Source organism: Phodopus roborovskii, unplaced genomic scaffold, assembly GCF_943737965.1.
Source record: "Phodopus roborovskii unplaced genomic scaffold, PHOROB, whole genome shotgun sequence".
In the NCBI taxonomy this organism is placed as follows: Eukaryota; Metazoa; Chordata; class Mammalia; order Rodentia; family Cricetidae; genus Phodopus; species Phodopus roborovskii.
The window spans coordinates 628,805-700,342 of record NW_026125052.1 but is presented as its reverse complement, the minus strand read 5'-3'; the positions used below and the strand labels follow the sequence as shown (position 1 = coordinate 700,342).

The following is a 71,538-nucleotide window of genomic DNA, read 5'->3' as shown; positions in this document are numbered from 1 at the left end:
CCATCCAAAGCTGTGTTGAAATAGCACGATGAATAGGCTGCAGAATGGATGGGAAGGAATATGAAAAGATTTGTATAACAAAGCACCATAAATCATCTCTGGTACAGTGAGCCCCCCCCCCCCGCAATCACTCAGCCTGTGGGCTTGTCAGAGGAGCTGCAGGGAGGAAGAGAGAGATGAGGGAGAAAGAAAGGGGTCTTCAAGCTTTGGGGTTAAAGCATCCCCTAAGCCAGGGAGGTCACTAATCAACTCCTTCTCAAGGTACCCTTCATTTGTTTGGTTTTTAGAAACACCTATCAAGAGTCTTGATCATGGATGACTCTCTGGAGCTATTGGAAAAGGGTAGATAATGGAAAATCAGATACGGTTCCTGCCTTACCGTGCTTAGGCATGGTTATGGCAAGGACCCAGCTTATTTCTCTAGCATCAACACAGATACACAGTAGGGTGTCCTAAAGTTAAAGGAGCAGATGCATTGCTAAGTCCTTCCAGCATTAAGGTGAATTTCCATCAAGTGAATAGATCTCTATTTTTCATAAAGCTGTCCTTGCTACCTTTGACAAGAATTTAGCTCCTTTGCCCCTCTGTTACTGTTACCCCATGTGTATGTGCTATAATTTCCACAGGCATTTTTTTATGGAGTAGAAATGGGAAGAAACAAAGGACTTCGAGGATTTAGCTATGTGTGGCCTGTGTTGGTATCTTTTAAAGTTTTTATTGCATATTTTATTGTCTTGTGTTTTATTGCTATGTACACCTGTCTCTGTGTGGGGTCGTGCATGTGAGTGCAGTGCTCATGGAGGCCAGAAGAGGGCAGAGATTGCTGAGAACAGCCAGAAGTGAGTTGTGCGAACAACTCAAGAACAGTCTGAGCACTTCAGGTTGAGCCCTCTCTCCACACACCTGGGTTAGTTTCTTAACCTCTCTAAGTCTTAGTTTCCTTCTCTGTCAACTGGGGACCATAGTGCCCATGTATGGGGAAGTTTGAGGGTAACTGTCATAAGGTTTGTCAATTGCTTTGTTAGTCATTGTTATTTGCTGCCCTGCTGGGGCATTGTTGCATTATTTTAAAGGGAAGCAAACAGTATTTATCAGGGTTAAATATCTTAAGTACTTCGTAAATTGGAGGAAGTATCACACTAGGCTTCAGAATTCTGGAGCCATGCCTGCCACATCCATGTTCCTTTCCTACTTTTTTTTTTTTTTTTTTTTTTTTTTTTTTGTTGTTGTTGTTGTTGTTGTTGTTGGTTTTTCAAGACGGGATTTCTCTGTGTAGCTTTGGAGCCTGTTCTGAAGTTACTCTGTAGACCAGGATGGCCTGGAACTTACAGTGATACACTCTGCCTCCAGAGTGCTGGAATTAAAGGCATGTGTCACCAATGCCTACCCTTAACTGCTTACACAGTCCTGAGCCAGGTAGCTGGAGAGATGGCTCAGTGGTTAGGAGCACTTCCTGCTCTTCCACAGAACACAAGTTCACTCCCAGCTACACATAAGGCAGCTCACAACCACCTGGAATTCCAGCGTCAGGGTAGCTGGCCCCCTCCTCTGGCAGCATAGGCTCACCTGTGTATATACACGCATACATATAAATAAAGAATACGTCTTAAAATACAGTTCAGAAGCAGTAACTTCCTTTTTCTCGACCTTTGTTGTGGGAGGGAATGATCACTAATCATGACATCACCTCACTGTTTATAATGAGGGTCCTAGAGAAGACGGCATGTGGGAAGTGCTCTGCACAGAATCCACTCTGAATATAGGCAGTCACTCAATTAGCCAGGACCAGGATTTGGATCTAAAGTGTCAAGAACTTGCTGTTTTCAGCTAGGATGACACTATCAGCATCTTTTCATACCAAGCTAAATGTCTGAGGGTTAGTAGATGCTGTGAACATTTGAAAGGTTTTAGCAAGTGTAGTAAAGTGAGTTGACTTTCTTGTTTTGATGATTGCTTTACACTTATTCACAAGCTACCTGCATATGTGCATAATCTTGAACTTTTTAAATAACAGACTATTATACATACATGAACATTATATGTAAGTAAATATACCCAAGCTTCACAGAAGGCTAGCCAGCATTGCAAAGGAACCATACTACTGATTTCACCTAGACAGATACTTTAAAACATTTGCTTTCCAAAGAAATCATCACTCCAGGGACAGCATCTCAGCGTTGAAAGGAATAGGATCAAAACTTGTTTGTGGAAATAAATCCAAGGAACAAGGAAAAGCAAGAGCTGTCTCTCATCCTCCCAGCAAGTCCTCCTTGGGAGACAGCCTCTCCTCAACCCCAGGAGGGTCGAGCATAGGGTCAAGGAGTGGTGACCAGGTTAGCAACAAGGACAACAGAGGGAGGGGACAAAAGAGCAGAGAGTGGAAGCTGCGGGCCCAATGCCTGAGCATGTTTCTTTCCTGCAAGAGAATGGCAGGACAATGGCTCAAACTGTGAGAGCGGAGGGTGGAAAGGGAAGGGGACAGCTAATGGATGAGGTGTCCCAGCAGGGGTCAGAGGTCATGAGGGCACCACAGTGAACTAATTGGCCTCTCTGCATATTCACTTTCTGCTTCTAACCTACAGCTGGGTCCTGAGAGAAAGGCCAGGGAGAAGCTAGCTTTATTTGTTTGTTTGTTTGTTTGTTTGTTTGTTTATTTATGCTCCAGATGTGAGGCCAACTCAACTGGTGCTGAGCAACCCGAAATGGAAAGAGAGACAGGCAGCCACTTTCCCCCTCTCAGCACACACTCTTCTGAGAGGGAGATGCTAATACCCCACTTCCTTCGTCCACCTACTCAGCATCATCATCACCACCTCCATATGCCAGTTAGATGCCCCTAGGAATGTGGTAGCAGTACATACCAGATGGAGATGGGGGTATTGATCTTTTTGACTTGGACTCTAGACTACCAGAGAGAAAACATACTGATTTTGAAAACTTGTGCAGTCTGGTGTGGTCAACTTCGAGCTGAGATCCTGAACTAGAATGCCGGTGGTTAGCTCTGTGGCCTCAGGATAGAGCTTTAATTTTAATTTTTCATTTTTTTTTACTGTTTAAAATAATAGGGTTGTTTTGTGTATTGAGTGAGGTAAGTACATTCAAGTGCTACCTCTCCCTATTGCTTTAGAGCCCAATGGGATAAACATGTGGCACAAGGTATACCCATTGTTTTGCCTTATATTGTCTATGAACTGCCTGTCCCAAGACAAAAATCTCCTTCCTCTTTCATAAGACTCCTGAGACGAGGAGGGAATCCTCAGAGTCCTTTCTAGGCTTTAGTCTGAATTTTATATCGCCCAAGCCACTTGGAACATACCTTTTTATTATTAATTGTTACAAGCCAAGGACTTAAAACAGGGCCAGGTGCATGGGTAGCAATAGGGACTGGTAAGAAGTCCTTCACCATTGTGGGGACTCAAGCATAAGGTCAGCTTACACTTAGCTAGGGATGGAGAGAGATTCATAGGCCGTATAGAGGTTAGACAAGATGAGGTCTGCATCTGAGAACTTTCTAGCTGCTGTGTGACTTAAACAAACCATCTCTTCACAGAGCCTACAAGCAGTCATCACTCGAGGACGACTGCCCATACTCTGGAACACAGAGAGATGAAAATATAGAGAAATGTCACCATGGCCTTGACATGGATGTAGTGAGATATCTACTCTGTTGCACTGTTCCCTTGGGACGGGAACCTGCGGTGGATATCCATTTCTGGTGTAAGTGATTTTCTCCCCGAACAAACATCTGTCAGCCTGTCATTTCCCAGATTCTTATTTGCCATGAATTACATGGATCCATGGACCTCCTACCTCGTTATCCTCCATCACAGACATCACAGGCTCACGGAGTGGAAACCCTGAGTTCCTACCTAACATTTAACTAGGAAGTTTCTTTTTGTCACAAGTTCCTTCCACTTCCTTTCATCTACTTAACCATTTACTCATCACTCATTCATTTATTCTTGATGTCTAATTTCTTTTTACTTTAAAAAATATTTATTCATTCGTTCATGTGTATTAGTGTTTTGTCTGCATGTGTGTTCTGGGGCCAATGGAGACCAAGAAGGTATTGGATCCCCTGGAACTGGAGTTATAGACAGTTGTAAACCACCATGTGGGTGCTGGATCCTTTGCAAGAGCAGCAAGTGCTCTTAACTACTGGCTCATCTCTTCAGCCCTCTTTTTACTTTTTAAAAAATATAACATTTTTATTAATTTTTTGAGAATTTCATACAATATATATTCTTTTATCATATTCATCCCCCATGTTTCCCTCCAGCCTCTATAGTCACCCCTTCACCTCTCCATCCCTTCCCAATTTCCATGTCCTCCTTTGTTTAATAACTCACTGAGTCTAATTTATGCTGCCTTTGTGCTCATGCTCACAGTGCTATACACTAGAGTGTGCTGACCTTTTCTTTACGGGCTACCCCCTTGTAGAAAGCTGATTCTACCTCCTCCAGAAGCCATCAACTGCCACTAGTTCCTCAAGGGCAGGGACCTGTGAGCTCCTCCCCACCCGCCCTGCCATACTAGGATGTTGACTGGCTTTAAGTTGGTTTTCTCCTGACATCTTGTGGGATCCAGGAATTGAACTCGGGACATCAGGCAAGAGCAGTGAGTGCTCCTAAACACTGAACCATATCTCCAGCCCCTGTGTTTTAGGTAATTTTACTTTCATTGTGAGGTTTCAAGTTATAAGGCAAATGTCATTCTCGGCCCCATCCCAAAATTGTCTTTGTAATTCTTTTGTTGTTGTTTGAGACAGAGTCTCACCATGTAGCTAGTTGTCCTGGAACTTACTATGCAGACCAGGCTAGCCTCAAACTCACAGATCAGCCTGCCTCTGCCTCTCTGCCTCCCAAAATGCTAGGATTAAAGGGTGTGTTTCACCATGCCTGGCTTGTCTTTGCAATTCTTGTTCCCTTTTTCATTTCATATTTTAAGATTAACTTGTAAGTTTCCTATTTACTGAAGTCTCTAAGATAAGATTTCTATTAGAATTACATTGAATTTATAAATTAATTTGTTTTTATAATAATGGATTGCTCCCTTTTTTAAAGAGATTTTTAAAAAATGCCCTTCAGGGGCTGGAGAGATGGCTCAGAGGTTAAGAGCACTGGTTACTCTTCCAAAGGTCCTGAGTTCAATTCCCAGCAACCACATGGTGGCTCACAGCCATCTGTAATCGGGTCTGGTACCCTCTTCTGGTGTTGAAGCAGACATGTAAGCAGAGCATTGTAAACACAATAAATAAATCTTTTTTAAAAAAAATGTCCTTCAGTCATGTTTTATAATTTTCTTAATTTTGGTTAATTCTTCTCTTAGTGGACTCAATGTAAATGATGTTTAGTGTTTGTGTATATAGTGACAGGAACTTGTAAAGATTACATTTTCTGCTTGTTTTACAGTACTTAAGAATCCTTTGGGGGATGGAGAGAATGCTCATTGGTTAAGAGCACTGGCTTCTCTTCCAGAGATTCTGGGTTCAATTATCAGTACCCGCATGACAGCTCAAAACCATCTGTAACTGTAGTTCCAAGGGATCCCACACCCTCACACAGACAGAGGAGATACCAATGCAATAAAATAAAAATAAATCTTAAAAAAATAAATTAAATAAATTTTAAAAAGACTCCTTTGGATTTTTTTTGTGTGTGTGTGGGGGGAGATGCTGTTCCTCAACAACCTTACACAGCTATTTTAATGGTTTTGATAGTTTGGCTATAACCCTGATTCTGGGCAGAAATCTGTAGGATCTAGAACCCAGAGGCTGCCAGAAGGTTACTAGGAATCACCCACTTGGCCAGGGGCAGGTGAGGTGGGAATGCTGTCTCAGGACTGCGTAAATCATCTTCCAGTCTCAGAGTACACATTCTCTGGGGATTTTTACTTTGGAGTTGAAATTCAATTTCTTCCATGATGTAGTAACACATTTCACAGTCTTTTCAAACCTTAATTGATGACGGATGAGCCCTAACAAGGGACTACAGAAGTCAGAGGGCCGTATTTTTTTGCTCAGTTCAGCTTAAGCACTCCTAGTTTAGTGGAATGGCCTTCTACCCTTCCACTGAACTCCCAGATGCCTCTGAGGCAGAGATCCTAGCTACCCCTATCTTCATGACACCACCCTTGCCCCCACAAAAATCATCTCTGCAGATCTCGGAACAGTCTCCAAATCTGACACGTGTTCTCAACATTTACCCACTGCTTGAAATTGTCTGTGCCCTTCAGTGTTTATAAGAGCAGTGTTGTATATATCTAGTTTGAGAATTCAATAGTAAGAGTTATAAGCATTTATGTGGTGCTGTGTGTCACACAGAGAACTTCTGCGTCTTGATTTGTGTTAATCCAATTCAGTGTAACCATAGTTCTCTGTGGTTGATGCTGTCTGGGATGATCTATAGGTAAGGAAAATGATGTACACTGATAGTGCTTAGTGAAGGGCACAAGCTAAAAGTGTCAGGGTGGGACATGACTCTAGGGAGTCCAGCTTCAGTGCCTGGGCTTCTTAGCCATTATATCATGTTACCTATAGATGGGAAGTCCTCTGCATGGGGTCTGCAGCACCAGACCTGGGGGTCCTAAGAGATATTCTTTATCATCTTATTATAATTGTGTTATCTTGACAGTAGGTGGTGGTGTACGCCTTTAATCCCAGCACTTGGGAGGCAAAGGCAGGCAGATCTTCGGGTATGAGGACAGCCTGATCTACATAGTGAGTTCCAGGACAGCCAGGGCTACACAGAGAAATCCTGCCTCAAACAAAAGTTGTTATCTTATAATTATCACACAGCCAGTAATTTTGTTTTTACTGTTGCTTATTTTTTGAGACAGGGTCTCATGTAATCCATGCTGGCTTTGAATTCATCATGTAGGTGAGATTGTCCTTAGACTCCAAGTTTTTCTGCCTCTACCTCCCTGCCCTGGTTAAGAACAGTTTTTTTCTTAAGGCAGGAACTTCTAGAAAGTTCTATCTCTTTGAAGATGAAGACACAGGCTTAGAATGCTAATGTGGGGGAGTGACTGTGTCACAGTAGAAGCCCACCTTTTGAATGACCCTGTGACCATACACTTCATGTTTCCTCTCACACAAGTCCTCTCTCCTGAGCACATCTTCACAAAGGGCTGGGACACTCTTAGTACTCTCTTTTCGCATGGGGTGGTGAAGGCATAGAAAATGAATGCTTTTCTTCTTTTCCGTGCGCGTGCGTGCGTGTGTGTGTGTGTGTGTGTGTGTGTGTGTGTGTGTGTGTGTGTGTGTATGTCTTGTGCATCAGATCCCCTGTAACTTAAAGCCAATGTGGGTGCTGGGAACCAAACTCAGGTCCTATGGGAGAGCAGCAAGAGCTCTTAACTGCTGAGGCATCTCTCCAGCTCTTAGGGCTGCTTTTCAGTCCTTAAAATAGGAGTTCCTCAAAGTGTATGTGTTTCACCAGCTGCTCAGAAGTAGCTGGAGGGTAAGTATGGCTCCTGCCTGCCCTAAAGAAACATTTCTCTATCTCCAACACTGACAGGCATGCTGCTCTTTCCCTTTCCCTGCTCCTCTTAAAGATTTATTATGTGCATGTAGCTGTATGAGTTTCTATGTATCATATGAATTCAGGAACTGGAGGCATAGGCAGTTGTAAGCTGCCTGATATGGGTACTAGCAGTTAAACCCTGGTGTCCTCTGGAAGAGCATTAAGTGTCCTTAACCACTGAGCCATCTCCCCAGGACCTATGCTGTTCTGCCATATCTTTCTCTGGCCTTTGCTTTTAGATTAAGCATTAAGATTTGCTCTCAGAATAAAATAGAAGAGCACATTGTTGGCTTCTGGGATGGCTGGACTATGCAGGCTCTCGTGCATGCTCACTTATAGAACTCACAGACAACTGGCACACACATTGTCATGTCCTGGGGAGTCCCTGCAAACAACGGACCAGCAAGTGCATGCTGCAGTCCCATAGCTGGGTGTATTGGCAAGACCTTGCTTCGGAGGTAGGAGCCTGTTCTCTCTGACCGAGCCCTGACTAGAGCAGTCTTCACTAAGGTGTGGAGTCCCATTTCCCATCAGGCCTGTCCTATGCATTCCCCTGTCCTTGGGTCAGCAGTGCAGGCTGCAGGGAATGCCTACCTCAGAGCCAGATTCCATGCTCAGGCCTGGCCTCCTGGCCAGCAGTCCTCCAGCAATGATGCCAGGGATGCTTTCTCAGGTCAAAAGGGAAAGCATTGTTGCTGCACTGTGGCCAGGCAAACACATTGCTGGCTTTGAAGTCTCAGGGGGGGATTTGCTCTGGCTGGAGCTGGGAATCTGAAGGAGAGGCCTCGCTGTGTTTGTTAACTCCAACAACACGTGAGGCCTACTGTGTTTGATGTCTCCGAAGAGCAGGAGGAGGAAGGTACACCCTGGGGCTCTCCCCCCTCCACCCCTTCTGCTGAGCCTGCAGTACCACCTAGGAGGCCCAACTCCAGAAGGGTTAATGGCAGACCTTTACTAGAAGGAAGAATTGTTCCCTTCCTTCAAGCTGGTCTGTAAGGGTGTGGTTCAGGGTGAATGGCTTGCTTTCCTTGGGCTCTGGAGCATGAGGTGAGGATGAGAACTAAGGGAAGATCTCTGAAAGCAAGGAGTCCTCCAGCAGCAGTCAGGGGGCAGACAGGTATACCCGCTTGGCCTGGGGGTCCCCAGTTGCAACTTCCTCTCCTTTCCCACCCTCTACCACTAGCCTCTCTGACTATAGCGAGGGTCCCTCTCCCTCTCTGCCATCATCGGTGTAGCATGCATGGGAAGTTCACTATTTTCAGGATCTGTCTGCTGTATTCCTGCCTCAGAAGTACCAGATAACGACCAGAAAGAAGCACAGCCAACAGCATTTAAATCAACAGGGAATAGGAGCCAGGCCAGGCCAATGCTAGCACAGCTGGCTTTCAGGGCTCGTCCTAGGATTTCACCAGGTGCCAAAGCATGTTTACCACCTTTGCTTTCGGGAATGGGGCAAGAAGGAAAGCATTGTGATTAACGAGTTCAATGTCCCATACAACCATTTAGCCAGGAATATCTCCACCCTACCTCCAGCTTCCCCAGCTGTGCGTCCTAACCATACACATTGCTACCAGATTCTCCTTCCTGCCCCCATTTCCAGGCTGCTCCTGCTTGCCTACCCCTTTACCCAGATGCTGCAATTGAGAAAGGCTTGTTTACAATAAGGCCTTGAAATCAGGAGTTATAAATCCTGCCCAGGACAGCTGCCCTATCTCTGTACTAAGTTGTACCGAAAGAAGGCTCACCTGCTTGTGACCCATTCCCTGTTACCGTACCCCTCACCACCACCCAAAGCTCCCTGCAGCTCCTTTGCAAACACAGGACAATGGGCAAATGGGAGGTACCTGTCTCAACAGGTGTCATCTGGGCCTCACTTTCCTACAGGGTGATAGGAGGGTCATCCTCAGCCCACCCACCACGGCATTCTTGTGATTGTGAAGATCTATCTTTGAGCATGACCTCTCCTCCTCTCAATATCTTTAGCTACAGGAGATTGAGTCTGCTTCAATAGACACACACAGGCAAAACACTCATACACATAAAAGTAAGTAAATCTAAAAAAACAAACAAACAAACAAACAAAAAAAAAAACGGTATGGTATGTATTCCCTTATACTGTACAAGGCAGAGGCAAAATGAAATGGGTGATCTCCAGGGAAACAGACAAAACATCAGTTGGAACAAGCTCAAGGCCTTTTTCAGGCAATTGTTCCTGCCCCTGGGTATTCTGCTTAATAGCATGGGTCTAGAGATAGTAGGTCCCAGACTAAGTCAGGGGTAGTAATAAGTTGTCCATGATTAACCATACAAAGATTTAAAAAAATAAAAAAAAAGTAAAGTTTGCCTTCAAGTTCCTCTGCCACTCCAGAGACCCTCAGTGTGTCTACACTCTTACAAATGAGACTTGTCTTTCCATTTCATTCTCTGTTAGAGCCGGGAAGCACAGCAGTGCCCTTCACATCACACATACAGAGAGCAGAGCCCGAGAGACGTGAGGTGCCCTGCTTTTAGCTCAGAGCCTGCATAGGACAGAGATGGGCTCAGCAAACAAGGTGAGGAGGAAAGGGTCTTGATTCTCCAGAGGGCGCAGGGCTTCAGGCTGCCAAGGACTTGCCAGACAGACCCCCATGGTTCCAGGGACTCCAGCCACCATCTCTTATCTCTCCTCCCTGTAGTTTGTGGAGATTGGACATCTTCAGGTGGTGAAACCTCTGGACTCTGGAACTCAGCTATAGACTTGCAAGGCCAATAGGACAATGGAAACAGGGGCTTTGGAACATTTCCAAACAATCCACACCCTGTCCCCCTTTCCCTGCAACTACCAAGCTGACCAATGACCTCCGAACCAGGAACTGGCATGGCTTTTGTATCTGCAGGACCAAGGATTTCCCACTCTGGCACACTTTACTTTCATCTAAACCCCTATTGCACTAAAGGAAAATGTGGCTGAATTTGGACCGGGTTTGGTTGTGTGGCTACTTATGTGGAGAGCCACCTTTCTACGACATTATGGCCTCCAGGAGGGCCACTGCAGTCCGTGAGGTCTGTTAATTCTACTGCAAGCAAGGAATGTGTTTATTCTTCCAAGGGGCAAAGATTCCCCCACTCAAAATGACGCTGCCACATTGTGCAACCAGGAACACTGGCTGTTGCTGATGTAAACAAGTGAGCTGGGCAGGCTCACCCAGGGTCGGGTTCTACTTTTCCCAGAGGTATTTCTTATGAATGGCTGTGCCCAGTGAAGCAATTTCCTGCCTTGTAAACTTCTGCCCACCAAACCACATCTCCTATCTATCACTGCCTGGCTCAGGGTCATAAAACAATTCCCCTCAAACCAATCGGAGCTTGATCAAGAGTCCTTGAGTAGCAGGAAAATTACCTCTCCATCTGCACAAGTAATGACACTTTGCAAGTGAGTGGCTCTGCAGTTTCTGAATGCAAACATCATGCGCCTTACCCCATGCCCTGCCTCTGCTCATTTGAAATGTGGGGCCCATGGATTTGAGTCTCAGCCCTTGGGTTCACTCCACCAAGGCACTGGCTGTCTAGTGACCCATTCATTACCTTGACCTGAGGACCCCACAGCTGGGACAACACATTTCACTGTGTCAGATCATGATTTACAAGAGAAGTTCATGTAGGGGTACCAGGTCCACAGAGGTGGGTGGGTGTCAATATGGACATAAGAAAACAAGTCAAAACAATTTCAGGAGCCCTCTGGTTTGGACATGCACCTGCTGGCTGTGCTTCCTTGACCTGCAATGTCTCTGCCATCCCTTGTTTTCCTGGTGGTCTGTCACTCATTCTTCATGCCACAGTCCATAATCTCCCAAGGAACATTTTCTACTGCCACCTAGACAGTATGCTGCCACTGTACATTTGCTGACTTGTCTGTCTCTCCAGCCAGTCTGGGGTCTCCTTCGGAGCATCTTGGAACCCTCTGTGAGTTGGCCCAACAGGGTCACCCAACAAGCATGTAAATGAACACCTACTGCACATCACCCCCCACACACACCTAGGTTATTTGCATATTAAGAAGCTTATTGAGAATGTGCTGTAGTCATGGAATTAAGACCTGGGTTAGGCTTGTCAACAAAGCATAATAGGTTCTCTGTCTTTAAGATGTCTGAGATCCAGGGGCTGAAGAAATGGCTTGGTAATTAAGAGAACTCGTTGCTCTTCCAGAGGACCTGAGTTTGGTTCCCAGCACCCACATGGGGGCTCACCTTCTAATGCACATTTACACATGCAGCCAAAATAGTCATATGTAGATCAAATAAAATAAATATCTTCAAAATAATTTTAAAGACGTCTGAGACCCAATCATCTTTCTGTAAATGGTAGCAATACTGGAAGGTAGAATTCAAAGAGTGGACCTGAGAGGAAGTGGGAGCCTCCCCCTTCTCCTCCTCTTTCCCCTCCTCCCTCTCCTCCTCCGGATTGCCCCTACCTCAGGCTTAGACGCTGATATAGAGCTGAAAGAAGCCCATTTTTCTCTTTAGTTCTCTCCATGGTTTTGACTTTCACTTTTTTTTTTTTTAAGTCAGAGTTGTTACTTGTCACAGTACCACAGTATCCCTTAAGCACCACCCAGAGCCACCATTTTTCTCTTTCCTGTCTCCGAATCCCCATCTACAGAGGTAGCCAGTGACTGGCTCCTTGCTTTGACTCTCAGAAGCCTCCAGAGATTAGGAGTGACAATGGTGGCCACATATGTGTGTTTGAGTCCAACTCCACAACCTACTTACGTGCACACATTCAAAAGATTATTGCTGAGTGCCTACTATGTTCCAGGTGCCAGATGCTGGTGACAAAAATGAACACCACACCATGTCTCTGCTTCACTGCGCTTGGCTTGTATTCTAGCAGGGAAAGACACTGAAGGCGGGGGAGGGGGTGGTGGTGGGGAGAGGCAAATCAGGCCTAGCTATCACGATACCTTCCTTGGTTCTCCAAGTACAATGAGACGCAAGATATTATAGGGCATTCTTCTGTGAGCCTGGAAATGAGTTTTGTGTACTTGTATCTCGTTTAATCTGCAGCCAACTCCATTTTCAACTGCTGTCCAATGATCCCTTGGCTAATAAGTGGTAAAGCCAAGATTGAGTAACTTCCTAGCCTGAGATTATATGTTTGTATCTTTGGTCGTATCAGAGATCAGACCCAGGGTCTAGTGCACATTAGGCCATCACCAACCACTGAGCTACCCCAGAACAAGACTGGGCTCTATGTAAATGTTTGCTAAAGGAACAAATGAGATGAATGGTTAAACCTAACTACTGTGGTCGCCTGTTGTTCTATCTCCACGATACAAGCATGAGCAACGCCCTTGAGTTTTTCATTTACTTACTGATTTGAGCCACTCTCAAGTATTTTTAGCTTCTGAAACATTTTATAAAGATTAAGAAACAAGCATTTTTCTTGTTATCAACCATGTTGATAACCTCAAAAAAGGCAAATCCCAAAATGTTCTACAAAAGAAATGGGCACCTTAGATTCTATTTCTGAGTTTGGAATTAAAGTCTTTGAATAAGGCTGAATGTTGACCCCCAAAAGCAGTGACTCTCAAACCTTGGTACCTTTAAGTGCTAAGAAGAAAAAGGATCTTTGCAAATGTGGTCAAGGAACCTTACCACGTATAATACTATGAATGCCAAACATGCTCAGATATATGTTTGAAATACGTAAGGAGGGAGAGTCAACACAGGGGAAGGAAAGATATAGTGGGGAATTGTCATTATGTGATCACAAGCCAAGGAATGCCAACAAGTCACTAGGTCCTGGAAGAGTATGGAAGGGCAGCTTGCTTTGAGAACCTCTGAGGAGTGCACCTGATACATGCTCAGCAGCACTGATGTTAGACTTTTTCTGCCTCTACAGGACTCACTCACTGAGAGATGTGGGCACATGGTACAGTTTGTAATCCCAGCTGCTCAGGAAGTGGAGGCAATAAGATCACTAATTTTGGGTCATGTTAGGCAATATAGCAAAACTTCATCTCAACAGCAAACAATAACAAGCACCCCCCCCCAAACTGTAGAGGCTGAGACTATAATTCTGTGCAGAGAGCTTGCACAGAATTATACAGCTAGGCAGTGGTGGTACACACATTCGATCCCAGCACTTAGGAGGCAGAGGCGGCAAATCTCTGAGTCTGAGGCTAGCCTGGTTTACAGAGCAAGTTCCAAGACAGTCAGGGCTACACAGAGAAACCCAGTCTCCAAAAACAAAAACAACTACAAAAAAACAAACACACACACACACACACCCCAAAAACCCAAACAATCACCAGAAAAACAAAACAAAACAAACAAAAAAAAATCCCCAACTTTGTATATGTTTTTCATAATGAATTTGGAATAACTTGTATTATTTTATTACAGATGTCAAGACAATAGGACTTAGGAAAGAAATCTTCCTTTAGGAATTTAACAGTACATATATTGTGAGAAAAGACTTTATTCCGTGGTGTGTTGGCATACATATACACATGCAAGCCTTAGGAGACCAGTTTGAGTGACTGTTTTTGACGTAGTCCCCTCTATGTTTCTTCTGCTTGTTGTTCCTTAGAAAGTGTTTTTTCTCTCTACACCCAGGAAAAAGAGTTCATCCAGGTGTGTGCGTGTGTGTGTGTGTGTGTGTGTGTGTGTGTGTGTGTGTGTGTGTGTGAAATCCTGTACACGCCAAGGATTCAGTTATAAAACTGTCATGTTGTAAGTCTCAGCAGACAATTCAGTATTTGCACAGTGGAATGGCCCCTGCACGGAGGAGACAGAGAAGAGAGAGAGGGAGAGACAGAAAGGGGGGAGGGAGGAGACTCAGAGGCATTAGTTTAGCTGATTGTTACTTGTTATGAATGGTGGTCCTGTGATGAGTTGGGAGAAACTGTATCTCTGTCACCATCCCTGCCACGTAGTCTGCTGTCCGACAATCGCTTGTTTTCCAGAGTGGCTTTTGATGCATTTAATTCCCTATTCAAAGGGAGCTATCAAACAGCTTTACCTCTAGCACAGCTGGCTCCCGCCTCCTCCTGACTTTGCCCTTTCCTGGCTCCCAGTCTTCCTGAGACCCCTGTTCCCTGCCCCCACCCCTTGTTAAGGAACAAGGACAAGTTCCAGCCTCCTGGGGTTCTCCATAGCCTCCTAAGTGTCCCATTCTATCTTCTTTCCCTGCGGGAGATGAAGCCTCCCAAGTCAAGCCCTCTCTCCTTGGATTTGCTCTTCCTAAGCCTCAGTTTACCACTTAATTTGCCTTGTGCCACAGAAACAAAAGCATTTGTCCAAATACTCAGCAGCATACAGGTGATAAGGAAATCTTGATAGACATCTGGAAGCATCAACCCAGCCCAGGAAACTCTACGAAGAAAGAATGCATACCAGTACAGTCTGTGCAGGTTTCAGAGATCCAAGCCATTGACATTAACCCTATCACTCCTCAAAGGACCTTAAAAATCAGGTATGATTATTACCATCTCAGTTTTCCATATGACCATGTTTGCTGATTCTAACCAAGGTATCTGGACTCCAAAAAGCCTATCAAGGACCTGCCCCCAACTGTGAGTGGAGGGCTCCGATACTCAGCTGCATTGTATTCTTATCCACCTGAATTCCGCAGCAAACAGGACAAGCTATCTGTACCTTGGGAGAAGAGGCGCCACCACCACTGGGCTCAGAACAATTTAGTACACTTTGAGGCAGGGTTTCATTAAGGGTTTCATTTGCTACCCACGGATGTTAAAATGAAGAGGGTCTAACCCAGGATGCTCCCTAGAACATGAGTGGGTCCTGGGGAAAAAAAAGAGTCATGTTAGTTTGTACTTGGTGGGTAAAAGAGGAGCTTAGAGAATGCAGGCGATTAAGGGAGGAATGGATGATGCTTCTTCAAGTCTTCAGAATGGGCAGTTTCTACCTCGACCCCAATAGTGGGTACCTTTCTCCTTTTTCAGCTGGTGAAGGATGTTAGCAAGGGCCTGCTAGTGTTCCGGGGACTGTCAGCTGCCTGGTTCTCCTTTCTGCATAGCTTGATTCAAATAGGGTTCCGTTAAGAAAAGTTAAGACAACCAGGTGGTGGTGGTACACTTTAGTCCCAGCACTCAAGAGGCAGAGACAGGTGGGTCTCTGTGAGTTCAAGGTCTACAGAGCAAATACACAGAGAAACCCTGTCTCGTAAAAACAAAACAAAAAAGTTAAGACTGTACTACACTTCCTCCCTCTCCTTATATAGATGACCTTGTGGATCGATAGGACCTCTAGTTCTCAGTTATTGCAACAATGCCAAGCGGTCTAAACTGTTGAATGCAGATGCTTGCTGGTCCCCAAACAGTGTGATCTGGCTATAAGGCTCCAGCCAAGGTTGAGGTTCTCTGGAACTGGACATGCCCTCTAAAAACTTTTTTTAAAGATTTTATTTATGTGCATGTACCTGCTTGTCTGTGTGTGAATGGCGTGCCCTCTGAATTGAGCGAGAGTGCAAGAAGAGGGTGCTGGATCCTCTGGCACTGTAGTTACAGGTGGTTGTGAGCAGCTTGATGTGGGTGCTAAGAACCAAAGCTGGGCCCTCTGCTTGAGCAAGTGCTCTTAACAACAGAGCCATCTCTCCAAACCCTGGACTTGTCCTTTTAGGCCACCTCGAGTAGTGAAGGGAATCTTTGCTATATGTGTGTAGTGCTTGCCCTTGTCCTGGCTTCATATCAACATAGTTATGAACTTCCTCTTAACTACTTCAACCCCAAATTATAGTTCTGTCAACCCAGGAACCACTAGAGATCAGTATTTTATATCAGCCTGTCCCTGCTTTGAGCACACAGTAGGTCCTCAGCAAAATTTTCCAGCTGTATGAGAATGGCTATCTTCCACTATAGTGGGGTATATGAAAACCCTGCCACCCAGGGACTGTCACTATAGTTCTCTTGCCTCTACTTGCTCTGGGAAATACTTTGTTGGAAAGCAGAAAAAGTATAGGCCAGCAGGATTAGCTATAGAAGAGGTGGCAGAATTGAGGCCAGGGCAGGGTCCTTCCTCCCAAATCAGCATTGAGTTTATTATTAGTATCCTCAACACAGAAAGATCAAAGAAGTGTTGTCATCGAAAGAGCCCGTTTTCCTGGGCCCAGATGGTCCTACGGGAGGTCAGGAAGGCAGGAAAAAGCCTGGAATCAACACTTAAGATGAGATTTTAGAAGTTCCCCCACTACATTTTTCTCCCTTATCCTTTTTTTAAAGACCAGAATTGGCTCTATGACCTTGTCCATGTGATGTCTGATGGTTCAATGACTGTTTCCCACATCGAAGCATGAAAAAGCTGACACTTGAAGAAGACACTAGTGCAGGCCAACCCAGCAGATACACACTATGTCTTCAATGGATCCACTGGGAAATATCAGAGACCAGGCCAGGGGTTCTTGGTGAAACCATAAAAGGAGGAGGAGGTATGAGAAACACGAGACTCTGCACAGTGACAAAATAAATTGCTTTAATGGGAGGCTTCCTGAGATGGCTGTTAGCCAGTCAGTATCCCTGCCCTGGAATTTCGTGGAGGAGCCACTGGCTGAGCCCCAGGCCCGCGGGAAGCTAGGGCATCACGCTGCCACTACGTCCCACCCCTCTAGAGATCCAGAGGTGTGTCTTAATGTCAGGAGAACAGAGCTAGCTGGCAGCCTGTCCAAAGTATGCCATCCCTGTGGCCGGAGGGGAGGTAAAGAGATTCATTTCCCACTGTGGGTGTTTTTCCATGGGGAGTGGGGAGGGAACACGTTACTTTTGGAATTTCAACTCTGACCTTTACAAAGAAAAGTGATAGACACTTTAGTAATATATACAGGGTGGGGGTAGATACTTGGAAGGGAAATTGCACTTAATTACAATAGTTTATAGTTTACACCCATTGGACAAATTTACTTCTTTAGAAGAAATCTTTAAATCATCTGGGATGGGAGAGGGAGTCTTGTCAGTATTTACAGTGTCTGGCTCAGTTCAATAGCACACATTCTCTCCGGTCCTCCTGGTCATTTCAGTAACAGATTCAAGTTTTTGCATCAGTTTGTTCGATGAAGGATTGCCGCGTAGACTCCATGGTTTTCTCGCTTCCTGTTGCACCACTTGGCACCAGCCACCTCTGGGAGAAACAAGGGCACTTGGCGTCTCGGGAGAGGCATCATGACAATACTGCAGAGAAGGGAAGCTAGGCTTCAAGCTGCACCTCGAGAGAGCAGGTTGTTCAAGGTGCCTGCAGGGTGTCAGGTCAGCAGGGACCTCTCCTGGGCTCCCGGGTGCTCATCGCATCACTGGGCTTTTCTACGACAGCTGCCCAGAGAGACTTGATGGCGTGGAAAATGGGGTCCTTGTTGCTGCACACAAAGTGAGTGGTTATGTAGGCATCACCAGGCTTGCAGTGGACACTGCAGAGGAAGAGAGAGAGGAGAAAAGGCTTAGCTGTGTGCACACAGGCTATTAGCTTCTCCAAGGGAGGGGACACCCAGCTCAGCCAGAAAAGTACCTGGGGGTTGGGGACTGGGATGAGGTGGGCATTCAGCTGCATGGTGGTTGCTGAAGCACATTCCCTGTAGGAAAGCTTTCCCTGACATTTCTGAGGAAAGAAGTGCATTGCCAGAGACCCTGAAATAGCCCTGATTTGCTGACCTTACTCCTGAAGTGGTAAGGTGTGACAATGGCATTTATACAGTGCTCAGGGAGATCACACAAAAGCAGGGTGGGGAGCTCTAGGCTTCTTGTGGAAGTCTCTTCCTAAGACCTCTAAGAGCATGGGGCGCTAGACCACTACTCCCCAAACTTGGATGGAGCAACCAGGACAAGGATCCTGCTAAAACATAGATCCATTTCTGGTTCTTAGGCCTGGGTTAGGCCTAGGAGTTTGCACTTGTAGTTTAAAAATTATTTACACGTATTTATTTGTATGTGCTTGCATCCACAGTGCACATGTGGAGGAGGGCAGAGGACAACTTGCATGAGTCAGTTCTCCCCTGCCTCTACATGAGTTCCATGGTGAAAGTCAGGTTGATGGGCTTGGCGGCAAGCTCCTTCACCGGCTGAGCCACCTTACCTGCCCAGGGAGCTGGAGCATACATTTCTAAGAACTCCTTGGGTTCTGCTGACACTGCTGATCTACCAGAAGCAGCAAGGCCATAAAAGCAAGTGAGGAAATGCCCATTTCCTCAAAGTTTCCACTAGAGAAAGGGCTTTGGGAAGGGTGGGGCTTGAGAGATGGCTCAGCCATTAAAAGATCTGGCTGCTCTTCCAGAGGACCCTGGTTCAACTCCTGACACCCACATGTTAGCTCGAAACTGTCTGTAGCTCCCATTTCAGGGAATCTGACACCCTTACACAGACACACATGCAGGAAAACGAGTGCACACGAAATAAAAGTAAATTAATAATAATAATAATAATAATAATAATAACAAACTTTTAAGGGTTGTTACCATTAGGAAAAGAAGCCAAGGGCTGACGGTGTTGGATGCCACCCATCTGGGTGGCCCAGGGAAGGAGACCTCAGAGGATCTGGAGCCACTCTCTGGGAGGAGCCACAGGACCCGCGTGAGGTAGTCTCCCCTTCCAGAGCCTGGGGATTCCCTGGGATGACTTCAGGAAATCACCACTCCCCTTTCTCAGTCACTTTCCCCTTCCTTTTCTTCCCAGCCTTGCACTTTCCTTAGCACTGCAGGATTTCCTTTCGGCCTAGTTAGTGGCTTGTTCTCTCAAGATGCTCCCTTCAAACATACACACATCACACTCATGAACCAGGATAAACACAGGCCTGTTATCCCATCATTTTCTTACTAATCAGTGCTCTCAACTATGACCCCATGAGGCTATCACAACATCATGACAGATTTTAAAAAGCAAGGTTCAGAGTGAGCTGGGATGGTCCAATGGTTCCGAACCAGGAAGACGGGAACCAGAGCACTGGGTTGGTTTTGGGTGACCTCCAGCATGTGTCAGGGGCTAAGAGCATTCTTTCTATTTAGACTTTGTTTTCAGTCAAATTAGTCTTCACACTTCAGTTTCTTCCTCTACAGAAGTGGAGTTTCAGTGGGCTTTGTAGCATTAGTACAGGTGAAGTTGCCTCAAAGGTGTTAGCATGGTGGGTATTATCAGTGTCCAGCACGGGCCCCTTCCTCTGTTCTTGCTGCTCTTGAGGGCTCCTAAGAGTGGGCCTGAGCTATGCATTTGTGTGAGGAGCTGGTTTCTGGTCCTCCTACATTCTTGAGGACTTGGTCAGGATCCTCTGATACCCTTTGCCTCCCTTCTTGCCTCTGCCCACCCCCACTCTTAAGTCTCTTTACTTCCCACAATCAGCCCCTCCCCTTTCCCTTCCAATTTTCAGATTTCAGGTGGAAGAGAGAGAAAATGGCTTGTGACCTCGCAGGTTTCAATAGAAGAGCAAACAAGAAGGGTAGATAAGGAGACGCCAGTGAGATTCTATGACCTGTCATTAGGGATGGGCTTCCCAGCTATCAGATGTTTGCTCACATAATAAAATGGTGGCAGAGCCCTAAATGTTGTCAAGGGAACTAGAATTATTTGCTCCCCTCCGAGTCTAAACATAAACATCTGATAAGGTGTGCACTGGGGTCCTAGCACACCCAGTTCCATGGTGGGCCCCCTCTGTCTTAGGGGTGTGGTAGCTGCAGTCTTCATCCTCAGAGTATTTGTTACATAATGGTGGTAGCTAATGCATACTAAAATTCCATCGTGTGCAGACACTACTTAGGGCTTTGCTTTCACAACCTTTTATCTACCATCATTTTTTAACATTTATTTATTGCAAGTGTACAGGCATTCACATGCCACAGCTTGTGTGTGGAGGTCAGAGGACACCTTGCAAAAGCTCCCTTTCCACTATGTTGGTGCTGGGGATCTACTCAGGTCACTGCTCTTTACCTACTGAAGCCATCTTGCTGGCCTCCATCTAGCCTTTGAGGTAGGTGTCCATTATTTATTTATTCACTTAACCCATTAGGAATGCCTCTTATGTGCCCAGGACATGCAACTGTGAACAGGACCGGTCTATAATTTCACACAGTTTATATTTTAGTGAGTTTGAACAAAATACCACTAAACATATACATATATCCTATGTCACCAGCTTTTAGGAGGAGATGAATACTCTTAGAAAACAAGCCTGGTAAGTTAGGCTGACTTGAAAGGGGGGTTCATTTAGGGAGGTAGTGACATTTGACTTGAAGCAAATGAAGGAACAAGCATGGGAAGCCCCACAAATTGTGCTCCAGGCAGAAGAGGCCAAATGTACAACACTGAGTGTGGTCATTTGCTAGCTGTTGAGTCCCTGGTTCCACTTAAGCCCAGTGAGCAAAAGAGGAGCAGAATGAAGTATGAAGATAGCAGCAGCAGCAGCCTGATCACCCAGAGCCTTGTAAGCTATTGGGGAGTTTTGACAGGGGAGGGACATGCTTCATTTATCTCTTGAAGAGATCACTCGGGCTGCTGCAATCAGACCATAGTGTTGTGTGTAAGAGTAGAAGTGGGAGTCAAGGGCCACTGAAGGAGACTAGAGACAAGAGAAGCCTGAGTTTGGGCTAAGATGGTACCCATGGGAGTGGTGAGGAGTGTCAGAATTAGGGTATATTCTAAAGGATTCCTAGTAGAGTTTAACTGATGGACAGGATGTGGGGTATGAAGAAAAGAATTAAGGTCTCTTGTAGGAAAGGAGGGTAGGGGTTTTAGAAATGGGATTATAAAACAAGAAAGTAATTTGGATATGGAGAAATGGCGGGGGCAGGAAGACGGGGAGTTCCTATTCTAATGGGCTCCGTTTGAGAGGTGTGCTGCACATTTTAGGGATGCACGTGTCTCACTAAAAATAACACTGTCAGCGTACGCACTCTCAGTGGGCAGGACTGCCTTGGAGACAGATCACAGGTGCCATCAGTATATGCGCGTGGCCCAAAGTCATGGGATTGGTGGTGCGAGCATTGATAAGAGGAGGCCAAAGAGTGGTCCTTGCCCCTACCCACCCCCACCCAGTACTCCAATATTGAGAAGATGAGTTGCCAGCTAAGGGTAGGAAGAAAGAGTACTGAGTGCTACAGGATGAGATGATATCTAAGATTCCAAAGGGAAAAGGAGGGAGTAATGGGCTGTGGTATGCTATAAGAAAGCAGCCACTGGATCTGCAGCATGGAGGTGGTATTGATCTGGACACAGTGGAGTATGAGGCGAGAAGGCAGCCTGTGCCGGTCTCAAGGCTGGGATGGAAGTAAGGTAAGAGAGAAGACTGGTGGCAACAAGCAGCTCACTTCTATTGTCAATTCCTTTCCAGTTAATTGTAGTTCCAGTAAGGGAAAGTACTGATTATATTTACAATTTTAGAGGTGTGGGAACTACAATCTACATGGACTATAAATAAAATGCATAGGGACTTAGAACGGCAAACCTTGCACACTATAAGATCATCAGATAGGGGCTAGAGAGATAGCTCACAGGTTAAAACCACTTGCTGCTCTTACCCAAGGACTGCAGTTCAGTTCCCAGCACCCATACGGCACTCATAACCACCTATATCTCTAGTCCCAGGGAACTCAACATTTCTTTCTGGCCTCCTTGGGCACTATATACTAACATGCACAAACAAAAATAGATATTTATAAAAAAAAAATCTGAGTGAGACTATGGGGGAAGTGAATGTTCTTGGTCATTTACAAACCTCTTTCTCATACTTGGGAGACACTCGGGGTCACTAGCAGCAGAAACCAGATGTGACCCAGCTTTCATGGACTTGATGTTCCCGTGGGTCAAACACAGAGGGATACATTCTACTGGGGTCTTCTTGCAGTCAGTCCTTACAATAATTCCGTGAAAGAGATGTCATTGTATATAGAAGGAAACTGAGGCTCGACATATTCCCTGAGGGCATGAGTAGAAGGTGGTAGAATTTTGAATCTGGATCTGGCCAACTCACAGGCTTAGCACTCCTAGCCATCAGACTTTCTTGCTTCCCTCATCCCAACAATGAAGAAGGCTTGATGAGAAGGGACAGCTGTAAAGGACTCACAATGAAGCATCCCACCTTCTCTTGCCAGCACCTCTAAGGGCATTTCTTGACCCCTCCATAAACTAGGGACCCTACTTGTGACTGAAGCCATTGCTTGGTATAGTCTCTGCTACACAGGAGCTCAGACACAAATGTCTCAGGACATAACACACAATTCCCAAGAGCTGAAGGGGAAAGAGACAAATTCTTCAGAAAGGACAGATGGCAGGAGCTACAGGAAGATGCTTGGCAGCCAAGGATTCCGAAACTCCATCCTGGAGAATCCTGTACAGTAAGTGCTGGAGTCAGACAGCTTCAAGTCTACACTCTGGATTTAGCTTCCTTATATATGCCCAACCCTGCATCATTATCATGGTGCTTAAGCATGCATAGCTATCAGAAGCCTGTAAATAGCACTTGGGAGGCAGAAGAAGGAAGATCACTGCAAAACGATGCCAGACTCGTTCATACACTGAGTTCTAAGCCAGCCAAAGATTCTTCCTCTTGGATCTAGGTTCCCAAGCACTGTTCCTTTCCTGCTAACACATAAGTTTCCTTTCTCCCAACTTCCAGGAAAACAGCAATTGGTTCAGAGGCTACCCAAAGCACCCAAACCATCATCTAAAACAAACAAGTAAGAAAGATCTTGGGAGGTGAGTGCTGTGGAGTTTATAATTGTGTGCAATTATTCATATCCCTCTTCATCTTTGAGCTTTAGTTTTCTGCATAAAAATATCTACTTAGCACAAGGAGTAGGAGGGTTAGCCAGATAATGCATAGTAGAACAGCAGTTTGTTGGAAATTGGAGGTACTAAAAAGTATTCCCTCATTTATCTATTCATCACCCACCCACCCATCCATCCATCCACTCACTGAATATTCACAAATGGCCCAAGCATTTGGCAGAACGCAAAAGGTTTGGGTACTATGGTGGCTCCTTAACCACTTTTTTTGGGGGGGCTAGGGAGAGAGAGAGAGAGAGAGAGAGAGAGAGAGAGAGAGAGAGAGAGAGAGAGAGAGCACACCTGTCTGTTAGCAACAAGGGGAATACTTATCTAGAGCCTAGACCCAAGATTATGAGCCTTCAGGAGAGATGACCATAATCTTCAGACATGTTGCTGCCAGGGGCTCCAATGACCACATGTAGACCAAACACTGAAGTGGTTGCTGAAGAAGGCAGGAGTGACAATGGCTTCATAAATGCACAGACAGAAGAAGGAATGTAGAGGGAGCTTTCCTTTTCACCTGACTATGCCCCTGGCACCCTGTTGGCCACTTGTGAGACAGGGTAGGGTTTCCCCATTTATAAAGCAGTCTTAGTGTGGAGAAAACAACCCTAGCTCACACAGCAGGAACTGATGGAGTCAGAATTAATTCAGGTGTCCTGGCTTTTCCTACCACTATACAATGCCTATAAAATAGCCCAGGCATGGCACACACATATCAGCACACGTGAGAAGCCCTTTTCAGCCGGCTCTGTTTAATCTAGCAGTTCCTGGAACATATTTGACCAAGGACCCATTCTCTCCCATGTCTCACATGGCCTAACACCTAGCAATGGTTTTGAAACCATCTCTCTCCTATATTCCTTCTCTGACAGCATTTCTTTGTGAGACCACTGTCTCCTCGTGGAGAACAATTTAAAACGAAGAAAGAACAAAAGCTGCTCATGTTCCTGGTGCCTCGGAACAGGGAATGCGTCGACCATCTTTGCTCCAGTCTACCCTTTTCCATTCTTCCTTCTGCTTTGATTTGAAGGAAGTCTTCTGTTTGGAACTTAGCATGATGTTTAATTTTTACTCAAGTTCCTAACCACTTACAACAACAAAAGCATCGATGATTACCATGGGCATTTTCAAGAGAGAGGATGGGTGTTTAAATGGAAAGAGTCCAGGATTGGAGTCAAGGACTGACTGACGTCTGGGCTGAGTTCATCTGCATGACCTTGGGTAGGTCACTTTCCAGTCTGGGTTTCAGTTTACGTCTTTGAATTTAGAAGACTGCAGCGGAATGAAAATGGTGAGACAATGTTCACCAGACAGAGGTTTACACTACAGAGCCAATTCTTTTTTCTTTGGAGACAATGGTCCTCTGGCCTCAGCCTCCTGTGTTCTGCTATTACAAGCATGTACCATCATGCCCACCTGAGTATTTTTTAAATAGTTCTTATTAGTATAATAAACATCTGCGATGTTGCAGAGATGAGGGTCTGGTCACCTATGAGATATCCTGGAATATAAAGACAACTTCATAACAGGTCAAGAAAGCTGCTTATGCAGCTTCAAGGTTGACTAGCCACTCTGACCAGTGGAGGCAGAAGCCACGTGGGGGCAGACAGCAGCATCTTTGGGAGCTTCTTGAAGCGGGTTAAGAGACTATTTCCTGAATCCAGAGGACTCATTTCAACAAGCAAGCATCAAAGTCAATGTGGGAAAGACAGGGATAGTTAATCACCACCCTGTCTAGGGCTGCCCAAGCGGTAGATGGATTGATAAACCTTTAAAAGAGGAAGGTATTCCCAAGGAGGGCTGCTGCGCCTGGCTGCCCCCCTGACTAAGATTGGTGAGCACAGATAAATGTTTTCTCTGATGGTTCCAACGAGTGGGAAAAGGCACGGGAGTCAGGAGTCGAAGGGCAGGGTAATGGAGGGTTGTCTGTTAATCTTCTAGTGGGTGAGGGAAGAGTGGTAGAGTGGGTCCCACACACCTCTCCTTCTACCTCCAATTTTGGAGCCCAGCAACCCAAGCTATGTGTTTAGCGTTCAAGATACATCAGGCACTTAATATACAGGTCCTCTCCAAATCCTTGAAGCAAGTAGAAGGTACGGCTCTTATTTTCAAGGTGAAGAAATGAAGGCTCAAATAAAGCAGCAGAAGCTGCCATACTTCACTCTAAGGCAGTGGTCCCCAACCTTCCTACTGCTGTGACCCTTTATTACAGTTCCTCACGCCGTGCTGACCCCGACCATAAAATTTTTTCATTACTACTTCGTAACTGTAATTTTGCTACTGTAAGGTAAATATCTGAGATGCAGGATGTCTGATTTTCGACCACTGTGAGAGGTCATTCAACCCCAAAGGGATCATGACCCACAGTTTGAGAACCACTGTTCTAGGACCAAAAGAAGATGAGTCAAGAAAGGAGTCAAGACTCCTGAGCCCATAAAAGAATCTGATCAGAAGCTCAGAGAAGTGGGTGAGGTGTGACTTCCAGGGCTCAAGGGTGGGGGGAGGTTGGGGGGGGGAGGGGAGACAATCAACAAGATCAAACCTTGATGAGTGCTTCTGACATGAAGTTCAAGGTTGTAGTCTCCTTATCTAGCAATCGATAGAGGCCAAACAGTTCCCACAGTACACAGACCCTGGCTGCTGAAAGGTCTTATTGTGTTACTCTGGAATCCACAACTGTGTTCAGACATCTTGTCCTGTTTTCTAGTTCTCAGTGGCCTGTCTGGCTGTCTGAGCTACAGCCCTCTCTGTTAGCTGGTTGTCTTTATTACTCCATCACCTCTTTGGGAGGAGGGAATTAATTACTCATCCTCTGAGGCAGTGACTAAGCTGCTGGATCCCCCCCACTTTTGTGTGTACCAGGAAGTTAAATTTAAGTTTCTTAATAAACCATCAAATGGGCACAGACTTCTGAAAAAGTCACACTGCCTACTGGGAAGTCCCCAAAGGGTTGGTCGGTCTTATTGTGCCTGGGGGTGGTATGGGTCCTGGACCAATAGAATCAGTCGCAAGACCCCTGCTTCACCTTTCTCTTTCCCAACTGACCACCTTTGCAAAGCTGGCAATACAACAGATGTCCTGACCTTCCCATCCTAGCCTGGAAAAACCCTTTCCATGGACCATCAACCATCCCAGTCAGGAAAGTTCAATTCCAGTGTCTGACCGTGCTGTGCCATCCAGACTCCAGTGACCCATCCAAAGTCTGCATTTAATACTTCTGGCCCCTCCGGTTGGCATTACCTGTTTACTTGAAGACATGCTGGTAAGGGTATTGATGCTACTGGTATCTGTGACCACCATCGCAGATGGAAATCGGGAGGTGTGGGAATACTGAGGGGGTTCTTGTTTATGTGAATACACTGGAGAGACAAAGAGAAGACAAACTCAATATATGCGCACAGTCACAATACCGCCAGATTCTTTAATCAAGGTACTTAATCTTGGCCTCCCTGGTAAAATAAGGAAGGCATCTATTGAAGGAAAATATCATATTTAAACTGCTTTGACTAAATATATACCTGTGCATACTTCTATTTCTCTGACTTTCGGTAAAAATATTAGGAGCCTAAGTATCAGCAAGTGGCCTTGTGCATATGGAGGACACTTGCTCCAACATGACACATGTGCTCAGGTGTGTGCTTACTGTTCATGCCATAATTCAAATAAATTCCATGTTTCCCCTCAGAGTTATAGACTGATTAACAATAGTAATTGATGCATGTATAATTAACTATATAATTCTGGGCTATTCCAGTTTCACTACAATGATATCAAAGCCTTAGGATGTCACAGAAATATGAAGGATAAACAAAAGGAGACTTGACTCAAAAAGACCTCCAGGGGCATGTGACTCAATATTTGGTTGTTTTAGTACTTGCCTACCACATCAGGAACCTTGTGACTCATGTTAGCTATCCATAAGAATCGTGTAGATCCTAGGTCACCTGACTAGCTAATGAAAGCATGTGGATGCTTGGCCACGAGGGAGGGACCAGCACGTTCCCAAAACATGGACCCTACCAAGAGGCCTCCAGTATGAAAAGGAGGTGAAGGTCACTGGCTGCTGGTTATTTCCTGGTTTAGCCCCCTGGGCTCTCTCCTCATGGCTAGTCAGGTCTACTGGGTCTGAGCAACCCCACAGGTCATGGTGACCACTGTGATTCTGTCCCCTACCCTAGGCCTGTGAGGTGATACGGGACCTAGATTCTAGAGGAATGAGGTGAGGCACATGTGGGTCCCAGACTCTGCTGCAGGCTGTGGCAGAGTTTTAAAAGCCAAAGATATGTGACTGGAATGTGAGGGGCTGTTTAGAAACCAGCCCTGCAGGCCTGAATCAGGACTGAGCCCTGAGGAGAGAAGGCTGAACCGGGCAGTTCAACCTCAGACCTGTTGTTTGTCTGCGGCAACTGGAGGAAGGGCTCCAATTCCCTTTGCCCTGCTTGCCTCTTAAGAGTGACTTAGTAAACAACACTTGCATTTCTGCAACGCTTTAGGCTTATGAAAGGCAGATCACTCATATTTTTATGTCATGTTCATAATTACTCCATAAGCAAACTATTCCCGTTTTATGCATGGAGAAAATGAGACTCCTAGTAGCTGGTGGCTACATGGCTGTTTAAAACTAGTCTAGACTAGATACTTCCTGAAGTAGGCAAGACATCCATCCCCCTTTCCCCCTTCTAGAATTTCTTAACTTGAAAATTAAGGCTATAGCCAGGCTTGGCCAGAATAGTGGAGGCCTGAGGTCAGGATGTGAGGCAAGAATAGGAAGGCATAAAAGTCGAATGTGGGGACCCTCTGTGCAAGGGGCAGAGACTCTGGTGCTCCTTGACTCGGTAGAGGACAAGTGATATTTTCCATGTCGGTTGATGGCTTTGTTTGGTTTTTATGTTGTGTATATGTTCATGCATGTGTGGGTGCACATGTATGTAAGGTTATGTGTGCCTGCCTGCATGCATGTATATGTAGGTCAGAGGGTGATCTCAGTTATTGCTCCTCTGGTATGATCTGTGTTGTTTTTTGAGACAGGATCTTTCACTGGCCTGAACTCAACAAGTGTGCTAAGCTATTGGCTAGTGAGCCCCAGGGATCTACCTGTACCCACTCCCTAGAGCTGGGATTATAGGCACATGTCACCCCACCCAGATTTTTGGCATGGGTTCTGGAGGCCCAAACTTAGATTCTCATGCTCGCATAACAAGTGCTTTACTGACTGTGGTATTCCTCTAGCCCTTGTGTGTTTTGTCCTCAGTGTCAGGAATTGAACTGGGGGCCTCCTGACTGTTGGGCAAGTGCTCTATCACCAAGCTATATCTCCATCCAAGTTTCATGGTTTTCGATTAGAGATTCCCAGGGTGTGTAGACTGTGGGCACTTAAGATGCCAGAAAATTCCATCTGTTTCAGAGAGGCAAACAGATCACAATCTGCATGCCAAGTCTGACATCTGGGGCTGGCTGCAAAGGTGATGGTACTGAGGGAACATGCTGTGACCGATTGGTGAGATTCTCAAGGGGCTGGGATGCTGTGTGTTACACATGCTTTACCAGCTCCCCTTGGACGGAAGGCCTGCATTTTCCACTGCAAACTTCCTCCTTTGGAGCCTTGGGGCCAGAGAAGAGGACAGAAAGGCAAGAACAATATCCCAAGAGCTGAGCTTGAGAAATCATCGCCTTGGTTGCTAATAGATTGGGGAAACCAAGCCAGTACTCTTCCAAGAAACTTCCAACCCTGGCACGTGTGTGTCCTTACTGTGGGAGCTCTGTAGCTGAGTTACCGCAGCCATGAAGGGCTGCTGGGCCATGTGGCTGCCTGGGCTCTGCTGCATAAGGGGCTGCTGGTGTGGACTGTGTAGCTGTTGGGAGAACTGGACAGGCTGGAGGGCTGCCAGGCTGCTGGCCACACTGTTGATGACAGGAACACTCTGGGCTTGGGAGGTGTTGAGGCCTGTGGGAGCAAGAGAGAAGAGTCAGGGTGGTACCAGGGATGAACAGATGTGACAAGGGCAGCATCCATCATAGAGGGAGTCGATGCTCGGTGTATATGTCACTGGGCTGAGCCTGTTATGGAAGAGACTGCATGGAGGATTACTTTACAAAACCAAGGGAACTGAGAAGACCTAGAGAGAAAATTTTCTGAAGCCTGAGAGTCTCTCCAAATCATCCAATGACCTCCCAAATTCAGCTCCTTTGGAGGCACCAGAGCCCCTGGGAAAGCTGAATCTGTTTGCAGGCTCCATGCATGCTGGACTGTGAGACACCTGCCCTGGTGTCCTCTGGCATAGTTAAGGGTGTCCACTTTAGGGTATAGCTTGTTACCCAGATCTGTCTTTCCAGGAGAGGGCAGCAGTATGCAGCAGCCCCCTCTGTCCTGCATGTCCCCTTTCCCACTGTCCCCTCCTCCACCCCCATTACCTCAAGTCAAAGGAAATCAAACCTTCTTCCACAGTCCTAGAAGGAAGAGGTCTGAGGATTCACAGGAGAGCCCGCAAGGCCCTTGGAAGAGGTCATACAGACTCTATTGTCAGTAACAGAGAGGGGAAGAAAACACAAGAATCCAACCCGTCTGTGAAGTGGATATATGCTAGGGTTTTTGGTATCTGCAGAACTAGGTTGTAGGAGGAGGAAGCAGTAAGTTAAAGATGTAACAGTAGGTCTGGCCTTCTTTCTGTTCTGAGGACATGGGGAACCTCTGTGCTTTGGCATCAGGCCTTTATCCCAAGATCTCTTTTGAACCCCAGCCACTATTGCAAGGCCTGGGTTTCCTTGTATCCATAATCTAGTTGCTGGCATGACCCTGGGGAAGATGAGACAGGATCAAAGTGGAAGCCAGAGGAAGAACAGAGAAGATCCCCCAGTCTCTCTTCTGGAGCTGCCAATATTCCCTCGTCCTTGCTTTGTGGGGGGGGGGATGTAACGAAGAGGAGGACCCAGGAAAAGGCCTATTGCAGAGGGGAGGTCTGGAGAGCCTTCCTGAAAGGGAGAGCACTTCCAAAGCTTAAACGGGATTGTGGGAAGTCCTCCAGGGAGACAGCACAGTCTTAACAATTGCCCACTTGGAGCTCTAGCAGATACTGTTATCTGAAAGTTAAAAGGTGAGACCCTTGAACAGAAAGGAAGAACAGATAACCTTCTTCCTGGCTCCCCTGGGTGGGACTTGACTGGTGTGTGTGTGTGTGTGTGTGTGTGTGTGTGTGTGTCTTCTGATCATCCTCAGAATGTCACTAGAATATTACCTCCATGGGGGACCCAGCTTCTCCCCAAGTGTGTACCTCACCTGACACCCTGATGCTCTATTTCAATTTCCCTCTTCTTCTTGATGGCCTCTGGCTCCAAGGAAACCCTATGAATTTTCTGTTTATCCAGGACCTATGCCCACTACTCTCATAGGGAAGTCTCTGCCCAGGAAAGAATAGTAACCCATCTAGACTGGATGACACTGGAAGGCACAGTTCGGAAACACACCTGAGCATTAGAGCCACCCAGGGGACCTCTTTAAGAAATATACATTCTCCAGCCCCGCCCAAGACTCAGTGAGTCAAAGCCTGCAGAGGTGGGGCCCAGGAATCTCATTTTCGACAGTCTGAGATCCCAGTGAGAACCTCTGATGTCATCCTAGCTCCCCCAGGGTGTGTGACTTGTGGCCTTTTTATCCAGAAGAAGCAAAGATAATGAGCATTTGGCAGTGACAAGTCACTTGTCCAGAGTCCTGCAGTGCTGAGGATGGGGGCCGTACACACGAGAAAACAAGAGACCTCTCTCTGACTCTCCCTTAGAGGAGGGTACTAGGTCACAGCCAAACTTCCTGGCAATCCTCACCCTTCTTTATGCTCTGTCTACCCCAGTGCACATGCGCACCTGTGCCTAAGGTCAGTGTGTACCCTGTCCACATGCAGGAGACACCCTGAGGAGGCTGAGATGCCTGGGTGCACATGATAGGAAGAACAAACGTGGAAAATACAGAATGGCCCTAGGGAAAGCTTTAGCTCAGACAGCACCTAAACTGGTACAGCTGAATGGATGTCTTAGCTTGGTGTGGGGAAAAAGAAAGTGGGGGCAATTTGTGCATTACTTTGTTTGAAGAAATAAGGAAATCTATATCTTACCCATAGGCCTTTGTTTTTCATGGTGTGTGTACATGTGTGTGCGCATGAACATGTAAAGGTCAAACTTGCAGGACGGTAAGCAAGCTACTTTAAGGCATCTCATTCTTTATCCAAGTCCTGGAATTAGTTTGGCTGCTGTAGTCCGTGCACCAGAAGGGCCAGTAAAATGGAAGTGAACTTGAAGTAATTTTTAACTTGGGAAATCTCCAAAAGATCTCCTTTTTCCCATTTCCCTTCTGCAAACGTAAATGCAGAGTGTGCTTCCATCCCAACAGCTAAGGACAGGGTGAGAGCTACACAGTCATTCAATAAATTCATGTGCTTTCAATGGCTCCTGCCCTGTTCTGCCCTCAAAGGAGGGGTTCATTCTCTTATGTGATCCCAGTTCTTAAACGATGGGAGGGGAGGGAAGCAAATGCAGGAACAAGACAAAGAAACAAGCAACATGGGGCCCTGGACACCAGGATGCCAAGAGAACCACGTACAGGCAGCACAAAGTTGAAAAATTATGGCTGACACACCACCTTTAGGTACCTCTGGATCCCTCTGAGGAGGATCTCCCCAGGTCACAAAGATGGTTCTGAGACACAATGACTGCCCGAGTGGTCACCGTGAGGAGGGAAACATCCAAACCCTCAGATATTTGGTGACAGTGAAGCTGAAAAATGTCTAAACCCTCTGTTTTACACCCTGCCTTCCCACAGCCAGCAAGGGCCCCCGTCTGATGGGGCAAGGTTGGCTACAGAACAAGAGCTTGCTTGAGCGAGATGGACCTGATCCACCCCCATCTTCAGGTATGTGTTAAACAACCTACTTCTCTTTCAAAGCTGGAAAGCTCAAAGATGCTAGGTCAGTGGCCCTCTCTGGGCCCTCTGCATTTTTACAGGACTTGTCTACCATATGAAAGGACTTCTTCGGAACCCCATCAAAACCTTGTTCCATCCTCACCAACCCCAAGGACTTCCTAGAGAATACACAGGGATAGGAATGAACAGGAAACAAGCTTATAAGCCACAGTTATGAGAGGTCTTGCTTTTTAGATTTACAAGCATGTCTATATCCCTTATCACTGAATAACGCTAACAATTCATTTTATAGACAAGGAAATCCAATCCCAGAAAGGTTAGTAATGTGAACTGGCTGCATAACTAAATTGTGCCTGAGTAAATTGTGACATGGATTCAGAGCCATTAGGAAAATATCTCTTGTAGGATAAATGTACGATAGACATTGTAGAGGAGAAAGAGCCAAAGAACTAAAATTGAATCCACAAGTGTGCTGAGAACAACTGTGCATATCTGTGATCCCAGCCATGAGGCAAAGGCTGCAAGTTCAAGGCCAGCTCCAGAGTGATGCCCTATCTCAGCCACCCTACTCTGAAAAGCTTCTAGGGCCTGGGGGGAATGTCTTACATGGGCCATTTTGTGCCTATTCCTGCCATGTTGATTTGCTTTTCATATTCCTCCCTGCTCCCAGGTTTACTGACCAAGAGTGGAACTTACTCTGTGCAATGGCCATGACTCCAGACAAGGGGGTCATGATGAGGTTCTGAGATTGCTGGGGATTGTGGTGGGAGAGGCTGTGGATATTCGTCAAGGTGCTGACGGGGGGAAGTCCTCCTCCTGAGACAGTAATTTGCTGGAAAGGAGAGAGAAGAGCCGTGTGAGTGGGGTTAAACCATGAAGGGCGGGTCCAGAATGCTACAACTTAGTAACTTGTCCATTCACATAACAACAAAAGTTCCACAGTGGGGTGGACTCCAGACCGGGAGGGGAAAGTAGTGGTAGTCAGGACTCTGTCCTCACTGCTGATTGTATCTGTCCATTCTTGGAGTTGCCAGCTTGCTTCAGAAGTTCTTCTGTTTGTGTGTTACATGACTGTCACTTGCTCACTCTTCAGGTGCCCTCCATCCTGATATCCTGCCTTTTATGTTATCGATGTTAGAGATAGGCGACTGCTAAAAATAAAACTGAAGCAATTCCCTAGGACTCCCCAGTGAGGATAGACTAGGAACCAGGAAGGGGTACAGAGTACACCCCGAGCCCTCACTGCATCAGCTCACTGCATCCCAAGAGTTCTGACACACCCATTTCCCAGATGAAAAACTGAGACCAAGAGTAGATATGCATCCTGTCTGAGATCCTGAAGCTAGGAAATGTACCCCTGTTCTTCAAGTCAAGGTCAGTCTGACCTAGGATCCAGTTTTTAACCTATTTTATAGGAAAATCATCTGCTTTTCCCCACATTAATTAATTACTAAGAGTGGGGAGGGGGTTAAGATTTTTCTCCCCCCCCCAAATCTTCACCATACTTTAAAATTGTTCCCCTCCTTCCTCCTCTTTCTCCATCTTTAGTCAAAATGCTGATACTACTAATGACAGCCAAGCTAGTCTCCATTGTCTTTCACCATCTCATTTTAATGGCAGATTCATAGATGAAAGTGACCAGTTTTTGCATATGTATTTGCACATGACTGCTATATTTAATTCTTTTATTTGTCCCTATTGATATCTTTTCCTGTTTTTCCTCTTTCTAGGTGTATCATTATATAACAAGCATCAAATCCTGCCAGGGGCTTGCTTGTTCTTGCTTTGACAAATGTGTCTATAGGCCTACTGACTGGAACTTTCTCAGCAGTACTAAATAAAAACCACTGTAAAAATGTGTTGTTTTAATTCAAATATTAATCAAAAAATACTTCTAATGTCCTGTTACTAGTTACAATCACACATAAAAGTCAGTTTTATACACATAATTTTTCATAATACTTTACTGTTCACAGTTTTGAAAATAATTTCTAACTTTTGGTTTTTCAAGATGATGTTTTCCTGGGTAGCCCTGGTTGTCCTCCAACTCACAGAGCTGACTGCCTTTACCTCTTGAGTGCTGGGATTAAAGGTATGAACCACCATCACTTGGTTCTAATTTTTTCTTAGGAAAAAACCATCTCTCCCCTAAGCAGACACAGGAATTGTTGAGAGCACTAGGAACCTGAAGCGGTTCCATCACACACCCAGCTCCCTTATTAACAACTTTCTGTTCCCTAGAGTCCATCAGATTCTCCGTCTCACACTAGCACCTAGAAAGATGATAGCTCCCACCCTGTCCTTCTGGTCAACCCCATGCTTTCAAGGTTAACTTGAAAAAAGGAGGAAGGGAGGGTGGGTGGGATCTTGAATAGGTTTGTTTGTGTTTTTAAAATGAACATCAAGAAATGAGTTAGAGGTCACATGACCAATAAGGAATTTTGACCACATCAAACAAGAGAGAACCAGCCTGTTTGCTGGACTTGTTTTTCAAAGTGTCAGAGTCATTAAAAAGAAAAAAAAAAATCTGTGACCTGCCCTCAGACCAAATCCTGCCCCAACACTTCAGTTTGATGGTGCCACAGAAATGTGGGTGTCAGTGATAAAAAATGATTATGTATAGCTTTTCTATTTGTAAGCTACTTTCCCAGAAGTCCTCCATCCATAATGACACAAACAGGGCAAGCTTTATGTTCCTGGGTTACATATTAAGAAACTGACCCTTAGAAGAGACACAGATGAATTGTATGTCACTGGACAGTAAGCAAGGGAGCCCAAGTTCAAGTTAAATTTTGCCAGATTTTCAATGTCATCCACTTACTGTTCTTGGCAACCTTGGTCAAGTGATTTCCCACTTTAAGAAGTAGCCATTACTTTCTACTTGCTTCCAGAATGGATGAAAGCCAGAGAGTTGCCAAAGATAGCATGATGGCCCTTAACACAACCATTTTCAGAGTCTGGACTATATAATATCTTTGATATGGTAATTTATTTATGTACCTATAACTTGTGAGGTTAGGGCTATTACCCTATCTTGCAGAGAAAGAATGTAAAATTTAGAGAGTTTAAGAAATGTCTCTAAAGTTTCCCCTCCCCCCCAAAGAAAGAAAGGTTTCAGTTGGTAGCACCATAGCTGAATGCAGGTGATCTGCCTCCAAGGTCTGATTTAATACTGCCAAAGTATTGCATGAGTTGGAAAAAAAAATCAGCAAACATGAATTACAGCCTAATTAGCTATGCTATTTTGGCATGGGGTGGGACATTACTCCCAAACAGAGCTATAAGCAATCTTCACACCAACTCTATCACACAATATTAATCCTCCAATTTAGTAATTGAAGATACTGAAGCTATGCAATTCTTTGACTCTATTGTTGGTACATGTCAGAGCCAACCAAGACTGCCCATTTGGATTCCTTGTCCATGTTCCTGTAATTCTCTCTCTCTCTCTCTCTCTCTCCCTCTCTCTCTCTCTCTCTCCCTCCCTCTCTCTCTCTCTCTCTCTCTCTCTCTCTGTGTGTGTGTGTGTGTGTGCACGCGCCCGCGCGTGTGTGTGGTGCCCCTTGGTGTAACTTCAAGCACACACTCCACAGCATAATGTGTGTGTTCAGGTGACAGACAACTCCAGATGTTGGTTTGCCTTCTACCTTGTTTGAGACAGGCTCTCCTCATGCTTGCCATCCTAATGCCAGGCTAACTAGATTAGTTGACCTGCACGCTTTCAGGGACTCTCTTGTCCCCTCATCCATCTGCCTCTTGTCCTACTGTGTCCAGTTTTATGGGGGTCCTGGGGATCCATACCCAGGTCCTTATGCTTATGCAGCAAGTGTGTTACCCTCTAAGCCATCTCTCCAGCCCCATCATATTCTTTTTAAGCCATATTCCATTCTCGTGTTGGTGGAACACAGACAGGGATGCACTCGTTATACATTAACAGAGAATAATAGACTCCTGAATTTGGGCACCTGGCAATAATGACGTAATGTCGGAACCAAGGTGTTGGAGAAAAGTGAGTCCCTGCAAACACACTTCCAGATACTTGTTAACATCGAGGTGTGCGGTCTTGGTCAATCATCAATCTGATAGCACGTTGCCCAGTGAGAGCAATGCTGGGAAAAGCACAAGAGCGTGTCTACAGGCTGTATATGGAGCAGTCTGGACCTGAGCAACGTAGCTTGTGGCTTAAAGAAGTGCAAGGGAGCCCAAAGACAGACTCCAGGGACCTTCAAGCAGTAAGAAATAAAGACTTGGAATTGTATTTTATTTTACTTTTTCAGTGCTTGGGGTCTCATTCTTCTAGGCAAAGCACCTCTACCGCTGAGATATTCCCAACCCAGAACCTGGGATTTATGATTATAATTGTGATTATCATCATCATCATCCGTGTGTGAATGTTTTGCCTATATGAATGTCCATTAATCACATGAGTGCTTAGTGCCCATGGAGGCTAGAAGATGGTGTCAAATCCCATAGAACTGGGGTTATAGACAGTTGTGAGCCATCGTGTGGCTGCTAGGAATTAAACTCTGGTACTCTGAAAGAACAAGGAACAGGTGGTTTTCTTACCCAGGAATCACCTCTCCAGCCCCACCTAGGAGTTCTTAGTCTACCGAGAAATAAAGACCTCTTCTACAAAACACTTCTTCCAGGGAAGCCTGTGTAATGCTTTAACCCTAACTTGTTTGTGTTTTTACATGACTGTTAAGCGATCATAAAGATCGGGGTCTGGAGAGATGGCTCAGGGGTTAAGAGCACTGGCTACTCTTCCGGGAGACCTGGGTTTGATTCCCAGCAACCACATGGCGGCTCACACCTATCTGTAACTCAAGTCCCAGGGGGTACAACACACACGGTACACAGACACATGTATAGGCAGAATACCCATTCACATAAAGTAAAATTAAAAGTTAAAAAACACTAAAGGAAACAAGAAACCATAAAGACATATATGCCTCTTGCAAGGTAGTGGGCACAATTGTTGGCAGGGAGGAAGGGTCTCTCTTAGGGGGTAGGGAAGAACACAAGAGAGCTGAGAAATCTTTCCACTAGATTGCCCCATTATTTGTTTACAAAGACTCCCACTAGAGGCCAGCTCAGGTCTCCTGAAACTGGAGTTGTCCAGACCAGCCCACCCCATTCCCCAAGACCTACATGTTGTTTTTCTTCCACAGAACTGGAGTCTTGGTCAGCTGTGACTCACTGCTCCTGTGTTGCCTACACAGCACACACACACCAAGGACTAAAATGGCAAGTGCTCCCTGCCATCCCCCAGCCCCCACTGGCCACCAGTGGGGGATGGGGAGCAGACACCTTTCGGGAATATGTGCAGCTCCACCTTCAACGTGGAAGTCAGGAACCCTAGCTCCTCCCTCCCATGAAACAGAGCATGACCCAGAGAATAAAGTTTTCCATTTCCTATTCTCACGGTTGGTGTCGTAATACTCCCGTGTCTCCAAAGCCCTCTCCTGTGTCCTTGTATTGCCAAACACATGAACTGGAGAATGGGTCTAGTATGGTGGTGGCGGGGCATAAAGGGGGGTTCAGAGAGGGTAGGGGGTGACAGGAATCAAAATACACTATATACATGTATGAAGTTGTCAAACAACAAATTCAATAAAATAAAAAAAAAATTTTTTTTTAAAGAAGAATTAGAACCTTGGAAATTCAAGTCAGACTTACTGAGCAGGAGGATAGGGTTCATCCTGGTGTGGGGCTGTGGTTAGAGGTAGAGAAAACATCAGTGAAAATGGACTTGATGCTGAATTAACAGCACTGCCATTCATGAAACATTTACGATGTTGAGTGTTTTCCTACGCGGTAGCACACATCCTCCACAACGTTATTGCTGTTACCCCCATTTTATAGATGAGGAAAAGAGAACCAAAGCAGTTCTGTAATTTGCCCAGGGCTGCACCACTGTGAAGTGCCAGAGCTGAGATTTGAGAGCAGGTCTGGGGTCATTGTTTCTCACTCCAGGTGCTACTCCACTGCACCTGTCAGTATGAGCTTCGTCTCCGTTCAGGAAACTCCTCCCGTCAGCCACTACCACCTGATACTGTCCTCCTCAGCACCAAAGGAGTTGGGAAAGGAGTCTGGGGGCTTGCTTCAAAGTGAGGTGCTCTCTGGGTTTAAAAAAAAATCTGGTTTTGGAGGCCTTGGAGGGAAGGATGAATGAACATTTTATCAACCCACATGTCATTGGCAGCCCCAAAACAAACAGTGTCCCACCCGGCTCGCTCCTTTATGAGGCATTCAATCAATAAAATGAGAGCAGAGCTCTGTCAGATTTATTGGCTGGGTTCAAACTGAACACCTCTTCTACCCGCCAAAGGCCGGGTCACCAGTCTACCTTTCCGTTCTTGCTCTGGACAGGCCCCATTTTCCCCTGTTGGGCTACAATGGTTCATTGTTTGAGGCAGGCCTTGTGAGAAGTTGTATTTGTTTTGCCTCTTATCTTATCGGCTCCAGAGCTACAATGGCCCAGGTGTACTCACCATTTTACCATCAGGTGAGAGGACACTGTGGCCTGGGTCCAGGCTGCCTGGGGAGACTTGCTGTAAAACCAATTGGCTGGTTACCATGGCACTGTTGCCATGGTGACTGATTGTTGAAGAGGAAGTGACCTCATTGTTTCCCTGCTGGCTGTAGCGCACTCCTGAAAAACAACATGAACCCAATAGGAAACATTAGTGTCACCAGGGCCCCTGGACACTGACTCAGTGCCTCTTGTTTTCAATGGTGGGTGGCAAGAAAACAAAATGGCTTTCTCCTCCCGACAAATCACAAGAACTCCCAGCTATTTTCCTCTAGGGTGAGGAAAATTTAACTGTAGAATATAAGATCTCTGAAAGTAGGATGGTTTGTCTTTTTTGTTGTGAGCCTAAGCCTGTAATGGCCGAGCCATCTCTCCAGCCCAGGCTAGGACACTTTGATCTACTTTGTTTTGCTCTTTGTTATATTGCCAGTATTTTATCACTTGATGGTCATTCAGTCAACTTCTGTTGGAGGACGGAAGGTTGGAAAGCAGGAGAAAGAGAGCTGAACCTTCTGGAGGCCTAAGACTCTCTGAAGGCAGAGGCAGATTCCCAATCAATACAAGAAAGTTTTCTAGCAAGAAGGGAACGCAGGGAGGCTTTAAGGTGTATAAACAGACAATGTAGGTTCAAATCCTGTCTGGCTCTGCACCTCTTACCTCCTCTCATGAAATAGAGAGGACACTTCCTCTCCGGGACTGTTTGAAGATTGGAGAAACCTCTCTCCAGCTCCCAGCATGATGCCAAACATTCTGGGACTGAAGATGCTAAGCAGGTAGTAGGTAGTGAGCTGGTAGTAGGATAGATAGATCTCAGGACATGGATGAAAAGAATCTTGAATTCTAGGGACTCCTAAGGTCAGGCTCTAAGCACGGATGGAATGTTCTATTAGCAAGCAGCATGTAGCGGCTCCTGCCTTGGCAGACTGATTGACATATCGTCCAGGAAGCAACTTGGCAGGAGGCCTGGCTGCTGCTCTTCTGACCCTTCCTTCTGAAGCATCTGGACTTCACTCCTATTTCATCTGCATGTTTTGATTCTCTGATCAGCTATTTACCTCCCCAAGATGCCCTGCTCCCAAGAGAGCAGCGATAACGATGGGAGTCAGGCCTGTGCTCACCTCCCAGCCTGTCCCCATCATTGATTTGGTCTCAAGTCAAACAGTCCCTGGACTTAGCCTATTTAATTTGGCTGAAGGAAAAGGGCCAGCCCTCTGATGATCGAATATGGGTCACAGGGAGGCTTCTCCCCTACCACAGGCCACGCGATTATTATTTAAAAATAATTAACTACAGATATCTACAGGAAGCAAACGTCTTCACAAAGGGGCATGGTAAGAGCCCAGAGCCTCTCAGTAGAGGCTGGGCAGCACAGCCCAAGGTGGCTGCAGCTCATAGGCTTTAACTTGCCTGAAAGAACTTTGTTGTGTTGTAGCAACTGTGCTAAGCACAGATGGGTCTCCTGATTTCCCCTTTAAGATCTCTGGCTGGGAGATGGAGGATCCCTGTTTTGATTACAGGTTTACCATCTCTCTACAGAGTGAGCTCCAGCTTCCTTATCTAGAGGCTGGAAGATGGCATGCTATGGGGAGGGAACTGTCAGAGCAGTATGGAGGGAGTTGGACAGGAGGCTTGTCATCTCTGGGTCCATCTGTATCCTTCCCCCTCTGATGATCTTCTCAAAGATGTGACAGCCACTGGAGTTATCCTCCATGGGAAGGGGCAGGGATGAACAGATATCAAGCAATTGTCCACAGGCCACATACCGGAAATAGATGGGTCTTACTAGAGAGCGAAAATAACAAATGAGGAATGCAAAGTGTAGAGGCTCTAGAGCTAGGTGACCTGGGCTTAAGTCCTGATTCCACAATGCCATAGCCATGTCACCTGGGGAGGTTATGCACTTTCCCTGGGCTTCAGTGCCCATACTGTTAACAGTGTCCTCCCCTCAGATCCCTGACAAAGAGTACAATAAATTAATAGATGTGCAAGTCCTCAGGTCATGCTGGGCATATGACTGTTGCACCAAGTATCCCTCCCCCCAAACACACACTTTCAGCTGTCTTTATCCACAACTTTACTGAGCACCTATTAACCACTTAAAGTTCTGGGAAACTTCATTAAGAAGTAGGTGATCTTTTCTTTAGGCAGCATCGCTATTTCTGACATGGATGGAGACAGATGACAAAGCCTCTGGGTTAACCTTGAGTTACTGAAGATACCAGGTTAAGTGTCACAGAAGACCCATAGGAGAAATGGCTATGGCAGGTCAAGGTCACATGCCCTCCACTCACTACTTGGCTCAAGTCACTAATTGGTCATGTCACCATTGTGGACCTTATGATACCAAGAGCCAAGGTATCTTAATACAATCTAGAGTCTTCCCCAGGGTCCTGGAAGCCACTGTTCCCTGGGCATCATGGACCGTGGGTTATTGCTGAATTCCTAACAACCTACGAAACAGACAGATCACCTGGTTTTGACTCAGCAAGGCTAGCTAGAAGTGTCAAAAGCAGAGTGAATATATGTGGTTCTTCACACAGCTGTACTCTGGAATGTTTTTCATATTCATGTACTCGTGTAAGTGGAGGCCAGAGGACAACCTTGAGTAACCTTGAGTATTTGTCCTCAGGTACCCCTCTAGTATTATCTTTTTTTTTTTTTTTTTTTTTAAGACTGTGCCTCACTAGTCTAGATCACATCAGATGTGCTGTGATAGCCAGCCAGCAAGCCCCAGGAATCTGCAAGTCTCTGCTTCCCCAGCATTGGGGTTACAAACCTGTATCTCCATGCTCAGCTTTTTGCATGGGGTCAGGTGAGGTAACTGGGGATCAAACTCAGTTCTCCATGCTTGCATGGCAATTACTTCATGGACCAAGTTACCTCTCTAGCATCTCTACTCAGAAACTTCTGATGACCTCTTGCTGCTTTCTGAAGGAGCCCAGATACCTGTGACTGGCATAATGGGGTCCTTGCATCTGCACTCTGAATTATTATCTGAAATGTATCTGAAATACATTATCCCTCACCACACTCTATAAGGTCACCTCAGATCTCTGCCACTGCCTCTGTGCCTTGCCTAAGTACCCTCTGTTCGGACAGTTCTATTTCCTGTAGTGTCTCAGGGGAGAGGTTCATCCTTCACCCTATTATGTAATGGTCCCATCCTCTGTGTTTCCAAGGTTCTAAAGCATCGGTTCTCAACCTTCCTAGTGTTGTGACCCTTTAATACAGTTCCTCATGTTGTGGTGTCCTCAACCATAAAATCATTTTCATTGCTACTCCATAACTATAATTTTGCTACTGTTATGAATCGTAATATAAATATCTCATTTGCAAGATATCTGATATATGATCCCTGTAAAAGGGTCATTCAGTCCCCAAAGGGTCCATGACCCAAAACTGATGCTCTAGACATTCGACATCAGGAACTGGCCTCTCTGTACTCCTGTGTGTTTACTTTTCTCTCCCTCTCAAAGGAAGAGATGTGGTACTCATTGTGGCTTCCTCAGGCACCTGGCATTGTGCCTATTTACAGGACGAAGAAAGGAGATCTCAGCTGCATGAGGATCCATGCCCTGGATCAAAGAACAAGCAGAAAGAGAAAGTAGGGGCAGTTCTGTATTGATGGTGTTCCAGATCTATTGCTGGGGCATCACTGGAAAGTCACACAAATTTCACAGTTGAGAAGCACCAGATGAATTCAGAAATTTGCACAAAGCTGAATGTGGCCACTTGGAATATAATAAACAGCCCCGTGTGTGCACACACACCCCATGAACATCGGTCAATCAAGTGCTGGCCACATCCATGCCCATTGGGAACCATAGTTTCCCCTGACCACAGACAATCCTATGTCCACCACTTCATGATAATGACCTGCTACCCTCCTGACAGCTGCTTCCTTCAGCAAACTTCAGGACCCTTTCAAGCTCAAAGGCCATATTTGTTGTTGAACAGTACTTGTTCTCCTTTAAACCTAATAGTCATAAAACTGCAAACGTTTCAGTGAAGGTTTACCATTTCAAAACTGATGGTGTCACTGATGGTGCAATTCCCCCCCCCCACCAACCCTGTAATGGTTCTTGGGCAACCTAGCTCCTTGTTGTATTCTTAGATGCCTGTGTTGGTGTATACAGGACCAGCTGGGCCTTGTGTATTCAGAGACAGTCATGACTGCCTTACAGGAGACTCCAGAGAAGATCTGTTCAGGGATCCCACCTATAGCTTGTAGATCCCTGGCTATGTAGCCCACCTCTCTAAGAGCTTCAAAAAATAGCAAAGATTTCCATTCTGGAAATGAACACAGCCTCAGTCTCTAAACATTTAGAACTCTGTTTGTCTGTTTCCCCTTTAGCTCTATTATGATTTTGGGATCGATCAACTTTTTAAGCCTTGGTCTTTTTTAAGTTTTTTTTTCTCCTGTAAAATGGTGATAAGCAGATCAATACAATAATGTAAGAGAAGCCCTGGGCTTTGCTGGGAGACAAAATGAGCGGAAGAGCAATGCCAACCAGGAAATCATGTCTGGAATTCCTCTTGTATTAGGAGAGAGAGGAGAGTGGGGACTTGTGGGTAATATGGGCTCAGCTTGTTCCTCATATGGCCTTTGGCATTGAAGTCTGGGGGCTCCCTTTTCTGGGATCTATACGCTGTACCCAACACCTGGTGGGATGTCTTCACCCTTGACATTTCATTTTGAAGCCAGCTCCTATTCGTGATAATGCAGGAATGTTCCTGCAGTTGGTGGACCTATGCCAACTCGAGTGAGCGCCCCAGCCACCAACAGAGTAAACATTACTCAACTGGCCAGGGCTCTGTCACACACATTCTTCCTCTGTGTTCCTAACCTCATGCAGAGCACAGCCTAAACCCATTGGCTCTGAAAACTAGATATTTGAACTGGGGTAGGAGGGAGCATGGGAAGGAGAGAAAGTTCTTCCAAAATGAAGCCATTATGTCCATAAATCATATGCAGACAGAACTGTGTTTCCTATGAAGCCCCAGCTTTGTACTGGGAAGGGAGAGAGGAAGGTGTAAGCTAGTCTTAGTGGTCCAGCCCTGTGCCCTCCCGCCCCCACCTAAGGACCATTCACTTTTCTTGAGGACAGAGGCAAAGAGATAGGCGGTCTGGCTAATTCCTCAGCTACTCATTTGTCATTAAAAGAATGTGAACAATTCCTTGGCTTGAACTTGGGGAGTCCAGAGACCAAAGCTTCCAAATGAATTAGCACTGCTCCCTCAGTTTCTCCATGCACAGCACAGGACTTCTGCCACTCTGAGCACTATTTCTCCCTAAGGACAAAGGCCTGGGTTTGCACAGAGTTTAGGAGATTGAAATTCTGAAAACCCAAGAAGAGGAAACTGATGGAAAAAGGAATGCAGTGTAAACATGAGGGTGGTCTCAGTTCTAGATCCTAAGGGCCTTAGGTAGGAGCCCCATTCGTGGCTTGAGAAACACAGACAGGCCTGCGAGGATGGCAAACATTCTTGACTCAAGGGCTAAAATGTTGAGCGACACTTCAGGGAAGCCCACAAACGGATTTTCTTATAAAAAAGAATCAAAGTGAATGCAAACATCAGGAAAAGGAAGGAAGAAGAGAAAGCAGCTAAGAATGTGTGCACAGTGCCTTCAGACACAAGCTAAAGGCAAGGAGGGAAGAGGGACGGACACCCCATGCCCTTCCTTCCACGGGGTTGGCCTTAGTAGGTACGTCCTCATGCCCTTGCCAGAGAGCCAGTGTCTACAAGCAAACATCAGGTGCTTTGCAAGATCACTTCAGATTGGAGTCCAAGGCCACAGCCAGAAGAGCCTGTCTGGCACTGGAGAACTCCCGCGGGCCTCACCCAGGACAATGCTTTATACTGGGCTCCTCAGTGGCCACAGATGCCCGTGTGACACAGTGGACAGCAGAAGCTCTGAAGTGGTCACCTAGCTGGTATCACATTCTGAAGCTGACACCCTTTCTTCTTCTTTATAATCCTCAAATGGATTCCTGATCTGTTAAGCCATTTTATCACCACCCACAGATAGTTTGAAACAATCGTATGGGCTTGCAGTCTTGTTTCTTCTTGGCTGTATCCCTAACGAGAATATATGTACCCTGAGGGCAGGTTATCATCCAGTCTGTCCATGTCACCCATCTGTCTTCTCCGCCCCCCTTTTCCTCAGCAACTTTTATTCGGTGCCTGGCCTGTGCCAAGTACCCAAGGATTTGCAGAGTAAGTCAATGTGAAAGAATGACCTGACAGAGGGTTCCATGAGAAGTCACTGTAGTGTATATGTGTCTTCTAAGTCTCCTTAGTGAGGAGAGATTTATTTTTTTAAAGAATGGAACAGAAAAGGGAAGAAGAAATTAAAACAATCAAAATGGAGGAAAGAGATTACTGAGAGATCTGAAGCAATTTCAGGTCGGAAGGCATCAGAGGACGGTATAGATGGGATGCAGCACCAACCTTCTGCACCAGAGACTTCACCATTTACGTTGTGCTCTATGTTGTGCTGAGATGGATGGTGTATGTGTGCACGCTGGGGTGAGAAGGGGGTGTCGTTCTCTAGTCTTGCAGCCCAAGCATAACATCTGTTCTAAGGGGATGAGAGCAGGTGCTTATTTTAATGTAAGTTGACTTTCTAAAGTGAAGCTTAAAAGTGATAACACATACTCCAGGTGGTCTTATTGCTGGATAAGGAAGATTCGCAGGCCTTACAGAGCTGTGAGATGCCCAAGTTTATATTTTCCAATTGTAAACCTATCTGTGACCCACTGGGTTGTTTTTTGAGGTAAGGATTGGTTAAGGGCCACTTACTGTGGCAGAATGAGTAATTTAAATATCCTTTTAAAAAAAGAAACTAAGGTAAAAACCTAAGAAGGGTTAACGATGGACATCATTAGTTAGTCTAACGCCTGTGGGGGCAGACAGCATCCTGCTGCAGTCTGGCTCCTGGGGTCACTGTCTTTTCTGTGAGGTTGCCTTTGCAGGCAGGGGTAATATGGCTGCAACAAAGGTTCCCAGGTTTGGCTGACAGGGAGAATGCTGATGCTCCTAGTGGGCTGGGCAATGTGAGGAAGGCTATAAAGCAATCAGAAGACTGAGCCACTAGGTGTCCACACAAAGTAAGGACCTATAAACAGACATCTGTATTGTGACTGAAGGGCTAATAAAGTTGCCTTAGAAAAGAGAGGTTTTTCCACTGTGACCTATTCATAAACAATTCCTCCCACTAGGAGGGAATACCTAGGGACATGATCCTTTGAGATCTGACCAGTGTTAGAGCTGCCTCCTTAATGGGGGTTTGCCTGGTCAAACCCCAGCCTCTTCATCACCATCACTGGGACAGCTCCATCAGCATCATCACCATCACATCCCCATCATCATCACTATTGTCATCAGCATCATCATGACAGATAGATGCTGATCACCCAGCAAGTTGATGAGTGGATGCTCGATCCAGGGAGCACCAGGTATCAGACACTGAGACTTGAGCAAATGGATGAGGATTGGCTTCTAGGCTGTGCTAGGAGAAAAGTGACAGCAGGTGAGCACCTGGGGAACATCATCAGAGAACTGACAGCTGCTCAGAGCCTGGCAGATTTTCTCCTGTCTCTTTAGGAAGTTCAGATATACCGAGTCTAAGTCTCAGGTCACTCAGTGGAAACTCAGAAAGACAGTCTCACACTTTTCTTGTCCAAGGACTATTGGTTAATGTAAGAGATGATAAAAGGATCTAAATCAGTAGACCATGGAACTAACTAGTACAACTAAACCAAGTCATTTGTAGTCTAGATCAGTAGAAATCAAGCTCAGACAAGATTAGGGAGAAAGCCTGGCTATGCTCTTTGAGAAGTTTCTGGGAGCACTTAATGTTGGCACTATTTTGTTATCTGCAAATTTGAGACAGAGATGGCGCATCAGGACATTTTTTTCCAGAAAAGGGAAGCTAAGCTTTAAATACTATTCGCAGATGCCATAGAAAAATGAATGTTATGGTCAGTTTAACTATAAAGTAGAATAATAGACAGACAATGCAGAGCATATTTATGCCTTAAAGTCTATAACATTCATTTCATAATTAAGTAGTGTGTATCAGGGTTCCAGGCCTAGCAGAAGAGACAGTGAAGAATCCAGCAGAGGCTTAGGTAGGGCTCAGCTCAGAGTTGATGCTACCACCCCAGGCCTCCCTTGTGCCTTTGGGAACAAGGCCGAGCCTTTTGTGTTTTTCTTTGACAGGAAGGGAGGCGAGCCTTGTAGTAGGAGTCTACATAACAAAAAAGATAGGCTGCAGGTTTCTTACTCCCAGCCCACTGTGCAAACTGCTGGTGTTGTTTGAAGAGCTCCTATCCTTGCTGCACAAGTACTCAATCAGGCTTCACGGCCATCAGAGTCCAACAGGTGTGGATTAAGAAATCCTGCCAATGGACAGGGTTCCAAGGCACGTTATACAGACTGCCACTCAAAGGCCCCGGAAGCGTTAACCTCTGGCAGTTATAGGTGACTTGTTTATACCCAGTATAAATCTGTTTATTGTGACTGCCCCTACCCAATCTGCTGATGTTGTAAAGCCCTAATGGTCCCTAATAAAGGTGGAAGGCTTCTAACAGCACAGAGATCCTGAAACAGGGATGGAGTGAGGGAGAAAAAAAAAGGGGGGGGAGGGAGACAGATGATGAGTCCAACAATAAAGCACACCACAATGGCAAAACTCTCTCTATACTTCAAACAGCAGAGTTCAGGTCTCAAGACTAGAAGCAACATGCAGTCTTCAAGTAATGACAGCCCAGAATCCTCAATAAGTTTAATGACCACCCCCAATATTACTCCTGTTCATTAGTAGTTCTGGTCCCCTGAATCCTAGTTCAGGGCTCCTGACCACAGCTGCCTCTCCTTTTCCAGCTGTCAACCCTTCAGAATGTTCCTGTTCTGTCTAACTGAGTGACAGCCAACCCCTGGCTGTGCATCCAAGTGTCTTGGGACTCGTATCACAATGCTGTACACCCAAGTAACACTGCAGCTTGACAATTTTGATCCTATAGTTGTGTGTGGAGCTACCATGTCTATGTTTAATGAGTTCCCTCGATTACTCTGACCTGCTCTAAGAAATCTGAGAACCCCAGATTTTGCCAGTGTTTCAGCTTCATGGTTTTGGACATCTAAAATGATGACCAAAGTTCATAGGAACTGCAGAGCCACACCCTTACCAAGAACCCAAAGAGACCTGGAGCCCTTCCTTGGTCAGCTCAGGAGTTCTACAAGGAACCTCAATCTTCCTAGCCAAGCAATAAGATGACCTAGGGTATATGCTGTCACTTGAAGCCTCACAACAACCCTATATAGGCATTAGGATCCCTATTGGTCCAAAGGAGTCAGGGAGCTTATCTGAGAACACATTGCTATGTAATGACAGAATCAGTTCAAACTGTTTTGAGAGATACACCTTGCTTCCAGGTACATCCATCTCAGTGTGGTACCAAGGAGCGACTGTCTGGAAGCAACAAACCTCATGGCATCCCACATTAGACAGATTCCTCTTGAAAAAGTCATTAAGTGCCTAAGCCCATATCCAAGATGTGCCTCCAGCATGCAGAGTATGCTGCCCAAGAAACTTTGCTCTTGACCTCTGTCCCCAGAGTATTAGAAAGATAACGTCCTCCCTGCTGCTACTCACTGTGGTACTGTGGAGGCTGCTGAGTCAGAGACAGAGCTTTGAGGCTTCCTGTGCTCACTGCAGGCTGGCATCCGCCCTCCTTTTCTTACACTTCCTCTGCCTGAAGTTGGAGTCAGCTTCCCTTCTGAGAACAGAGGGCAGCAAACTTCTCAGATGCAGCCTCCCTTAGGAAAGCACCACCCTCTCTGTAGTGGCAGCTTCCATAGGCTAGTTACATACAAGCAATGCCTACCAGTAGGGTATTCATACCCACTTTCATTAAAGGAAGAAAAATACCCTGCTAGGTACAGGAAACTTTTGATCCTCTGCTGCCCCTGACCTCCTAATGTATAGTCCTGAGCCCTTGCCCCAACATATCACATCTGCTTCTCATTGGTAGGAAATGCCCAGGATGCTGAATACATCTTGTAGATGTCACCCAGCAGTCCTGGGGAAGATGAGAAACTGCCTTACACCCTCTATGTGACAAGAGGCCAGACTGAATCTACTACAGACACCAAGATGAGCATCCAGTTGGAAATACCCAAATTCTCTAAAAATCAAGATTGAACAAGATCTCCAATAGAGACAGGGAAATAAAGGAACGCCTTCCAAATGACAACAAACAAATACTGTTCAAAATAACAACACAAGCAGCTTCTGTAGGTAATAGCATAAGCCACCTATATTTGTAAGGGCCTGCTATGTCCTGAATCATATATATATGTATATATACACATTTCCCCCTCCAAATTTGTAGGTGGGTGTGCCCATTGCACAGGGAGAAACTGAGGCTCAGACTCCAGAAGCGTGCCTAGGGTTGGAATTCAGGTCTCCTCCATGACCCATGGTTCTATTGTGCCCACTGAATTTAGAAGAACTTGTAAAGACATGCTAAACAGGATTGGTGGTGGTCAGTCAAAGGAAGGTCAGGGACAGGGGGAGATTAACTGCTGATGGAGTTGCTCCAAGATGCTCACTACTGGCCCCGACTCACTACTGGCTCCAAGATGCTCATTACTGGCTCACTCTGAGCTGTCTCCTTTGCCAGCACCAAAAGACAGAAATTCAGGCCCTTCCTCCCATCCCCCAGCCCCATTCGGAATATGCATTTTGATACATCCCAGGTAATGGACATGCACTGTAATATGGAGAAATGTTAGAGTTAGTTCTCAACTCTTGGTGGCACACTAGACTCACCAGGAAAGTTTAGTTACTGAAGCCTGGCCTGACTCCCTAGAGAATCTAACATAACAGGGCTGGGTGGTATTTGAGGGTTTTGCTGACCCAAACAGCCTGTTTTTATATAATGAGTGAACCAAGAAAGATGTGTGTGTGTGTGTGTGTGTGTGTGTGTGTGTGCATGTACATATGCATGTTCATGCACATATTTTTTTTTAAAATTTTGCGTGTGAGTTTCTGCCCACAGAGGCCAGAAGTGTTGGATGCCCTGGAGCTGAGGTTACAAGTGGTCATGAGTTGCCTGACATGAATACAGGGAACCCAACTCAGGTCCTCTGGAAGAGTAGTGCTCACTCTTAACCACTGAGCCATCTCTCCGGCCCTTTTTTTTCCCCTAATAATTTATTATTATGTACAATGTTCTCTCTGCATGTGTGCCTGCAGGCCAGAAGTGGGTACCAGATCTTATTATACCATATGGGTGCTCGGAATTGAACTCAGAACTTCTGGAAGAGCAACCAGTGCTCCTAACCACTGAGCCATCTCTCCAGCCCCCCGGCCCTGGTTTTTATATTTTTAAATAGTCAGAAAAAATCCATAGGAGAATATGCTATGATATGTGAAGATAACATGAACTCAAATTTCAGATCCCATAAGGAAGGCTATGGCTGCTTTTTGCTACACAGGCAGAGCTGAATGGCTGTGACTGAGGTCATACAGCTTTAGAAACTGTTCACTTTTTGGCTGTTTACTCAAAAAGTTGCCTGAATGTGTTCTAGAGGACCTGTGAACATCCCAGGATAATTAGGAGTGATTGCTTCATTTGACTTTATTTTGAAGGTAGATTGTACCATATTAATGTAGAGTATAAATATTATATGTAAAATACACACATATGTGTTCACACGTATGTATGCATATTATGTGTGTAGATGTGTACACACACACACACACACACACACACACACTTCCCTCCTTCCGTATTTGTGTTTTCACTTCTTGTTGGAAAGTGGATAGAAGCAGTAAGCCAGCTTTTGTGCCTTCTATTAAGCAGGTGGCTTCGAAGGTCCTGGCCCAGATCTCTGCCTCTCTCTGTACTTCTAGTGCTTCACTTCCTCCAAGTTTCTGCTATTTCCCATCAAACATCTCACAAACAGATTCCAAGAGCACTTCTCCCATAAGCCTCAGGCTGGACTCCATGCTTCCTGGCAGCTTCCTTCCTCTTCAGAGGCAATGGGGGCGGAAGGAGTGGGTGGGAGGTGGTAGCAAGGAGTCCTCGAATCCTTTAAGGATCCTTCAGAGGGCTTAGGCATAACCAGTGGGCTTCTTCAGGTGATAGGAGTTCATTATCCCTTGGGGGTCCCTTTGTGCTGAGTCCAGAGCCCACCAGTGCCCTGTATGTGTCTTTGTATGCAGATCAAGACTGGCCCCCAGGGGCTGACAGCAGAATGCCTTTAAGACTAGACCCCTTAATCTCATTAATATCCTGATTGTCCTCCCCAATCTAGTAGGAGTTGATGGGAGTGATACCCACACGATAAAAATGACTTTCAAATTCAGGAGATAAAATGGCAGTCAGATTAAGTCCCTAAGAAGCGGAACATTGGAGCCCTGTGCACCTCTGAACAGCTAGAGCGCGCCAGGATTTCAGGCGATTCTGTCTCTCCTCCTCCTAGGGGACAATAGGGCTGGCTCATTCACTCTGGGGACCTTTGCTGCTGAGATGAATATTTTTACAGCTGCCCCCATAAACCCCCTCCTCTTGTCTGCTGCCCAGGGAGGGGGTGGGGCTCCCAGAGGTGAGCTGAGATGCCTACCCTGTCTCACAGGCCCCATTAAGTTGTTAAAGCTTTTAGTGCCCCAGACAGGGCAGAAAGCAAGGGCAGTTCAAATCCCCACACAGAAAGAGAGGCCTCCATTTCTTTCCACAGAATTCACCTTGTTCAGGGGCAGTGGCTGGGGAAGAAACAGTGAACTAGCTAGGCCCTGAGTCTCCTTACCTTATCTCGGTCATTCAGACAGGAGTCATTCAGACAGGAACAGCCGAAGTATAGAAGAAGGGGCTCTCTCTCTCTCTCTCTCTCTCTTCCTCTCTGTCTCTCTCTCTTTCTCTCTCTTTCTCTATGTGTGTGTGTTAGTTCTCATATGCAGTATATTACAGGTTAAAACCTGTCCCTGTTCCACTGCTGACTATGAACTTGGGCAAATTACTCATATTCTAAACATTTTCACTTCCCTTAGCTGACAAACAGGGATATCAATACAGATAACACCCATCTGCCTACACTTCGGGAGAGGTTAAATGAGACCAAGCACACAGGCTTGGCACTGAGGAAGTGCTGAATCAGCACAAGCCTTGCAATTTCTCATCTTCATTCCGTCCTGCTCTTGGGTATGCTTGAGGTCTCCTTGGGTACAGTATATTTTTGTGCCATGGAGAAGTGCAGCTACCCAGCCCATTTTACCTTGACTAAGAATAAATCTGCTTTGTCTAAGCCATGGGCTTAGATTCCTGCATCCACTGGGGATGCTGCAATGCGAGACTAAGGGTTAGAAGAGGCAGGACACTGTGTTTTCAAGTTCTGACACATGTCAGGGAAATCTGGTCTGCTGGGCTGGGAAAGGATGGGACAGAGTTCAAAGGCAAGAGAAAACAGTAGCCACGGAAACAATATGTCCTTTTAGTCTGTGGCCCAGAGATCCAAAACTCATCCTAGGGAGGTGTCTTTTCCCTTCCATGACTCACTGACTCTGTTGAAGAACAAGTGTCTATTTCCTCTTGAAAAAATCTCTTAAGAGAGAGGACATGTGTGGGAGAGCAAAGGCTGATGGGGGACCCGGTGACCCTCCCTTGCCTCCTTGGGGAGGTAGCCAGGTGACTTAGACTAGAGCAAGGTATACAATGGACATGGCCACCCAGAGCAGGCTGCAGATACCAGTCTTGGGCGAAGGCTAGCCCAGCTTTCATCCCACAACTCCTTCCTCCTCTGAGCCAATCAATACAAGCACCAGTCTCCAACCAGCTCCTTTTTCTTGCCACAGCCCTGCCCTCTGACCTTTTGGGGGCCTTTTCCTTGATTCAGCTCCAGAATGGAGGTAGAGGCCATCACTCCCGGTCTGCTCAATGGCCCCAGAACGGGTTGTCATGGGGGCCCTATAACCAGGGACAGCTCCTGCTGGCCAAAGCTGGAATGGGGAGGGCAACAGATAAAGGCCTTAAAGTCTGAAGATAAATGGCTGCCTGCAGCCTGCTACAGTAACTTTAGGCCCCCAAGAAGAAGAGACAAAGGTTGCCCCTGTGACACTCACTGGAAGGATGAAGGTCCGGCAGCAGCAGCCAGGCTATTTCAAAGCCCAGCTTAATTGTCAATTAAGCATGCATAAGGGAGACAAAGCCATGACAACCCCTGGCTGCATGCTGGTGTGTGATTGTAAAGGCAAAGAGGGGCAAGGCTGAAAACAGCTGATTCTGCTGACTGTGTTTGTAGGGTACCTTGTAACCAACTGGCCGCTGACAGAGGCAAAATGCTCCTCCTGCCATCCCTATTGTGTGGGACATTCCAGGACCAGGGTCACACTGTGGTCACCCTGGGCAAGTGGGGCACATGCAGTAAGCATGGCTGGGAGAGAAGGGACTCGAATAAGGAAAGGAGGCTCAACTCTCCAGGAAAAGGGTTCTCAGGGAAGGGTCTTCTCTTTGGTGCTGCCAGACCTCCTGGCTCAGGTGCTGGGGTTTGGAGAAGAGACAGTGTAGAACAAGGTGCTTGGACTTTGAGGTCTTGTCCCTCCCCAGCTCAGCCTTAGAGTTAGAGGCTGGGGAGATGGCTCAGAGGGTAAAAGTGCTTTCGATGCAAGCATAAGTACTGGAATTGGGAACTCCAGCACCTGCATAAATGCTGGGTGGGCATAAGGTTTGTTTGTCATTCTGCACATTGAGAGATGGATAGAGGGGTTCCTCAGAGTAAGAAAGCTAGCTAGAGTAAATCCAGTGTAACCTCACAAGTAAATCTAGTGAACTCTGTGTTCAAGTAAGAGACCCTGCTTTAATATGTGAGTCAGATAGCTATCAAGACAGACACTGGACGTCAACCTCCTGCTCCTCTCTTAGCCTCCTCTGCACTGTATCTCCTGTGGCTTACAGGAATGCCTAACCCTGTGGCTTAGACACCACACCACCACACTCACGCACCCACACATAGAGTGTGTGCCCATACAGTTGCATCTCTAGTGGTCTACAGGAATGTCTAACCCCATGGCTTAGACAAACACACACACACACACACACACACACACACACACAGTGTGTGTGCCTATACATAAGTCATATGTGAGTATGCATACACATGTGTATGCACACACCATACACATACATGCACATGGAGAACAAGAGAGAGTGAGCAAGATACAGACAGACAGATAGGTAGGTAGGTAGGTAGGTAGACAGAGATAATCAGTGCTGATACTGGGTGTTGGTTCAAAGTCTTAGGTTCCAGGTTTTTGGTATGGTCAGGGACCTGGGAGGTCCCACTCTGGGGAGGGTATAGTGAAGCTCTGCAGCCCAAATTTGACCAGCCTTGGGGAAAGCCCTAGAGCCATCTTGACAGCCTCAGAGGGGCATCTAGGGTTCTAATTCTAGTGTCACAGAGCACAGTGGTCACTTCCCTGCCAGTCCCAGGATGAGACCTGGTCTTACTGCCTCTCGGGATTAATGTCCTTTCCCCTGCCCTTGTTCCCACCACCTCGTTTATGCTCTGCCATACCGAGATGACAGGAGTGATCTCACTGTGGTTTGTGGGGAAAGGTGGTTATTCAGAGGCCCACCCATTTAATCCTCACAGGCACCCAACATCCATTTGATGCACAGAAAACTCAGAACTTATGTGAGTTAGTCACATGCATCACCTGTCTACTTAGAACTGTTTCAAAATGACACTCAGAGAATCTAGTTCCTGGGTAGTCAAACACTACCTTGATGGACGTTGAATGAAAATGAAGGCCTAAACAGCCACTGAAAATATCCAGTGTCCCTGTGACAGCTGTAGACTCTTTCCCTAGAATAGCCCACTCATGATGTCCCCAAGAGATAACCTTGAGCCCAAGCTGACTCTGGAGACTCCATGCTGGCAAGAGGTCCTTCCTACAAGGCATAAAATTTCGAGGATGCAGGGCCCTGTGTCCCCAGCATTTTCCTTTTTCTCCCTGTTTAAAAGTACTGGCTGGGCATGCACTCCATCATGAGGCTATGTCCCCAGTTTATATTGTCAGGACCTGATTAGCATTTGATGCATATTTATGTTGCAAGAATCAGCAGATTCATTTCCTAATCACCATCGTGTGAGTTTGGACAGATTATCTGTTTCTGAGCCGCTGTTTCATTCTTTGAAGTCCTTTTGGGTGCTGTCCTTCTCAATTTTCATAAAGGTCCAAACTTTCAGTGTAACCCAAGAGACTCTATTTTCAGTGGACCATACCCATCCCAGATGCCCGTCTGAGACTGTCTCCTGCCCTTGTGCTGTTCCTAATGCCTGGCCCTGCTGCCTTAGCTCTCTGGCTTTCCAGTCAGGGCACAGAGAACCTAAGCTAGCGACCCTGTGGTGACCTCAGCACAACCCCAGCTTGTCAGAAAGCTGCTGAGCCTTTGTTTGGCTTGCGGGCTCCCTGACTTTGGTGTGGAGATCACAGGTCCTAGTACAATAGCCATTGTCTTCTCAACAATGATCCTTGCCCCAACCACGCCCCCCACAGCTTCCAGATTTAGCTCCACGATCACCATGGTGGGCGAATGCTCCAGTCCTACTCAGTACTGGCCATGAGCCATCTACCACCTACCCACTAAACCTTGCTTTGTATTGTTGTAAAGGGGTTAAGTGACTCGCGGTCAGGCCAACACTTGCTCCCCTCACTGCCCTCAGCTTCTTTGCCTCTCATGAATAAGCCAACTTTATTTTGGGGCATCTTGAGTCCTTCCTTAGCTCATAGCAGGTCCAGAGAAACTCCAGCCCAGTCCCAGGCTTCACGATGGCCAATTTCAGGTCTTAGGTTGTGCCTCCTGTAAGTGGCAGGCATGGAACAAAGGCCTGCCTATCACCCACTTGGTAACTCAGACCCTGTCCTGATGATTTGGATTACCCAACATATGGGTCAGCTCCCAACTCTTGGGCCTTTCCCATCAAAAAGGTAACTTGCAGGAGAGAGGAGAAAGGGACTTGGGAGGACAGAGATTGTGACAATGGCTGGCTTTCCTTTCTCAAGCCTTTCCTCTCAGATCAGGAAGCAGTGTTGTTTGGTATGCACAGGTACCAAACAACTATCCATAAGCACCTCCTCATTCTGGTAAGCTAACTTTCTTAGGAGAATTAAGTCCCAGGAGAAGAAGACATGGCTGACACAGTGCTTAGCATATAGGGGTCCTTTTCCACGTGAGGATATAGGTTTCCATCTTGACACATTCAAACCCCACAGCAGAGATATTCTGATCTGGTACATGGTACAAACTCCTTAGCCAGCTCATCACAGAAGATCTCAAGTGATGTATCACATCTTAATCCTGGCTTACTTAGCACAGCAGAGACTGCCACCCAAGCGTCCCTTCACTTGGCTCCTCCTGTTGAAACTAGACAGTGCCAGATAGGCCATGGGCAGGCACGGCAGAAGGTGGCCAGCATGCTATTCTCCATCATAGTGACCAGTGATACATCACTGTGATCTCCCTGCCTGTGGCTTGGACCTGGCACCCTGAAAAGGCAGCCTTCTCTGGGGATAATCTGGGTGGCTGAGTCAGCAACCACCCAGAGAGAATAAAGACTGAAGAAAAGGGCAAAGGGCTCCTTGAGGGCCAAGCAGCTGAACAAGGAGTAGGAGGAGACCTGACCAGCGGCACTCACTTCTCTCTCATGAGAATGTTCTAGAAATGGGGGTAAAGTTGGTCTGTGGCCATTTCAACCATGAAGAGAATGAGGCTGGCAAGGGCCGTGACAGTTCCGAGGCAATGCAAGGCATGGGTCTCCACTTACCTGACAGCTTGTTGGGAGGAGAGGAGCTGGGCTGGTGATGAGGGGAGCCATGGGTGAGCAGGGGGTTCAGATTGTGTGTCTGGTTGGAGCTATAGGCATCCATGGCCAGCTTCTGCCGGAATGCCTCTTCCTTCCTGCGGTTTGCAAACCAGTTGTAGACACGGACCTCTGTGACCAAGTTGGAGCCTAGGCCATGGGCTTTGGAGGGGGAGACCCCTCGTTGCAAACATTCTGCCCTGCAAAGAACGGGGGGGAGGGGAGAGATGGTGAGTGAGGTGGCTGGGGGAATTGTGTGTCATACAGTTAGGGCAGAGGCTGAAGATCAGCGGAGGCTGGGAGGGAGGTCATCCAGAGAAAGCATCTTCACAGTATCTGAAAGGGCTGGAGGGAAGTATGGGCCCTGAGTAAGCTATGCTACCTAGAAGGCTGAGCTTAGGCCCCTATGTGGCTGCTATTAGATGAGGGCAAGCCAAGGATCAGCAGTTTCAAGAGAAGGCCCAGTGACTGGCTTCCTGACACCTTCTTTACTGCCTCACCAAAGGCAGAGAGTCCTTTGCTGGCTCTATCTGAGTCTCTTCCTGGCACTATGAGAGACATCTGGGCTTTGGGGGTTTGGATACCCCAAGAGGGTGCAGGAAATCCAGATTCCACATTCAGACTCTGGAGCAAAGAGCTAGTGGAGAGGGGCGGGGTCATTAAGGAGGCAGACAGAGAGGACAGGTCTCTGATTATGAGCGCCAATGAAACCCCCTAGCCCACTGTAAGCTATGCTCTTGGACACAGCAAAAGATCTTGTGTCAAACCCAGGCTGCTTCCTTGGTTCAATGCTCAACTCAGAGACATAGCAAAGGCCCCACAGGCCTCTGCCAGAGCAAGGAGCAAACGCTCTAGAGAGTCAAAACTGGAATGAAAGAGAATAGAGAAAGAATGAGGTCAAAGGGTTCTCCAAGAACTACCAGTGTTTGTTTGTTTGTTTTTTAAATTATACATACAGAACACACAGAACGGAGTCTATTGAGTCAGTGTAGACAGAGCAGACCAAACAGATCCAAACAATTCTTCCTGTCCCTCTAAATTTCCTTATTGTTTTGCTTGAGATAGGGTCCCGCTCTGAAGTCCGGAGGGGCCTCAAATTCTCTATCCTCCTCCTCCCTTTGCCTCCTGAGTGCTGGGATTACAGGTGTGTGCCACTATGCCAATCATCCTCATAAAACCTGTGCCAGGCCCCGGTTTCTTTCCGGGCGAATGGGGATACAGTTAGAGGAGACCAGAGCTAAGGGACAGTTTGATGTTGACTGTATGGAGCAGAAACACATCTCTCCAGCATCATATTCCATGTCAGACCTTTTAGAAATCTCCCCTAAAATAATCACATATGGAAATAATAATTTAGTATTTCATAGAGGTGAGACTCCATGATCGACAAACAACAATGCTGCACAGGCTGTGTGTGTGTGTGTGTGTGTGTGTGTTCATGAGCATGCATGTGCTCACACCACAACACATATGATGAATTTAGAGGACAATCTGCAAGATGTGGATTCTGGGGATCAAACTCAGGCAGTCAGGTTTTGCAGCAAGTGCTGAAAACCTCTGAGCCATCTTGCCAGTCCTCCTAGGAGTTTTTAATATACTAAAATATGCTGTGGCTCCTGAAGAAGTACTCCTGTGATGTCTCTCACATCTATTAATTAATAAAATAACAGATGTCTCAATGTCACAGGACTGACGGGGATCCTTCCCCTGATTGCTCCAGCGGTCTGCGGGTATTACCTGTTACACTCTTCCACTAAGGCCTCCCTCTCTTCCTTGCTGGGATTCTTTTGCCGGTCGTAGGCCTGGTACAAAATTTGCTGGGATGCGGGCCCCCATTTGAACCGGTTGCGGCGCATCTTCTTGTTGGCGGGCTCAGAGCAGGCATCCTCGGACTGCCCAGGCCCCTGGTTTTGTTGAGTGAACTCTGGAAAGAGAAATAGCAGCTGATCCTGACTGCTTTTGTCTGTCATATTTCCAGAGCTCTGGACTGTCTGGTTGAACTCTGAAAAGAGAAAGGAGTAGATTTGATAGAGCCTGTAGCCTTCACTCCACAGACAGACAGACAGGCAGGCAGACAGACAGACAGACAGACAGACAGACACAGACAGATGGTTCAATGTACAAAGACCCCTTGATTCCTCTCCCTTAAACTTTACAATTTTCTCTAATTTCATGAGGGGATAGAGAGGGGACACCTTATGGCAGGCTCCTCCCTGCTTGTCTTGTGTCCCCAGAAAAGCTACCCTTTCCTTTCTTGGATAGAGCTTAGATGTAGCCAAGTCAGTGTTTTGAGAAAATTAATTCTTTTCTTTTGACTCAATGACCTTCTGACATTAAGTGACACTCTTGAGTTTTGGATGCTTGTTTTTTTTTTAATTGTTGTTTTTTTGTTTTGTTTTTTTTATTGATTGATTGATTGATTGATTGATTGATTTTGATTTTTTTTTCAAGAGAAGGTTTCTCTGTGTGTCCCTGGCTGTCCTGAAACTCAGATCCACCTGCCTCTGCCTCCCGAGTGCTGAGATTAAAGGCATATGCCACCATCACATGGCTCTGAATGCTTTTATTTTGATGACAAGGAATAAGCCCAGTCAAGTTTCAGCCCCAGGAGAAAATTGTCCAAAGCTGTAACTTACACTTACCTACTATATTTAGAGGCTGTGTGTAGACCTCCCTCCCACCCTTTGCTCCTCATTTATCCTGGGCACCTGTATCCTAACGTGAGGTTTTTTTAAAGAACATGAAACCCTAAGCCTTTAAAATCATGCTTTGAAATTTATCCACAAAAGATGTATCCACAAAAGATGTTCCTTAGGCTTCTAGTATGACTGCAAAGGCAATAGTTTGTGTGTATGTGTGTGTTTTATAAGGTGTCTCTGTGTGGTGCTATTCTGCATGTGTGTTTGTGGTGTGTATGTGGTATGTGTCATGTATGCATGTATATGTGTGTGGGAGTGTATGTGTGTATCCCAGAGGACCTTTAATGAGGAGATAGCTCATTAAATTTGCTCTCACAATTTGTAAGACGAAGGGCAGAGTCCAAAACAGAGGACCTTTCTAAGAATGACGCCGAAGGGGCTAGAGAAAGGTGGAAGGAAACACCTAGCCCTGTCAGATCCACCTTCAGTCTATTTGTCACCAAAGGAATGAAAGATGAAGACAGCCTGTCTGATATGGTTGGAATGAGTTTTGATGTCCACTTTATTAAGAAGGGAACTATGTTGTTCTCTACCTCCTACCTGAATGGAGCAGGGTTCACAGAGGAGCAGGACACAGAACAAGTACATTTCCTAGGCCCTGCTCCCCATGTTCTGAACCTTGGTGTTTTCCTTTTTCAGTTCCCAGGGTCACTCACAGTTCTAGGAGTGTCCAGCCACAACCTCCGGAACCCTATGGTAATGTCCCTGGGTGTGGCATAGTCTCGGACAACTGGATCCCAGATCCATACTACTGCAACACATTGAACCTCTCCACAAGCCAGTCCCAGTGCCTCCAGTCCACACACCTGGGTTTTCATGGATTTTCATACCCTTTGCTTCCATTTTGGCCCATCCCACGAAAGTGGCAGGCTTCCCACCCAGTCTGGACTTAGGGTCCCAGGGGGATGGATGGAACTCTGTCACTGGAGCCTTTGATTTGAGATGGTCCTTGAACCACCCTTAGGGCTCTGTTTGCGCTGATGCCCACTGTGTTTTTAGTCACCAGAAACAGCCTCTGATAAATGTCAAAGCTGGATGTCATGGGCGCCTCTGGGACGATGTGAGAAAATGATAACTCCTCCCAAGGTCAGATTTTTCCAGGTGTTTTCAGTCCTTATATCCCCCAGCCTTCACAGCATCTTTCTATATGCTGTCACTTGAGGTGGAAACAGAAGTCCCCTGGGCAGCAGGGGAAGGGACTATTTAACATCTCCCCTGCCCCCTGTGGGCACTGCATGGTATCTATAGAGTCCCTGTGAGTAATGGCTGAAGTCAGTGACGATAACCCTAAGTGTCTGGGACTCATCTGACATTTTTCATTTGAAATGAACACATGTCATACAGTTTACAGGGAGTGGGCCATCTCTACAGCCCAACACCGTCTACACGTAACCCTTTGCCTAATTCTTGAAGCCTTTCTACGGGAGAAGTGTCATTATTTCCAACAGCAGATAAAGAAACTGAAGTTCAGAGTGGAAAGTGACATATCCAAGGATGCTCAACTACTCCTAGCCACCCAAACAGCAAAGCCCCAAGCTCCCCAAATCTGACTGAAGTGGAGGAGGCTTTTGCTGCATGCAGCCCCCTGTATGGGGTTGCTCTTTTGGGAGACAGCAGCCTGCACAAGGTCTGAACCCAGGGCATTTTTGGGTCAGTCAGGACCTACACACCTCAGGGACCTAGCCTAGCCACACTCAGTGTTTGAATAACTAGACTCCCATAGGCCCTCCAGCTACCATCAATTCCCTTCCACTTTCTTTAAATTAAATGGAATAGAAAATGTTTGATACCCATTAAAACAACATTGGAATGCTTGCTCCAGCAGACTCATCCTAAGCTTGGGAGCTAGTCCAGAGAGTTCTACATGTATAGACAAAACCTTTGAATAGTACCATTTATTAGTTTGGTTTTTCAAGGTACTTTTATGTATTGTCTTATTTTCATCTCCTCTTTCTCTTTCCATTCAACCCATTCATTTGGTCTTTTTTTTGTTTGTCTCCCCAATTTTTGTCCCATACTGGTGTGTCTTTTCTTTATCCTTTAAGACTTTATACAAATGCTACCTCCTCCAGTAAGTCCTCTTGGATTTCTCCAGGTGATATTACAATCGCTCTGCAGCCCAATGCATGCCTTTTAAAGAGCACTTGGAAAGCAGTTGTCATTAATTGTTCAAGCTTCTCACCTCCTTCAGGGGAGTATAAGTCCCCAGAGGCAAGGACCTGTGTACCCTACACTATACACTAGCATAGTGCTTAGGACATGACAAGGTGTGTGCATAATTACAGGAGGAGGAACATGTCCCTAAGTTCTGTCTCCTGTAACTTTAAACCCAAAAAACAGTAACACTGAACAAAATGTCCCTTGCAACTGCCATCCACTTGGTCAATGACCCCCTCTTGAGTATCCCGAGACTCTTTCTGGAACTTCCATCTTGTTAGATGGTCCAGTGTCTTCCACTCTGTCTGTCTTGGAGGAGCTGAGTGTATACCACCCTGACTGCTAACCTTTGGAGACTGTGGTCCCTGAGCGTGTTTTGGAGGCATGCAGGAACTGAAGAGTTGCTTCATATCAGGGGGTCAACCCCTTAAATATCATCCATACAAGGGGCAGTGAGCCCACATTTTAAAGGACAAAGCCCTCTACACAGCAGGTAGCCTCGCTGCAGCTTCTACTCTGTCCACACAATGTTCCAGCTCCAGAGTTCATCTCAGCTGGAGACAACTGCCCCAAACCTTTCCTGCCACTGATGGTCTTTCTGCCCAAAGACACTGGCACAATAAACACAGACATGGTCATTCTGGAGCAGTGTGAAGAAAAAACAAATCCAAGAGCAGTTTGAAAAGCTGGGCATTGGTGGCACACACCTTTAGTCCCAGAACTTGGGAGGCAGAGGCAGACAGATCTCTGTGAGTTCAAGGCCAGCCTGGTCTACAGAGCTAGTTCCAGGACAGGCTCCAAAGCAATACTGAAAAATACTGAAAAACCCTGTCTGGAAAAACCAAAAAAAAAAAGGGGGGGGAATCCTACCAAGAAATGATGGGGATGAACATGTTGGCAAAGACATAAAGGCTCATAGCCTGGGGACTGAATTGGGGAGGGGTTGTTAGTGGTGGGGTGGGGGCTGGACATAGAGAGGCAGAAGCTAAAACTGTTCTAAATAAAGGGCTGGGTCCAAATAGTTCAAGTGGAATGGCCAAGTATGATCTCCCCCAACAAAAACAGCTCAAGACTCAAATCCCCTCAACTTAAAGACCCAGGCTTCTCAGCATTCTTGGGTGGAAGGAATCTTGGGACAGAAAAGAGACCTTGGATTAAAAACTGAAATAAACCTGGAATAGTGGTGCACACCTTTGATCCCAGCACTGGAGACACAGAGGCAGGCAGATCTCTAAGTTCTAGGCCAGCCTGGTCTACACAGTGATTTCCAGGCTAGCCAGGGCTACACAGAGAAACCCTGTCTTGGAAAACACACACACACACACACACACACACACACACACACACACACACACACACACCAAAAACAAAATCCCAAACAAACAAAAACCCTGAAGTGATGAGAATTGGATCAGCAAACCACCACATGCCACTCTGCACAGATAATCCACTGTAAGCATCATTATTGCAATAACTGATGACATTTGAACAAAATATGACTTTTAGATGGTAGTAGCATTTCAAAGGTAATCTGGTAAATTTGGTGGTTTCGTGAAGCATGTGTGAGATAACCTATTGTGTGGGCAACTTGTTGCAAAATGAGAATCTTTTTCTATTCTCCTTTAATAATTTCTTCCAAACTAATAATACCTAATTAAAATTAAATATGTAAGAAAAATAAAAAACTGGTTCCATGGGCAGACTTTTTTTTTTTTCTTTTTTTGGTTTTTTTGAGACAAAGTTTCTCTGTGGCTTTGGAGCCTGTCCTGGAACTAGCCCTTGTAGACCAGGCTGGTCTCGAACTCACAGATATCTGCCTGCCAAGGGCAGACATTTTAACTGTATTCTGCCTCTGACAGAAAGGATGTCTTTCCTAGATAGAGCCACTCCCAGCTAAGCCCCAGTTCTAATCCTGGTAAATGTGGGTAAGTGCTTTAAATTGTCTCTGGACTTGGCCACCCCTTTCAAGGATCAGGGTAAGGTTCTGCTTATCTATACAAACCCCTAGCTGTTTGTACGTTTTCCAGAGGGGAGGAAATAACAATAATGATAATCAATATTGTTGACCACTATGTAATGTCTTCTCGGTAACTCAGACCTGTGTCCATATGTCAATCAGGGACAAAGAAAGGGATGTTGAAAGGAAGGTCTAAAGACATTCAGGGTACACTGTCTACACTGAAGGGATTTTCAGTGCTACTAGCTATGGACAAGGGGCTGCCTGAGAGAGGAATATACAAGATAACCCACTGTGCAGCAACAGTAAGACCACACTACCTGCCAGCCTCTTATATTTGCCAACTGCTTTACAAGGCCTTCTGGATGGAGGGGAAACTGGGGTCAGAGTGATGGCAAAAGTCACTGCAGGTGGACGCAGAGATGGGTTTAAAACACTTACGTCGGAGGATCTCCCGTTGCTTTCTGACGTACCAGGTGTACAGGGCAGCTCGCTTCTGGGTCTTCATTGGGGTGCCCTTGTTGAGGTGCTGGGAGAGGTGGGATTGGTTCAGGCCTGTGACATCAACCACCTCCCTCTGGGGGATGTTATGCTGCTGCATGTAGCCCTTGATCATTTTGGCAGCTCTCCAAGGATCCTCACTAAACAGATAAGCAGACGATTAGGGTGCCAGTGGGAAATGCCCAGGGGAAAATAATTCACCTGCTATATACAAAACTCATCCTCACATTTCTCTCCACTTGTCCAAATGACAACTGTGAGAGGTGTATGGCTAAAAGAAAACAACATGGGGGAGGCGTAGATGTAGCTTTTTCTTCTGAGACAGGCACAGGAGAATCCTCATCTTTAAGCCCACTCCCACCCCCATCACACTTGCCACCCCCAAGCCACGGAAAATAAAAAGCCTTATTCTGCTTACTTTGGATTTCAAGAGACTTAAAGACAAGAGCCCTACAGGGAAGTGGAGGTGCTAGGACCCAAGTTGGCCAAACTGATTCTCCAGGGAGCCAAATGAGTTTTTCAATCCACCCTGTTTCATTCTAAACCTCTCCAGCATTTTCCTCCTTCTGAAAAGAAGGCCCAGTCTGTTAAAGGAGGAGTGGGCCTGTGTGCCCACCTCCTGGGATGCAATGAGTCTTTCAAAGAGTGCCTGGATGCTTAAAAAAAATTGTTTGATGTGTTTAGAAACCTCCCGAAGTCAAACTGAGTTATTTCATAAACATTTGTATAGTTGTGATTCCTTTTGTAGCCAAATATTACATTGTTCTTGGAGTTTTAAAAAAGTGTTCTCAAATACAATGGCAGCGCTCCCTCGAGTTGAAGAATTGGACACTTGCAAAAGCAGGTAAAATTTTTGTTGTTGTTTTTATTTTGTTTTGTTTCTTAATTATCCACAGGACTGCCTCCCAAATAGACCGTAGTGAAGAATAGTAATTTCAGTTTTGGGAGTGAGACATTAATGATCTCAATGCCCCGTTTGCCTGTGCGATTGTCTCTCTGATACAGAAAGGCTGCCTGGGAGATGACAATTCTGTGGATTTCAAGTTTGGACTGAGAATGTAGTCTTATGTCTTGCAAACACAGGCACAGCTTGTCATTATAAACAAGGCACAGGGATGTCATCGAGGCTTTTTTTATTTAGAATGTTTCCAACCTCACTGTTATTCTTTCTTGCTTGTTAAATGGAATATTTAGAATGAAAACTGTCATTTAAATTGAGAGACCGAGAAGGTAAAACAGAGGGCACAGATCAAAAGTCTTGAAGGAACAAGTATATGTACAATTTATTTGATGGAGTTGCAGAAACAGTCTTTGACTACGTGTTGATATATATATTAGCTTAATAGAACCTGAAGGAAAAAAGAGAGAGAGAGAGAAAATTGGGTTCAGATGAAACAATAAAAACTGGTGTTAAAGCTGAGACCAAATTAGACACAGTGGTAAAACAATTATTTTTCAATGGTACCTGTAAAATCAATTAATTTGCTTAATGTATTAAAAATATCTAGCAATCAAGGGAGATATTTTAGGCATCTGCATTGTGACTATTTCAGCAAGCCTTGGCTATTGGGTTCGGGAGAAGGCAGGCTTTGAAAGAGATGTTTTTGAGAAATGGAAACTTTCACATTATTTATACACAAGTTAACAAATTTCTCAAGCATTTATAAAGGCACATAATGTAAAACAACATAACGAAGCAATGAGAACAAAAGCAGAGGAAATGCGTTCCACTGTCACACCTGGCGAACTCACTGTGAGCGAAAGAAAAACAGGGCAATCAACATTTTAGACATAACCACATAAATGCCAATGACCGTCTAAACACTCGTTGCTGGCTAACATTTCCAAAGATATCTTTAGAGTAGAAAAATATTGCTAACAGTACGAACAATAGCTCCAAAAGTTAGATAAAACAGTATTTGGGTTTTAAAAGTTAATACTGTATCGCTTTAACAGGTCACTTGGGCGGTTTCCCTTTGTTTAACTGTTTTACCTGTTATTCTGCGTGCCTAAGAAACCTAGTGAAATGGTGTGTTCTAAGTATGAATGCTTCTGTGCAAAGGGGGACATTAACTCAACAATGAAACGGTTAAGGAAGAAAGAAAGAAAGAAAGAAAGAAAGAAAGAAAAAAACAAAACAAAAATCAAAAGAAAACTCACACAAAAACCGTTGAGACAAAACCTTCAGGCCCGGAATTAGAAGATTTGAATTGGGGGTAAGATGGCGTAGCTACATTTTTTTTTTTTTTTTTTTTCTTTTTTAAACCTCTCAGACCCCTTAATGTCTATCTCGCGTGTTCCTTGAGGAGAGCTCTGAGGCCCCGGTAAGGAGTTTTGGGGAAATATAGTTTCCTCACCGGGATAAACTCAGTAGAAGTTGGCTTTTTTGGAGCCTGAGCAGGTGTCAAACGCCAGCCCGAAGTGGCCACATTGTCCGCCGCTGGGCCGGCTCCTTCCTCAACAATGACTTTGCTGTCCCAATGCAGAGAAGCCTTGAGCCCCAGCCGCGAGGGCCAAGAGCCTCGGTTCCTGCTTCCTAGGTGGCGATTGATTCTGCTAAATGCCGGGATCACTTCAGCCCCTGGCCGGCGGTCACTCACTGCAGGGACACTACAATGTGTAACCATCCTCTCAGGCCAGGCTTCTCCAGCCAGAGTGAAGGCGTCCAGGCGTACTACCGAGTGGCCCTCCTCCCCCGCACACCTTTCTTTTCTTTCTGTCTTACAGGGGAACAAGGGGGGTTGGGTGAGGGGAGAGAGTGCCTGGTACCCTGTTGCCGTCTGCGTAGTGACCTGGGAGTCGCTAGCAATTTCTTGAAAAATTACTTTAATAAAGTCGGAAGCTCCAGGAGGTCAGGGGAGGGAAGGCGGCACCAGCTTGTGAAAGGGACAAAAACCTTAGGGTGTGTCCTGGGTCCTCACCCCAGCTAGAGTCTGGGCTGCTCTCCTTTTGCTCCCCACCAGCTTGGGGGAGGGAAGGGCCAAGTCCTAAGACCGCCGACCCGGACAGGCTCTGAGTCTGCGGGGCTCTGCAGGAATTGGCTTCCCGGAGTGGCACAGGGACCTGGGGGGGCGCGCCCTGCGGCGTAGTACGTGTGCCGTCCCAGCGCCCCGCGAGCACCCCCTCCTGCGTTTTGATTTCCTTCCCTTCTAAGCCGAGTTTACAACTTCACCAATGAATAACCCGCCTCTCTTTTCAACCTAATCACGGTCTTTGTGTACTTTCTGTTGATGATTTATAGGAATAAATTAATAACACCCCAACTCCACGTGCTGCAGTTTATGTTACATCTCCACTGTGTGCAGCACCGTGTGGGGACCGCAGGAGAGAGATGCACTAGGCCTCCCGTTGGGGCTCCGAGGCAAACTAGTCGGCGGGACACGGCAGCCTGGAATAAGGACCCAGGCCCCAGGGGTCTGGCGACGGGATGGTAGGTAGCCGAGCCGGGCCCAGGACAACCTCCCTACCACCCTGCCTCCCTAGTCGTTCGGAGGGGCCCGGCTTCCCAGTCCGTTCCCTCTACTCCTGATACCATCCAGGCCCCTAAACCCGGCCGGAGAGAAATCACCGACACATGGAGAAACAGCAAGGGAAGAAACTCCAGCTTGTGAATTAGAGAAAAAAAAAAAAAAAAAAAAAAAAAAAAAAAAAAAAAAAAAAAACCAAACCAACCAACCAAACAAACAAAAAAAGAGACAAAAGAAGACATTTTAGGGATTTTAGGGGATTAAAAAACAAAATTAGAAGTCCTGCAGATTGCCTTGGCTAGAGGGCAAGCCGCACGGTTCCCAAAGCGCAAATTCAAATGCAAGGTCATATCCCAACCCAAATGAGCACTGCCGGATCGAGGAGAGCTGAGCCGCCCAGGCTGGACATTCACTCTGGATTCTGAAACTTTGAAGCCTCGGGGCTTAAGAGTCAGAGGCCACGCGAGGGGCTCCTTCCTGAAGCCAAGTGGCTCCAGAGAGACGTGTAGTCTAAGGGAATCACTTGTCTCCTTGGATAATTAGTAACTAGCTGTCAAAGTGTAGGCCAGTGCGAGTGATCCCAGTCACCCGATAGACCTCCAGCGTGCCAGTTCCCCCCAGGATCGCAGGGGTGTCTGTAGTAAGATGCGTACACGCCCATCTTTCCCAGATTGGAACCAGGTGCTCCACAAAGTGGGGCGAGGGAGCCTTAGGAGCATGTAACCCAACTTTTCTCTTTCTTTCATTCGTGGTTTCTTTTGCCCAGCACGGATCCATCGTGACCCTACAGCAAACTTTCCGCTTTACAAATCTAGTCCCGACCCAAAGAACTTGCCTCCCAGGCCTCAGCCACCGATGCTGCCAGACCCTCTCTGCAAAGAGCTGCAGGTCTCTGGGAGAAATGAGTGTCTTGAGGTTTTGGAAGTGGGTGAGAGCACAAGTTTAAAGTCCTAAGAAATTCACAGCTGTTTCACCGCACCCACCAGCACGTCTAGTCGTGTGACCTAAGGTTTTGTACCTTCGGTTCTCGCGCCTGGGTACCTTCACCAACAAGGTGCTTGTGTCCAGCGCGGCGGCCTAGGTAGAGGCAGATGAAGCCTCAGGTTCCAGGTCACTCGTTTGAGGGACTGGTTCAATTGTTAGCAGAGAAGCGGAGCACCCTCGGGGGATTTTTCCCATGGGAGAGGGGCTCGTGGGCGAATAGTCTGCACCACACCCCTCCGGCGCAGGGCCAGGGACCCGGGGCATAGGGATGGCCCGGGGCGTACCCAGCGCCTCGCTTGCTGCCTACCTGAGCATCCGGTCCACCTCTGCCCGCTGCTCCGCGGCCTCTTCGGTGTTGAGTGCTTGCAGCTCCTTGAGGATGGGAGGGGTGTCATAGTCGTCCCCGTCCTCCGAGCCCTCGTCCCCAGACAATCGACCCTTGGAGTGGCCATTGGTGAGAGTATGGAAAACCGGCTTGGTGTCCAGATCCGCCCCGCTCCCGGGGGACAGGGGCAGCGTCTCCAGTTTCACCCCGAAGTTCGGGGACGGCAGTAACTCCTCTAAGGCCTGGATCAGCACTTCTTTGGTGACTCCAGAGCTCAGCAGGGCGCTCAGGAGTTCTTGCTGTAGCGAGGTGAGCTTGGACACCATTTTCCAAGGTCGGAAAAAGAAGGGTGTGAGGGGATGGGTGGGTGTGAGAGAGGAGGGTGGAGGGGAGTTTTACAAGAGAACCCCAAGTCCTGGAACCCCTCCACCCTTTAGCCTCCAGACACCTGTTACTCCCCAGGGTCCCGGAGTCTCCTCCGAGAGGAGTCAGAAAACTTCTAACTTGCCATGATCGCCACCATTAGGCCATATAAGATATGCAAATGAGTGGGAAGGGCTCGGCTTTCGGCAAGATGCAAATGGTGGCGGGGAGGGGGAAAAACCGAGAGAGTGGGAGAGCCTAAGGGACAATCCAGCGGAGCCAGAGACTTGGGCCAGGATCGGGACTTGCCAGAGCCCATTGTACTCACCCTTGGGGGGCTCCAAATCTTCTCTACCGATTCTGTTTATCAGCCAAACTTTAGCTGACCTTTGGACTTGTTAAGCAAGTGGCTTGCAGCCTAGGCTGGGTGGGGGTTGGGTAGGGGGCTCTTCCACTGGCAGCGGGTTCAACTTTAGTCCAGAAAGAAGAAACTGCGCTTCGGGGGTTCAGGTGAGAGAGCTGGAGAAAGTTGGGGTGCCTTGGAAGAGGGGAGTGAGGGGAGGGTGAGAAGGGAGGAGAGTCTCTAAGATATCCTCAGGTAGCAACCCTGGAAATGCAGCTGGGTGGTGAAGAGTCCTACCCTCTGGGAATGGGCACCAGGAAGAGTGTGGCTCTGGGGAAGGTTAGAACGAATTGGAGGGGCCACGTTTGTTTTCATCTCTGTTATTGCTCTCCAGGCCCTACTCAGCCAGGCCTGGTAAGTTTGGATATGCAGGGCAGCCGGCCCAGATCGCGAAGTTAGGGTGCTAGAGGCTTTGAGGACCCTTGAAAAAGAGGCTCCCACTGACTAATTTATGATCAGAGTGAGTAGCGAAAGTCGACCTCCGCTGTGCCCGGAGGAGCAGGACACCTGGGGCACGCTCTTTAGCCTAAACCCGGAACATAAATGCACCTTGGCTTTACCAGCAAAACTAGGTCTGCGGGGACCCCGATGAATGCTTAGATTGGCCTGTGGCTGGACCGACTGTCCCAGCTGCGTGTTACCCACTTTTTCTGGTTCTTAGTTCTAGGAGGTCCGCGATACCGGTGGCTGGAGTTAAAGACGCGCGCTAGTAAACTGTGGCGGTGGTCTTGCATGGCACCTAAAGCAGGCACCCCCAGAGCCATTGAAGAAACTCTCCCCCCACTCACCCAGATCTGGCCCGGAAGGAAGCCATGAGCCTTTCAGCACGGCAGGAGTTTCTGCCACATCTCCCCAGGGACCCGGAGAGGAAGAAAGGAGGCGCAGGCCGCACCCAGACCTCCTGGCTAGGATCTGACCTGCAGGGGTAGAGACTGCTTAGATCCACAAACAGTAGTAGCTCCCGGGGCAGAGGCCATTTTGAACCTCCGTTCCCTCGTTTGTGAAATATACTCCTAATAGCCAGGTTGCAGGAAAGGTGTAGACCCCGAGGAAGATCACCTGCGCAAAGCTGACTGACATCTTTGTTCACACTTTCCAGTCCGTGAAGATGGGAGGCCACTTCCCAGGGATAAAATATAGATAACCCTTTGGAAGCTCAGGGTTCTCAGAATCAGTTTGGAAGAATTGGGCAAAGAAGGACAGAAGTTACGAACCAGCAGGAGAGCAAAAGAACTTCTAAGTACAGTCTCTTGACTGCTTGTACTTTCAAACGCAACGGATTAGGAGGAAATTGTGGTTAGGTCAGAGGTAGAGATGAATATTCACAAGGGAGAAGAGAGGCCCGCAGCCCTCATCTGCTAGGCACCGGATCAGACCTCCTGGTGAGCAGACTCGGGGATTCTGAGTCAGGATGCAAGGGTGAAGATTTTGTGAAAGGCAGAGCAGAGATCAGTATAGGATCATCCGTCCTCCGAAGGGGGTGGGTTCATGCGTTTACTCCTAGCACTGTTTTTCTAAGAAAGGGGTTCTAAGTTCACAGAAGTGGGAACCTTCACTTCACCTTCTTGCTTTCTAGTTTGTTGTGATGTGACAGACTCTTGCCTCTTGCTTGTGATTCTCTCTGACTCCTAGTGCCATTCAGGCAGTATAATGAAATGTTCAGAGTAAATGTCTCAGGCTGAAAGCCTTGTTTCCCGTCTCTTACTCAACATCATAAGAATAATGGTCATCAGTTTGTCTTAAGCCAGGAAAACGCATTAAAAAGCCATCATCACTGTCTACTTATCAACACAGCTTTGACTTGTAGTTCTAATTAGTGTGTGCCATTAGACACCCAAACCTCCCTCTATCTCAAAACTCAGGTGTTAACACATTTTCTCCTCCCAACACATGCACACACCAGGCACCCATATGAATAAGCAGAAAGCTACACTTATAGTGCAGGGAACAGTTCCCATGTGTGTGCAGGTAGGTCTCCCTGGTAACCTGGCTGTTCATACCCTGAGACTATCCTACCCAGATCTATAGTTTATTTACTACTCCAGGCAGGCAATATAGGTGAATATCAAGTAATTGCAATTACAGATGTGCTAGCAGATTTTATACCCA

The 71,538-nt window shown here is 46.4% G+C and overlaps 1 protein-coding gene across 3 annotated transcripts; it reads right to left on the bottom strand.

The window, feature by feature from the left end:
* Nucleotides 1-16,973: 16,973 nt before the first annotated feature.
* Hnf1b (HNF1 homeobox B) lies at nt 16,974-69,383 on the bottom strand. Of its 3 annotated transcripts, none has more exons than XM_051181586.1 (9): nt 68,646-69,383; nt 63,828-64,027; nt 58,311-58,575; nt 56,538-56,773; nt 38,662-38,822; nt 32,864-32,996; nt 29,009-29,203; nt 26,500-26,618; nt 16,974-17,918 (listed from the first exon to the last, which is right to left on the bottom strand). In XM_051181586.1, exons 1-9 carry the CDS (start codon nt 68,987-68,989, stop codon nt 17,898-17,900), a joined length of 1,674 nt encoding a protein of 557 aa, XP_051037543.1. In that variant the 5' UTR covers nt 68,990-69,383; the 3' UTR covers nt 16,974-17,897. The 3 variants fall into 3 exon arrangements, with proteins under 3 accessions (XP_051037543.1, XP_051037479.1, XP_051037570.1); XM_051181522.1 differs by having other exon boundaries at nt 32,864-32,999; nt 68,646-69,380; XM_051181613.1 differs by having other exon boundaries at nt 32,864-32,999; nt 58,311-58,497; nt 68,646-69,379.
* Between the last annotated feature and the right edge of the window lie 2,155 nt (nt 69,384-71,538).

What these genes read in the sequence shown, in the direction of transcription:
- Hnf1b (XM_051181522.1), bottom strand. Translation starts at nt 68,989, where the DNA reads ATGGTGTCCAAGCTCACCTCGCTACAGCAAGAACTCCTGAGCGCCCTG. An exon ending in TTAGTGGAAGAGTGTAACAG is followed by an intron (nt 56,774 to 58,310) that starts GTAATACCCGCA and finishes CGTTCTTTGCAG; the next exon opens with GGCAGAATGTTTGCAACGAG. An exon ending in TCCTCCCAACAAGCTGTCAG is followed by an intron (nt 38,823 to 56,537) that starts GTAAGTGGAGAC and finishes GTTGTTTTTCAG; the next exon opens with GAGTGCGCTACAGCCAGCAG.